This window comes from Giraffa tippelskirchi, chromosome 13 (assembly GCF_054371585.1).
Source record: "Giraffa tippelskirchi isolate mGirTip1 chromosome 13, T2T-mGirTip1v1.2.pri, whole genome shotgun sequence".
Classification (NCBI taxonomy): Eukaryota; Metazoa; Chordata; class Mammalia; order Artiodactyla; family Giraffidae; genus Giraffa; species Giraffa tippelskirchi.
Genome location: NC_137287.1, coordinates 86,829,948 through 86,890,895, shown reverse-complemented (window position 1 = coordinate 86,890,895; position 60,948 = coordinate 86,829,948). Strand labels below are relative to the sequence as shown.

Here is a 60,948-nt window from a genome sequence, read left to right as displayed (position 1 = left end):
ACTGAAATGACTTAGCAATGCATGTGCATTTAGTTCTGTGCAATTTTTTCACACGTTTATTTCATGAGTCGTGACCACAGTCAGGACAGAGGACTTCACTATCATCATGGGCATCCCTTTTATAACTGCCCTCCCCACTTCTGCCCCACTCTCTCCTCTGGTTCTCCAGCTTTCTTGAGGTATAATCAACAAACCGCGTATTTTAAGTGCATGGCATGGTGATCTGCTATGAAGTGAAAGTGTTCATTCAGTTGTGTCCGACTCTGTGACCCCATGGACTGTAGCCCGCCAGGCTCCTCTGTCCATGGAATTCTCTGGGCAAAAATACTGAAGCAAGTAGCCATTCCCTTCTCTAGGGGATCTTCCCGACCCAAGGATGGAACGGAACCCTGGTCTCCTACATTGCAGGCAGATTATTAACTACAGTAACCTCAGTGTACATTAGATCCTCAGAACTGACTCATCTCACGACTGAAAGTTGATACCCTTTTGATGAACATCTCCCTGTTTCCCCCACTCTAACCACATGAATGTTACATCTTTTGTTATTGCTCCTCTGGTCCCCAAAGCACTGTTCCTTTTTTTTTTTTAACCTACTTTTTCTTATTCCCTCTGAGTAATTCATATTGTTTTATCTTCCAGAACACTGTATTTATTCTGTTCCTTCAGGTCTATTGAGTTCATCCACAAGGTTTTAATTCTCATTACTATATTTTTCACTTCTAAAATTTTCATTTGGTTTTTCTTTATGTCTTCTGTTTCTTTGCTAGAACACTCTGTTTCCTCATTGAAACTTTCTCCTTTTTCATTTATCCTGAGTACTTTGTAATGGCTTATTGAAATGTTTTCGTGATGGATACTCTAAAATCTTGGTCAGATCATTCTAATATCTCAGTTGTCTTGGTGTAGACATTAGTAGCTTGTCTTTTTAAATTCAGTTTGATGCCTTCCTTGTTTTGGGAATAATGAGTAATTTTTAATTGAAATCTAGACAATGGGGGTATTGTGTGTTCATTAAGCTTTAGATCCCTTTTCTCATAAAATTGCATAGTGTGGGAACTTCACTGAATGGAAGAGGAAAAAACACATAAGAACAACAGACAGGTGAAAAGCCACACCTGGAAAATTTGGAAAATATACTATGGTTAGCTTTTTCTGAGGGCTCCATCTTCTGTGATCACTTCCAGGGATGTCAGCATTTCAATCTCAGTTACACAGGGGGAAAAGGGTGAAAAAGCTAAACAAGCAGTATGTTGGATTGTTTGGACTGTGTCTTTATTTACTTTTGGGGAAAAAGACTGGGTTTAGAGATTTTTATTTCCTACTCTAGTATCGTGACTGATCAGACTAAGTGATGTCTAATAAAACAGCCACCTTCTTAGCCTTGAGATGTGGTTCGATCATCAACCCCAATGCAAGAACTCTGGAGCAACCACAGACACTGTTGTTAATATTCCTCGTGAAATGGGTAATCTGGATGATGAACAAACCTAAGAGATAAAGGGAAAGTTTTAGTAAAGTACCTGTTTCTGGGCTAGGTAAAGAGGTTTCTTTTAAACTGGCTTAAGCAGGAGATCATGAACTTCTTATTGCCAAATTCAGACTTAAATTGAAGAAAGCAGGGAAAAACCACTAGACCATTCAGGTGTGACCTAAATCAAATCCTTTACAATTATACAGTGGAAGTAACAAATAGGTTCAAGGGGTTGGATCTGATAGAGTGCCTGAAGAACTATGGATGGAGGTTCGTGACATTGTACAGGAGACAGGAAAGGCCATCCCCAAGAAAAAGAAATGGGAAAAGGAAAAAGGCTGTCTGAGGAGGCCTTACAAATAGCTGTGAAAAGAAGAGAAGCAAAAAGCAAAGGAGAAAAGGAAAGATATACCCATTTGAATGCAGAGTTCCAAAGAATAGCAAGGAGAGATAAAAAAGCCCTCCTCAATGATCAGTGCAAAGAATAGAGGAAAACAACAGAATGGGAGAGACTAGAGATCTTTTCAAGAAAATTAGAGATACCAAGGGAAAATTTCATACAAAGATGGGCACAATAAAGGACAGAAATTGTATGGACCTAACAGAAGCAGAAGATATTAAGAAGAGGTGGCAAGAATACACAGAAGAACTATCCAAAAAGGTCTTCACAACCCAGATAATCACGATGGTGTGATCACTCACCTATAGTCAGACATCCTGGAATGCAAAGTCAGGTGGGCCTTAGAAAGCATCACTACGAACAAAGCTAGTGGACGTGATGGGATTCCAGTTGAGCTGTTTCAAATCCTGAAAGATGATGCTGTGAAAGTGCTGCACTCAATATGCCAGCAAATTTGGAAGACTCAGCAGTGGCCACAGAACTGGAAAAGGTCAGTTTTCATTCTAATCCCAAAGAAAGGCAATGCCAAAGAATGCTCAAACTACCGCACAATTGCACCTCATCTCACATGCTGGCAAAGTAGTGTTCAAAATTCTCCAAGCCAGGCTTCAGCAGTACGTGAACTGTGAACTTCCAGATGTTCAAGCTGGTTTTAGAAAAGGCAGAGGAACCATAGATCAAATTGCCAACATCCATTAGATCATCAAAAAAGCAAGAGAGTTCCAGAAAAACATCTATTTCTGCTTTATTGACTATGCCAAAGCCTTTGGCTGTGTGGATCACAATAAACTGTGGAACATTCTAAAAGAGATGGGAATACCAGACCACCTGACCTGCCTCTTGAGAAATCTGTATGTAGGGCAGGAAGCAACAATCAGAACTGGACAGAAACAACAGACTGGTTCCAAATAGGAAAAGGAGTATGTCAAGGCTGTATATTGTCACCCTGCTTATTTAACTTATATGCAGAGTACATCATGAGAAATGCTGGGCTGGAGGAAGCACAAGCTGGGATCAAGATTGCCGAGAGAAATATCAATAACCTCAGATATGCAGATGTTACCACCCTATGGCAGAAAGAGAAGAAGAACTAAACAGCCTCTTGATGAAAGTGAAAGAGGAGAGTGAAAAAGTTGCCTTAAAACTCAACATTCAGAAAACTAAGATCATGGCATCTGGTCCCATCACTTCATGGCAAATAGATGGGGAAACAGTGGAAACAGTGACAGACTTTATTTTGGGGGGCTCCAAAGTCACAGCAGATGGTGACTGCAGCCATGACATTAGAAGATGCTTACTCCTTGGAAGGAAAGTTATAACCAACCTAGACAGCAAATTAAAAAGCAGAGACATTACTTTGCCAGCAAAGATCCGTCTAATCAAAGCTATGGTTTTTCCAGTAGTCATGTATGGATGTGAGAGTTGGACTATAAAGAAAGCTGAGTACCAAAGAATTGATGCTTTTGAACTGTGGTGTTGGAGAAGACTCTTGAGAGTCCCTTGGACTGCAAGGAGACCCAACCAGTCCATCCTAAAGGAAATCAGTCCTGAATATTCATTGGACAGAATGATGCTGAAGCTGAAACTCTAATACTTTGGCCACCTGATGCAAAGAACTGACATTTGAAAAGACCCTGATGCTGGGAAAGATACAAGGCGGGAGAAGAAGGGGCCGACAGAGTATGAGATGTTTGGATGGCATCACTGACTCAATGGACTTGAGTTTGATTAAACCCCGGGAGTTGGTGATGGACAGGGAGGCCTGACGTGCTGCAGTCCATGGGACTGCAAAGAGTCAGACATGACTGAGCAAATGAGTTGAACTGAACTGAACTAAGGGAATTGATGTAATTTTCCTTTTGGACAAGTAAAAGCCCAACCAGTTTTATAACCACTATGTGCAATTGCATTGCAGTGTAATCAACACATTGTAGAGAATAAATATGCTTACATGCACTTGGGCACCTGCACAAAAATAAGCCAATATATTACATTTTTGTAGGTTTGTTATTCTACAGCATAAGGAGATAAACAGTTTGTGTCGATATTATAAGCTCCTGAGAGGACAGAAATGAGTTCTTCCACTTTTAAAATCGTGCCATTCTGGCTTAATACCTGAAGTTAACAAATATTTCAAGGTGATGGTGAGGAAGGTGACAAGAATAGTACTGTTGTTCAGTTTCTTCCGAGCACTAAGAAATAATTTACCTATGACTTCACTGGGTGAAAAAATTATATATTAGATCTAGAAATGGATAGGGTGATTATAATATAAGCCACTTCAACAAGGGTTTCCATTTTGGCAAAGAAAGTGAACTCTCTTTGTATATATAAAGTCATCATTTTTGAGATAGGTGGTGCTAAATCACTGGATAATTCTTATTGATTGAAATGACTGGTATTAATTGCTAAAATTACTGCCTGCTTCTTCACTGTCTGTTACTCTACCCTATTATTTTATTATTCATTCAACCAATATTCAGTAATTACTCAGGGAGAGAATAGTTTCTTAAAATTTCTTCCCTAAGAATCTACTGTTCTATAATAAGCAGAAAGTACACAAAATAGATTAGCAAACCATGTGCTATGTTAACGAGGGAGATGTGCCAAGAGAGAGAAAGAGCAGGACCCAGAGGGGGGAAGTGTTGTGCTGGGCTGGGCTGCCTTTTTAGATGAAATGACAGAGAAGATGTCCCGGAGGTGCCATCTGAGTTAAGACTGACATTGTAAACCCATGGCTGATTCTTGTCAATGTATGGCAAAAACTATTACAATATTGTAAAGTAATTAGCCCCCAAGTAAAATAAATAAATTTATAAAAAAAAAAAAAAAAAAAAAAAAAAGACTGACATTGGTGAGAGAGGGAACACCTGGGTATCTGGAGGAAGAGCATTCTGGGTAGAGAGAACAGCTCAGGTAGAGGCCCTGAGATGGGCCTGACACGTAGGGCAGCACGGAGGCCACTGGGCTGCACTGAGTCAGAGGGGCTGGGCAGCAGGACTGACGTGAAGGCAGAGATGTGGCGGGGTGGGGGAGGGGGGTGGTCCTGCTGCTTCTGTGAGGGGGGTGGTCCTGCTGCTTCTGTAGGCACTGTGAGAACTTTGGCCTTTGCTCCAAGTGAGAAGGCAGGCCACCAGCTGCCGAGAAGAGAGGTTCCTGATCAGATCTTTTTTTTTCCTAGAAAATAATAGTATCTTTATTTTATTCAATTTAATTTTTATATTCTATTGGAGTGTAGTTGATTAACAATGCTGTGTTAGTTTCAGGTGTACAGCAAAGTGATTCAGATATATATATATATATATTCTCCCGGGGAGGAAGAAACTGATGACGCAGGCAGAGAGCAGGATATAGCCAGGTTTTAGGCCAAGGAGTAAGACAAAGAAGAGTGAGGAGACCTGAAAGTACGTGCAAAGGATGTCAACGTGTTGATCGATTCTGGAATTCAGGCAGAATACAGACTGAGGGGCGTGGAGCAACAAGGGTATGAGGGCTTGAAGGAAAGAGAGGTTTTCCATCCATTTCCCTAAAAGAAGAGGCAACAGAGGACTCTGCCCTTTGTGGACTAGAATAAATGGAATTCCCTCCTTACCCTGCTCCCACAGCATCTACGGTGGAACCAGCTACTTACTTGCCATGGTCAAAATAGCATATGTTTCTATTTAGGCCATCCAGACACTCCACATCCTCCGGGGTCAACTGGAATTCAAAAACCTATCAAAATATGAGACAACCAATTCAATTTCCCAGAGGTAAGTACTGCCACCCCTACATGCCCCCTGCATGCAGATACGGACACACACATTTATGTAGGAACTTGTGTAGTTTTCATGAACCTGGGGTTCATTCCCAGCGAAAGTCACAGAAATTTGTCCATTCAGAGAGTTGAGGTTGGTGGTTCAGGTCAACTTTGGAGCCTTTGGGTGACCGTGGTGATAGCCAAGAAATCTTAGAGATTTCTGAGCCCAGATCTCATCTTGACAAACTCCTTCAATTTTTTCAGCTGAAGAAATCAAGAGATGATTTATTCAGGGCCATACTGTGGAGTGAAAACTAGGTTTGAGACTTAAAATTGAAGCATGTAAATTATCATAGGTGAAACGAATCGCTTGTCGAGGTTCGATGCATGATACAGGGCGCTTGGGGCTGGTGCACTGGGATGACCCAGAGAGATGGGATGGGGAGGGAGGTGGGAGGGAGGTTCTGGAAGGGGAAAACATGTACACCCATGTTGGATTCATGTCAATGTATGACAAAACCAATACAATATTGTAAAGTTAAAAAATAGATAAATAAACTAATTTAAAATCTAAAAAATTAGTAAATAAACTTGACTCAAACCCTCTATAGACTGTTCTTTCCAAACACTATGCCTCCTGCCTTGTAGGTTTGGAGGACAGGAGAGTTAAATACAGCACATATACCCATAGAGAACATAGGGAGATAAACTTTACCCAAATACACATTGGGAACCTCCCAAACAACCCATCCCAGGGGACAGACAATGTGCCTCTGTCAGCCTCTTGCTGCCCACAATCCTACAGGTACCTGGAAGTTCTCTTTGATCCTCTTCTCACTGAAGCTCTTGGCCAGAGCCACCACACCCCGCTGCAGCTGGTAGCACAGGGATACCTGGGCTGGAGTTCGCCGGTGCTTTTCAGCAATGGCATTGAGTCCTGGATCCTGCAGGAGAACCAGATTTTCCTTTTTCACCCTGGGAAGGAGACAGAGATGCTGTGTTTCTGAGGTTGCACATCCGTTCTACCTGGGTTAGTTTAATCAGGCTAGGGGTGGTTAATCCGCTGGAATCTTCCTCATGACATTCTGGCTGTGTCAACAGCTCTCTTGCCTCTTTTGGTAAAGTCAAAGAAGAAAGACAAAAGAAAGTGAGGTGAGAAGGAAAAATCCATTTTTTTTTTCATCTTTTAAACATTTTTGAGAAATTTAGCAAAATATGGAATAAGTCAAGAAGGCAAAATTGTTGTTCCAAGTAATATCCAATGGCCACCATTGTAACAAATAGTCAAGACTTTTATAAGAATTTGCTATTTCAAAAGATATATTTGACTAACTGTATCTGTTTTGTACTCCAGTGCTAAAAGGTACACATCAATATTCCTCTTCAAGAGATTAAGAAATTAAAACTGATAGAAATTGTTATTTGTCTCTCATCGCTCAACTGCTAAGTGTCAGAATCATGACTTGGAAACCTTGTCAGTCTTTAAAGCCAAAACTTTTGAATTGGATGAACATTTTAATTAGTAATAATAATTTGTGCTTCCCAGGTGGCATTAGTGGTAAAGAATCCACCTGCCAATGCAGGAGACATAAGAGATGCAGGTTCGATCCCTGGGTCAGCAAGATCCCCTGGAGGAGGAAATAGCAACCCACTCCAGTATTTTTGCCTGGAGAATCCCACGGACAGATGAGCCTGTTGGGCTATAGTCCATAGAGTCACAAAGAATCGGACATGACTGAAGTGACTTAGCGCTCATGCAATAATTACTTTTTATTCAATAATATTTTATTGAGTCCTCACAATGTAGGCTAGGTAAAGGGTTTGCAAAGATGGATCATTCCTGCTAACTATCCTTAATTTCCCCCAGACAGTTGAGAGATGGCTCCAGAAGACACAGCATCTAGGATCAGAATACCTTTATAGAGATCATTACCATTTCTTCCTTAAGTCAGACCCCAAGGGAGCATAGGCAACCAGCAGAATGTCCTTGGACTTGCAGAACTCCAGCAGTTTGCTCTGGTTGAGGTAAGGGTGACATTCTACCTGCAAATTGCCAAGCAGAAGTACTAGAGTGTGGGGTCAGCAGGATCACCATCCCCAAATGTACAAGGAACACACAGAGCTATATTCATGGTGTTGGAATTATTTAGAAATACCAGCAACAAGGCCCAGCACATGACCGTCATCCACAGCTGTGACCATGGTGCACAAGACCCAACAGTTTTCCTGCCTAAAAATGCCTTGTGCTTTATCTGTTCATCTGTCATTCCCTCCCCAAGAAGGAATCCTTAGCAGCCAATTTTCTTTCCTTTCTCAAATTGGTGATCTCCAAAGTGGAAGTAAATCTCCCAAAGGACAAAAAATAAACATTTTTAGATCTTCTGTTTTTATTTTTATCTACAAGGAAGAAAACACTAAGCCTTACTAATATCTAATATATGGATTGCCTTTAGATGTGAGATGTCTAAAAGGAGATGAGATCGTGTAGAAACGTAGGCCCTCTGCCAGGAAAAAGTGCTGCCAGTTATTAATATTTTTACACTCATGATTTCCTTCCCTATTCTCCAAGATAAGGAAGTGTATGTGTTGCTCATTAATGTGAGTTTATCTTAACAAACAAACTTCTAAATTTTTTTAACTTTTAATTTTTTATGGGAGTAAAAGCTACATTACATACTTTTACCATTTTACCCATTTTTAAGTATACAGTTCAAAGGCATTAAGTACATTCATATCATTTGGGAGTGATTTCATACCACGTACCCACTACTATATTTGAAATGGATGACCAACAAGGAATTACTCTGTGGCACAGGGAACTCTGTTCAACATTATGTAACAACTTAATTGGAAAAAACATCAGCAAGGACTGATGCTGAAGCTGAAGCTCCAATACATTGGCCACCTGATGCGAAGAACTGACTCACTGGAAAAGACCTTGATGCTGGGAAAGATTGAGAGCAGGAGGAAAAGGGGGTGAGAGAGGATGAGATTGTTGGATGGAATCACGGACTCAATGAGCATGAGTTTGAGGAAACTCCAGGAGATAGCGAAGGACAAGGAAGTCAGGTGTGCTGCAGTCCATGGGGTCACAAAGAGTCAGACATGACTGAGCCACTGAACAACAACAACAATTGGTAAAAGAATCTGAAAAGGACTAGATACATGTATATGTGTAACTGAATCACTTGGCTGTACACTTGAAACAAACACAGCATTATTCATTGACTGTTCTCCAAGATAAAATAAAAACTTCGAAAAAGAATCTCAGTGGTTATCTCATGACAAAGAACTGAAAAGAGCTGTTAAAAGATGAATTACCCATTCTCTCTGATGCATGAGTGTTCCAATATTTCTGACCTTTTATGAGAAAGGTCAATCATTTACTAGCTCTGAATTTCTAGGGCCAACTACCATAACACCTAGTAGATTATACTTCAACCTGACTCCTGGATGTTTCTTGTAAAATGACATGGGAACAAAAACAAATAAGAGAAATAAAAATAAATGGGTGCAATCTTTAGCAATATCTTCAGTTACTTAAAATACATTCTGTTCTCTTGGAGCAGCTGATGTCCCAAGGTCAGTGGAAAAGAGGGAAGTGCCATTTTGGTGACTTTGTTGAAATGAGGGAAGAGTAAGCTGGTGAGGAGGGAGAGGAGATTGGGGGCAGATTGATGAGGGGACTACCTGGTTGCAGACAGGCTTGTACTTGAGCCCTGGCTTGTTCAGGATCTTCTCCAGCTGCTTGCGGTTAAAGTTGGACACCCCGATGGACTTCGTCAGCCCTGCGTCCTTACACTTCTCCAGGGCCTGGGGTGGGAGGGGTGGTGAGGGGTAACTAGCTAGAGAAGCATACTAAATGGTAGCATGAGTGGCGCTGAGTGAGGGAGAATACAAGACGCAGATTGCAATAAATAAGACAGGAGTTGCCCAATAGGAGGAGGATGAGAAACAGGAGAATGAGAACTATGTTTAAAAATAGTTTTTTAATTGGCTAAGAAGATAGAAAAAGAAAAGGATGAAAGCAGCCCAGGCAGGGTTAAGAGAACCAGTATGATCTCTAGCTGACCACCTAGAAAAATCTGGTAAAACACTAGCAGAACAAGTGCTAGGAGAAAGGAGCTTGAGCCAGGCATAGCCTGGGAAACAGGAAGCTGCCATGCTCGCCTCCCAGACCACTGGCTTTCTATTTTCTCTTTGACCTCCTTTCCTATGATTGACATCAAACTCATTGGGCTTCAGTTCCACCTGTTCCTTGATGTTTTTGAACATGGTGAGCTTTCTCCTGGGCTTCCCAGGTGGCGTTAGTAGTAAAGTAGTAAACCTGCCAATGCAAGACATGCAAGAGAACTGGGTTCGATCCCTGGGTTAGGAAGATCCCCTGGAGGAGGGCACGGCAACCCACTCCAGTATTCTTGCCTGGAGAATCCCATGGACAGAGGAGCCTGGCGGGCTACAGTCCATAGGGTCGCAGAGTCGGATATGACTGAAGCGACTTAGCACGCACACACAGACTTTCTCCTACCTTAAAATCTTTGCCTTGATTTTCTTTATGTCTACATCAGTCTTCCTCCAGATGCTCGCTTAATAAATCTCATCTCCTGAAAGTCTTTGGTCAAATGCCACCTTCTCAAAAAGGACTACAATGTCCCTTCTGTTTTTCTTTTTCTAAACAAATTATTCAATTTATTTATTTGGCTGTGGCATTTCTTAGTTGTAGCATGTGGGATCTTTGACAATGGCATGCGAACTCTTGGCTTCCCTGGTGGCTCAGATCGTAAAGAATATGCCTGCAATGCAGAAGACCCAGGTTCGATTCCTGGGCCAGGAAGATTCCCCTGGAGAGGGGAATGACAACCTACTCTAGTATTCTTGAGTCTTCCCTAGTGGCTAAGATGGTAATGAATCTGCCTGAAATGTGGGAGACCCGGGTTCGATCCCTGGGTTGGATAAATCCCATGGAGAAGGGAATGGCTATCTATTCCAGTGTTCTTGCCTGGAGAATTCCATGGACAGAGGAGCCTGGAGGGCTATAGCCCATGGAGTTGCAAAGAGTCAGACATGACTGAGAAACCAATACTTTCTGTGAACTCTTAATTGTAGCATGCAGGATCTTGTTCCCTGACCAGATTGAACCTAGGCCCCCTGCATTGGGAGCACTGTCCCATGTCCATTCTGTTTTTAATTGCCTATTTGTGCCCCCAAACTACCCTGGCATTCTCGTTTCCCTGAATCAGCTTCACTTTCCTATATTACTGCATCCCTCCCTGCCCAGTAGAACCTACGACACTATAGGACCAGAGATCTTAGTTTTGTTCACAGGTATAGCCTGAGTACATGGAAGTACCCAAGGCTAAGTACATCACAGGCACCCAGTAACTACTTATTGAATCTATACAGATGGAATGTGAAACTGAGGTACAGGGACATTCAGGGCCTTGTCCACATCTACACAAGAGGCAGAATTGGACCCCGTCCACCTCTCTCCAGTTCCTTGTGAGTCCTCTCTCCCTCAGCGTGCAGAGACATGGCCTCTTTGGAGCTACACTCACCTCCCACGTGGTACAGAGACCCACTGTGTCAAAAGCGATGTTTCCATGGGTGTCCTCTGGGATTGGGTCCTCCCCAGGCTGGAACACAGGAAAGAAGAGAAGGTTATATCAGGCTGTGTCTGGCTTCAGCCAAGCTGTTTGGAGTCTTTAGACCTTGAAACTAATAAAACAATCTAGCCTTGTTCTTGAAAGGAAGAGGGAAATATAGTACATTGGAAAAGTACACTTCTAGAAATGTTTTTAACCCCTGAAGGTTTAATAAATATTGCTTGTGTAAAGACAACTTGAGATACCCAAGACCCCATCATAGTGAGAGCCCAGAGAGGTGCGATGGCCAGATGGGCTCCTTGGTCCTGATCCTTGTGGGATAAGACTGTTCCGCCCTGCTCTCCACCTGGAGGTGATCATGTGAGAACGGGACTTATCAGATCTCAGGGCTGAGTCTCATCCTCATTACACGTTCTGTGCCTTCCCTGGTTTCCACATCAGGATGTTCCCCAGACACCAGTGGGCACGAGGTCAAAATTCAAGAGCACAGGGCCTAGAAAATTTAGACATTTGTCCACAAGATCGAGGCAAAGACATTGAAACCAGTAAACCCATCTAATACTTTGGGCACCAGATGCGAAAAGCCGACTCATTGGAAAAGACCCTGATGCTAGGAAAGATTGAGGGCAAGAGGAGAAGGGGACAACGGAGGATGAGATGGTTGGATGACATCACTGACTCAGTGGACATGAGGTTGAGCAAACTCCGCGAGACAGTGAAGGACAGGGAAGCCTGGTGTGCTGCAGTCCATGGGGTTGCAAAGAGTCAGACACAATTCAGCAACTGAACAACTAACCCTTCAGTCTGGAACTGGAATAATGAGCTGGAATGGGGATAGGTGCAGAAAAAAGAAAAAACAAAGAGAATGTCAAAGTATCATGTATGATTCGTCCCACTTTCACCAACTGTGTCCTCTTTTTATTTCACTCCTAATGACATTAATAACCAAAGTAAAATAACTCTCACTAACCTTCAGAGCTATTGGGGAATGAATAAGATAAAGATCCACGTAGCTCAGTTGAAGTTTTCTCAGCGAGCTTTCCAGGCAGGTTTGGACCAATTCTGGATGGAAAAAAGTGTTCCACAGCTACAGTGGTGGAAAAAGAAGTGGCGTGGGATCATTTAAGAGTATTCAGGAAAGATGAATATAATGGTGAATAAACAGCAACAACCAGAAACCCACTTGTGGTTGTTGAGAAGTGATAAGTCATCCTGTGAAGCTTGGGATTCTTTATCATCATAGTTTATTTTCACAATGAAGTAAGACACCAGCATAGAAAGTTAAAATATGGTCTTACACAGGTGTTCTCAAAACTGGAAACATAAAGAATTACTTGGTTTGTCTGTGCAAATTATAGCCCTGAGTTCTCTCTCAAACATCATAAAATCATAATGTCTGGAGACTGGAATAGGAAATTGCATTTTTTTTTAATTTTTAAAAAAGTTCATTTATTCTTGAGATAATTGACATATAGCACTGTATGCTTGGGGTTTCCCTGGTGGCTCAGAGAGTAAAGCATTTGCCTGCAATGCGGGAGACTGGGGATCAATCCCTGTGTCAGGAAGATCCCCTGGAGAAGGAAATGGTAATCCACTCCGGTACTCTTGCCTGGAAAATCCCATGGATGAAAAAGTCTGTACAGTCCATGGGGTCACAAAGAGTCGGACACGACTGAGCAACTTCACTTTCACTTTCACTGTATGCTTAAGGTATACAGTGTAATAATATGGCAGAAACCAACACAATGTTGTAAAGCACACAAGGTCTTTATCTGTGGCAAGCGAACTCTTAGTTGTGGCATGTGGGATCTAGTTCCCCCACCAGGGATCAAACCCAGAACCCCCTGCATTGAGAGTGCAGAGTCTTAGCAACTGGACCACCAGGGGAGTCCAAGGAAACTGCATTTTAAACAAGGACATCAAGTGATTGTGATCTCTGCTGTATTTAATGGTTAGATTTGCCAAAGAAAGTTAGGTCTCTTAGGAATTTTGGGGTAGAGGGTGTTTTAGTCACTTCATTTTAAGTGTAATAATCTAAGGGAAATCTATCAAAATTACTAAGGATAAAGAAACAAAAGGATCCCGTGAAAAGAGGATGGAAGATGAGAGTTAAGAGGGTTAGTGATGTAGGGATACCTCTGGAGCTGGAAGGAATGAATATCCATTCATAGACCAGGATGGGTTCACTACCACAAACACTGTCTCCCTCCTCTTGGGCTGCATTACCTCCAATTCTAATGCTTTTTTTCTAGCAGTCAGTTCAAGGAACATGATGGGAAAAATTCCTCTCAGGCCCCCTTTCCAAACTGATTCAAATATTAAGTTCTTCTGTTTGTTTTAGATATGGCATCAGTGGATATAAATTATATGAGTAAAAATGGTTGAGAGTTTTAAAAAATACATTAGAAATGCTTTTATAAACATGAATGTTACCCTCATATGAGTTCCATGGTATTATTTTTCCTACCTTATAGGAAAGAGAAACAAATGTCTATTGACAATGCTATATAGGTTGAAATATAAATACTAAGGTTTAAAGAGATCCAAAGACTTTTTTTTTGGTTAAGAAATTTCACAAAGTCAAATATATGGGATATTAAAAAGCTAAAATTTGATTGTAGTTTCCATAACACTACCTTTTCTGATAAATTGCTCTCTCTCACACCACAGCTAAGAAAGATGAAGTCATTACATCAAAATGTAAGTATAACAGAGTTGGAAAAGATAAATCCACTTTGAGTTTTAAACCTTATGACAATAATAACAGCTAGTATTATGAGCATTTAAGATGCATTAAATATTTTTAAAGCTTTACATATATTTTTGAAGTATTAATAATGCTCAAAAAATCCTGTAAGGTAAATATTATTTTATTCATTTTATAGCTTGGGAAACTAAGGGACAGAAGTTAAGTAGTTTGTCCAAGGTAAGTAAGTGATAGAACTTGGATTCAAATACAGGAAATCTGACCACAGAACTCACATTGCTATCCACCTGTTCTAAACCAGCCTTCTCATAGTTCAAGGACTGAGAGTGAACAGGAATTAAACCAGTGAGAAGAGCAATTTGCCAATAAATGATTCCTCAAAGAGTAAGCTTCCCACAGATACACATGTAGCTGCACACAGCACCTTTGTAGTGTAGAATAAATCACCCCTCTTCACGGTACCATCTGCAAGCTTCATCTGGGTGGCCCTCCCAATTTCTTCTTCATTTTGGTAAATACATGCTGAGTCAGTATGGCGGTTTGGTTCAATTCAGTTCAGTCGCTCAGTTGTGTCCGACTCTTTGCGACCCCATGAATTGCAAAACGCCAGGCCTCTCTGTCCATCACCAACTCCCGGAGTCTACCCAAACCCATGTCCATCGAGTCGGTGATGCCATCCAACCATTTCATCCTCTGTCATCCCCTTCTCCTCCTGCCCCCAATCCTACCCAGCATTAGGGTCTTTTCCAATGAGTCAACTCTTCGCATGAGGTGGCCAAAGTATTGGAGTTTCAGCTTCAACATCAGTCCTTCCAATGAACACCCAGGATTGATCTCTTTTAGGATGGATTGATTGGATCTCCTTGCAGTCCAAGGGACTCTCAAGAGTCTTCTCCAACACCACAGTTTAAAAGTATCAATTCTGCTGCGCTCAGCTTTCTTCACCGTCCAACTCTCACATCCATACATGACCACTGGAAAAACCATAGCCTTGACTAGACGGACTTTTGTTGGCAAAGTAATGTCTCTGCTTTTAAATATGCTATCTAGGTTGGCCATAACCTTCCTTCCAAGGAGTAAGCGTCTTTTAATTTCATGGCTGCAATCACCATCAGCAGTGATTTTGGAGCCCAAAAAAATAAAGTCTGACACTGTTTCCACTGTTTCCCCATCTGTTTCCCATGAAGTGATGGGACCAGATGCCATGATCTTAATTTTCTGAACATTGAGCTTTAAGCCAACTTTTTCACTCTCCTCTTTCACTTTCATCAAGAGGCTCAATATGGCGGTAGCCAACATCAATTGCTGTCATGACAGCTTTTTCTACCTCACTCTTAACAACCTAGAAAAGCATAACAAGATAAAGATCTGCTTAAATCAGGAACAGAGGACCAATTCCACAAACAGAACTGTTCAATAGAAGCCATCACTCTAAGAGTTAAGAGCTAGTCTGGTGACAAAGCATAATGTTGACTTTTATTTCATGGTAAATATTTAACAACTGAGTCTGAAGAAGAGGAGTCCTGATTTATAGCATTAGCCAATTTCTGTGGTGGAAATACTCCCACCATGGCTCATTTCTTGCAACCGATGTTGGGAAAGATACTTATGATAGAAACTTTGAGTTCATGAACTGGTCCCAGCACATCATATCATTAACCCTCTATTTCTGGACTTCCACTATCTACAAGACAAGTAGATTTACATAATATATAGAGTTACCTTTCTAAATTAATTCACTTTGTAAGAGATCATTAAACTACTTTCAACCCAGATATCCAGTGCAAAAAATTATCAGTGCAACGAGGACATAACTTTAGATGGAATAAATTCGTGATTTACCTAAGTAAACTTGGAGAAACACTTCAAACGACATTTGAGGAAGAACTAAAAATGTAAAAAAAAAACAAAAACAAAAAACCACTTTTTTTCACTTAATAATTTCTTATTATTAATTTCTTTTTTGGCTACTAAGTTCATCATCTTTAGCTAACATTTCCTCCTTCAAAACTGTTATTCTTCTTAGCTGTCTACTGGTTTGCTGGTTCACCAGGCAGGGCTTCTGAAATTATCTATAATTTTCACCTCTCCATTACCCCTGTTACTTCACTCAGTAGTAAAATGTCTCTTAGGTGTATGTATGTATACACACACACACACACACACACATATATATATATATTTAATTTGCAACTCCTGATGAGTTAACCAGTCCCATGGAGATGAACTGACTGTTCACAGATGAAAAAGCCAAGTCAAAATAAAGCAATAGTCCCTGCCAGTGTTCTTGCATCAGACTTCAACATCATACAACACACAGCTCTCCTGCTGGGGCACCAAGTGTGAAGTTCAGTCTTCCAAACAGGGAGAGAATTTCCAAGTGCCGCATGCTTCTTCCCACAGCTTAGTATTCATAGCCTGACCTCTAAGGGACTATCTCCACCTCAGACCACAAAAATTCCCTCTGAGATGAAAGATGAATCTCTTTCTCCAGGTCCTTTTATCCCCAAGTTTTCTCTGGATGCTCTATGATTGGGGGTACATGGGAGGGGACAACCTGGATGTTAGACATTTCAGAGAAACTGCATCACAAACAAATTTGCATCAAGGTCTCTGATACATGGTAAATGGGCTTCCCTCGTAGTAGTTCAGTCCATAAAGAATCCACCTGCAATGTAAGAGACCTGGGTTCAATTCCTGGATTGGAAAGATCCCCTGAAGAAGGAAATGGCAACCCACTCCAGTATTCCTGCCTGGGAAACCCATGGACAGAGGAGCCTGGCAGGTTACAAGTCCATGGGTTTGTAAGAGTCGGACACAACTAAGTGACTAAACCACCAATCACGACAGCTGGATTTCATTGATTCTGAAAGTGTTAGGCACTCAGTTGTATCTGACTCTTACAACTTCATGAACTATAGCTTGCCAGCCTCCTTTGTCCATGGAATTCTCTAGTCAAGAATACTGGAGTGGGTTGTCATTTCCTTCTCCAGGGGATCTTCCCCATGCTGGGATCGAACCGGTGTCTCCTGCATTGCAGGCATACTCTTTATTGTGTGAGACACCAGGGAAGCCATTGATTCTAATCTGCTGTGAAATGGCTACAACTGGACAACAGATGAGACTAAAGGAAAAAGGTGGACCCACCCCTGGAAATTCGAAAAGAACTGACTTAATGCACAAAATAACCTACCCAGGAGAGAAGCAAAATATAAATTAAGAAAGGGTGGTCCGTCTGGATTTCCCAGATTCACACAGTCACTGGTTCTGATCAGGACCCGAGTCTGCTATTCCTCCATCTCTAACACCATTCTGATTACCTGAGGAGCAGAGGTGCCCAGTCCCAACAAAGGCATGAAGCATCCATCATTCATCTTTAAAGAAAAAAGTTTCATTTGGTTCATCCTCTCTCACTTTTCTGGCTAGACAAACTGTAATTTTCCTCTTTATTAAGAGAAATCTGCAAAGGGAAGAAAATAGTACAATTTTTTTTTTTAACACAGAAGTAGGATTGCATCCCATCCTAAAGGAAATCAATCCTGAATATTCATTGGAAGGACTCATGCTGAAGCTAGAGCTGAAACCACCTGATGCGAAGAACATACTCACTGGAAAAGACCCTGAGGCTGGAAAAGACTGAGGGTAAGAGGAGAAGGGATGACTGAGGATGAGATGGTTGGATCTCAATGGATATGAGTTTGAGCAAACTCCAGGAGATAGCGAAGGACAGGGAATCCTGGCATGCTGCAGTCCATGGAATTGCAAAGAGTTGGACACAACTTAGCAACTGAACAACAAGGATTGCTGAATATGGTAGATCTACATTCAATTTTTTGAAGAGCAATCATACTATTTTTCATAGTAGCTGCATTATTTGCATTCCTATTAACAGTGTACAAGGCTTCTGATTTCTCCACATTCTCTCCAACACTTATTGTGTCTATCAGTTTTTTAAAATAATAGCCATTCTGACAAGTATGACAGTATCTTATAGTTTTGATTTGGATTTTCCTGATGACTCGTGATGCTGACCATGTTTTTATACCTATTGGCCATTTGTTTGTTTTCTTTGGATAAATGGCTTCATCAGAAATGTAATTTTGATTAGCCAGGTAGAAATTGTCTGGTCAGCACCACTGAGATCAGCCCGCTCCATTTCCTGCAGGAATAGAAACAATTTGCATGCTAAAACCCTTGTTGGCTGATCTTTGAAAGTATTGTTTTACTTTAAGATCTGGTAAGGTAGCAATAAAGTTAATTTTTGAAAAACCACTAATTTTTGTGTTGCAAAATACTAATGTCATCTCATTAAAAATAGATAATACAAGGAAGTTAGTTCAAACTTGACTAAAGTAAAAAGGTCTTGGAGGATGCAAATATATCCACAAACACAAGAGATTCTAGCAAAAAAAGAAGTTTACTGGAATATACTAGAGACTTTTGTCATTGATCAGATAGGAGATAAATACTTCATATATATACAGTTGACCCTCCAACAATGCAGGGTTTAGGGATGCCAACCCAAGCACAGTTGAAAATCCACATTTAACTTTAAAGTCTCCTCTTCAGTTCTGCCTGTGTAGCTCCAACCAACCTGGGTTTACCAGTGTGGTACATATTTACTGTAAAAAAAAAAAAAAAAAAGAAGCCACTTGGCCCCACATGTTTCAAACCTGTGTTGTTCAAGTTCAGTTCAGTTCAGTCGCTCAGTCACGTCCGACTCTTTGTGAACCCATGGACTACAGCACGCCAGGCTCCCCTGGGCATCACCAACTCCTGGAGTTTACTCAAACTCATGTCCATTGAGTCAGTGATGCCATCCAAACATCTCAGCCTCTGTTGTCCCCTTCTTCTCCTGCCTTCAATCTTTCCCAGCATCAGGGTCTTTTCAAATGAGTCAGCTGTTCGGATCAGGTGGCCAAAGTATTGGAGTTTCAGCTTCAGCATAATTCCTTCCAGTGAATATTCAGGTCTGATTTCCTTTAGGATGGACTGGTTGGAACTCCTTGCAGTCCAAGGGACTCTCAAGAGTCTTCTCCAACACCACAGTTCAAAAGCATCAATTCTTCAGTGCTCAGCTTTCTTCACCGTCCAACTCTCACATCCATACATGACTACTGGAAAAACCATAGCTTTGACTAGACAGATCTTTGTTGGCAAAGTAATGTCTCTGCTTTTTAATATGCTGTCTAGGTTGGTCGTAACTTTTCTTCCAAGGAGCAAGTGTCTTTTAATTTCATGGCTACAGTCACCATCTGCTGTGACTTTGGAGCCCCCCAAAATAAAGTCTGTCACTGTTTCCACTGTTTCCCCATCTATTTGCCATGAAGTGATGGGACCAGATGCCATGATCTTAGTTTTCTGAATGTTGAGTTTTAAGCCAACTTTTTCACTTTCCTCTTTCACTTTCATCAAGAGGCTCTTTAGTTCTTCTTCTCTTTCTGCCATAAGGGTGGTATCATCTGCATATCTGAGATTGTTGATATGTCCCCCAGAAATCTTCATTCCAGCATGTGCTTCATCCATCTCAGCATTTCTCATGATGTACTCTGCATATAAGTTAAATAAGCAGGGTGACAATATACAGTCTTGACATACTCCTTTCTCAATTTGGGACCAGTCTGTTGTTCCATGTCCAGTTATAACTTTGCTTCCTGACCTGCCTACAGATTTCTCAGGAGGCAGGTCAGGTGGTCTGGTATTCCCATCTCTTTCAGAATTTTCCACAGTTTATTGTGATCCACACAGTCAAAGGCTTTGGCATAGTCAATAAAGCAGAAGTAGATGTTTTTCTGGAACTCTCTTGCTTTTTCAATGATGCAATGGATGTTGACAATTTGATCTCTGGTTCCTCTGCCTTTTCTAAAACCAGCTTGAACATCTGGAATTTCATGGTTCACGTACTGCTGAAGCCTGGCCTGGAGAATTTTAAGCATTACTTTACCAGCATGTGAGATGAGTGCAATTGTACGGTAGTGTGAACATTCTTTGCCATTGCCTTTCCAAACAGCAAAATTTGAGTTTTCCAAATTTGCTGGCATATTGAGTGCAGCACTTTCACAGCATCATCTTTTAGCATTTGAAATAGTCAACTGGAATTCCATCACCTCCACTAGCTTTGTTCATAGTGATGCTTCCTAAGGCCCACTTGACTATGCATTCCAGGATGTCTGGCTCTAGGTGAGTGATCACACCATCGTGGTTACCTGGGTCATGAAGATCTTTTTTGTATACTTCTTTTGTGTATTCTTGCTACCTCTTCTTAATATCTTCTGCTTCTGTTAGGTCCATACCATTTCTGTCCTTTATTGTTGCCATCTTTGCATGAAATGTTCCCTTGGTATCTCTAATTTTCTTGAAGAGATATCTAGTCTTTCCCATTCTATTATTTTCCTCTATTTCTTTGCATTGATCACTGAGGAAGGTTTTCTTATCTCTCCTTGCTATTCTTTGCTAGCATGTGAGATGAGTGCAATTGTGCAGCATTCTTTGGCATTGCCCTTCTTTGGGATTAGAATGAAAACTGGCCTTTTCCAGTCCTGTGGCCACTGCTGAGTTTTCCAAATTTGTTGGCATATTGAGTGCAGCGCTTTCACAGCATCATCTTTTAGCATTTGAAATAGCTCAACTGGAATTCCATCACCTCAACTAGCTTTGTTTGTAGTGATGCTTCCTAAGGCCCACTTGACTTTGCATTCCAGGATGTCTGGCTCTAGGTGAGTAATCACACCATCGTGATTATCTGCGTCATGAAGATATTTTTTTGTATAGTTCTTCTGTGTATTCTTGCCACCTCTTCTTAACGTCTCCTGCTTCTGTTAGGTCTATACCATTTCTGTCCTTTATCGAGCTCATCTTTGCATGAAATGTTCCCTTGTATCTCTAATTTTCTTGAAGAGATCACTAGGTCACCTGAAACTAACACATTTTAAATCAGCTATACCCCAGTCCCATGAATAGACATGCCTTGTGAGCTAGACTTTGTGGGGTCAAAAAGAGTCAGACATGACTGAGCGACTGAAGAGAAGATACCCCAATAAAAATTTTTTTAAAAGACTGAAAGTTATGCACACTGTAGTCCACAGGTGAATTATTGGAGATAGTTTCACACTGAGAAAGGGAGAATCCATGACTTGAGAGAATTACTTTCTCCATGTAAAGATTTTGGTATTTACCTCTAAGTGGATATTTAGGATATATTCAAACTTAAACATGAAAAAGTTTGGTAAGGTAGAACCAAATCTTTTACCTTTGGGGGAAGTAAAAGCTAAGACAGTTACCCAGTGGGCCCTGGGAAGCATTTATGTGCCCAGTTGCCCTTGACTTTTGTGTGCAAAACTTACATGTCGGTGCAGATTGGCTGTACACTCTTTTTAAGACTCTCTTCTAAGTACAATTAAAGTCATACAGCAAACTATATATTACAATCAAAGAGGAAATAGTCAAGCACAGTTTTAAATATTAGAGAGAGTAAATAAAAACATCTATGGTGTTGCACATGGCAAGCACCAGCCCTTCTCAGACTGTGAGAACCACCATGAACCTGTCTTTCAGGAACAGGTCTGAGTCTGATCTGGAAAAGGAAAATTTACCCAGACACTATATTCCATTAGAGGGTACTGACTATTCTAATATGGATACAATCAGGCTATCATTTGCAGAGTTAAAACTATGGATACTGGGCTTCCCTAGTGGCTCAGTGGTAAAGAATCTGCCTGCCAATACAGGAGACATGAATTCAATCCCTGATCTGGGAAGATTCCACATGCCGTGGAGCAACAAAGCCTGAGGACCACAACTCCTGAGCCTGTGCTTTAGTGCCCGGGAGCCACAACTACTAAAGACCGTGTGTCCTAAAGCCCATGCTCTGCAGCAAGAGAAGTCACTACAATGAGAAGTCCAGGCACCACAACTAGAGAGTAGCCCCACTTGATGCAACTAGAGAAAGCCCTAGCAGCAACGAAGACACAGCACAGACAAAACTTTAAAAAAAAAAAGAAAGAAAGAAAACCTACAGATATCATGCTATGAATAAAGCAAATAAACAATAGGAAAATGTTATTTCACTGGTTAACTTTTCACCCCTGACTGCTAAGGGGAGCAAGTCCTCTGAAAATCCTTCACACATTGTTTTTTCTCTCTTTCCTCTGCATTTTCAACAATGTGCTGTGTGTGCTAGGTGGAGGTATAGGGCTACTAGATTCACCAAGACTCTGGGAAAATAAATGGGAGAATCAGTGACTCGACCCACATTATATTTGCAAAAAGATTTTCTCCAAAACACATTTTGAAAACATTTTCAAAAGTCAATGACAGATAAAGAATTTTAAAGGCAGCCAGGGAACAATGGATGACACCTTCCAAGGAACCTCCATTAGACTATCAGCAGATTTCTCAACAGAAAATTAACAGGTGTGGAGGAGGGGAGAAGGATGGAAGTATCATTTTCAAGATACTGAAAGATAAAAGCTGTCAGCCAAGAATACCCTAATCCAGCAAAATTATTCAGATATAAAGGCAAAAAATAGGGATTTTTCTCAAACAAACAAAAGTTGAGGAAGTTCATCAAGTTTCATTAACTTTTACTGCATGACATAAAATGTCAAAAGGACCTCTTCTACTAGAAAAAAAAGGCAAAACTTTGAGTAGATAATGGCAGACATAATCAGAAAGTTGAATATTTATATCAGAATAGGCTTTTGAAAAAAACACTTTATTATAGAGACTTCCCTGGGAGTCCACTGGTTAAAACTCCAATGTAGGAGGTGTGGGTTTGATCCCTGGTCCGGAAACTAAGGTCTCACATGCTGCCATGGTGTGCAGCCAAATAAATAAATAAATAAATAAATAAATAAAAACACTTTATTATAGCATAAATGTTAAAAGCAGAAGTATTAGATTTCCTCATTTGCATCCATTATTTTTAATTTGAGAAACAACCCTGTGACTGCTTGTCACAGGGTTTGATGGTAACTCTTGCCGTTCCAGATCTTAGGTTAAGGTTCAGGATTAAAATTATCTGAATGTCAGGTTTCCTAACATGAATTCCAAGCAGACCGATATCGCTATGACCTTATAGTATTTTGCTGGGAGAATTTTAGCTAAATTTCTGAAAGAATCCCATGGTTTTTCAAATCCATAGTGTTTGGCACTGCAATTTCCATGGGTCCTTGTTGGCAAAGACTATTTTTGGTGACTTTGATTCCAAAGAATAAAATATAGAAAGTATTATCGAACTAGGAATTTTGCCCCAGTTGACTGAGTTCTACAACTACAAGGCTCTTCTTTCAGTCTGCCTTGGACATGGGTGACATTCAGAGGCTGTACCATCTTAGATTTTATCTCTGAATCTTGCTATAGTGCAGTGAATATCTGTTCTTTATATTTGTGGTACTATAGATCAGCATGGATTAAAATAGTTACTTTGCTGTGTGAGTTATGAAAGAATCTGGCATCTCCAAATGCTGTGCAGGCAGAAAATGACTAGATGAGGAAAGTGAAAGTTGCTCAATCATGTCCAACTCTTTGTGATCCCGTGGATTGTGTAGTCCATGGAATTCTCCAGGCCAGAATTCTAGAGTGGGTAGCTTTTCCTTTTGAGAGAGTCCTTTCCTAGGCAGGTTGATAAGAAGTCTAGGGGTCCTCAAGGACAGAGGGGTCTGGAATTCTCAAGGAGGAAGAAAGGACAAACTTTTTCTTTTCTCTCTACATTCCTTAGGATTATATAACAATAATGTATACCACCTGAGGACAGTCTCTGGATTCTAATTCTGTTATCTTAAAATATGGGAGTAGGTCTGTCTTTACAAGGATTATATAACAATAATGTATCCTGCCTGAGGAAGTCTCTGGATTAAACTCTCTGGTTCTAATTCTGTCATCTTAAAATGTAAATTATGGGAGTAGGTCTGTCTTTACAAGGATTATAACAATAATGTATCCTGCCTGAAGGACAGTCTCTGGATTAAACCTTCTGGCTAATCCTGTTATCTTAGAGTATATAACTCCACTGCTAACACTAGCAAGGAGGTACTCTTTCTGCCCCCTTCTGATGCCTATGTCAGAAGCTTTCTCTGTCTCCTTTATACTTTAATAAAACTTTATTACACAAAAGCTCTGAGCGATCAGGCCTCGTCTCTGGCCCCGGATTGAATTCTTCCCCTCCGGAGGCCAAGAATCCCAGTGTCTTTTCATGATTCAGCAAAAAACCTTTCACTTTCACCAGGGGATCTTCCCAAGCCAGGGGTCAAACCCAGGTATCCCACACTGCAGGCGGATTCTTTACCAGTTGAGCCACGAGTGAAGCCCAAGAATACTGGAGTGGGTAGCTTATCCCTTCTCTTCTAGATGAGGAGAACTGCCACAAATTTGTAGAGGTAGGCAAGTCAGTTCACAGACATGGAAGGTCTTTTGAAGTCAAATTCCACTCTCCTTAGGCGGGAAATACCCCTTTGAAAACTAGTTTATCCAAAACTATTCCACACAGTGTCATGTAGATCACCTGGAAGTCTGCTAATCTGCTTTGCTAATGTTATAGCCACGCGTTTTGGGAAACAAACTCACTCAGAAGGACAATGCAGGTAGTGGAGTGCCGTTTATTACACCAGCGGGCTCAAGGCATAGTCTTCTCTTAGCCAAGGGCCCCAACCAGCATTTGTGAAAATCTTTTATACCCCATGTGTACGTGTCTGAACTCACCACCCCAAATTCCTTGAGACTTACATAAACAAAGGAAGGGTAAATACAATCACAATAATCTCATCATTTATGTGTTATGTGTTTAAACAGTTAAACAATTGGCCAATAATCAATAAGCCCGAGGTTATACTCCGATAGGTACAGAAAAATTTATGGCCTGTCCAGAGACAGGGGTGATTAGTGTATGTTTTCTCTTAGGCAATGAGTAACCTGGATATGATCTTCAAGGTTCCCCTGTTGGGCGGGGGTCTTATCCTTCTATTGTCGTTTCCATAGGCACTAAGCACAGAGTTTAGAGCCCATTAGAGAGGTGGCCAAGCATGATCAGCACAAACAGGCCTAAGATGGAGTCCAGGTCCTATGAATTCCTTCTTCACTAAGACATAGGTGATGACCACAAAATAACCTATTTGCCATTCTAGCTCACCTCCATAGACCTGAAAACTATTAGAAACACTGACAATTTGAGTGTCAAATTCTTTAACAGTGGTGTCATGAGACAATCACAAAATCTGACTCTTAGCAGACCCTCACAAAAGTTCTTTATAAAGTTAAAAGAATTAAACTGTTCGAGGGTTCAGCAGAGTAGTGTAGCAGAGGTGTGCTGGCCCCATAACGCAGAAGTTGATGGATCAAAACCACCCTCTGCTATCTGTTTAGGGCTTTCCTGGTGGCTCAGACAGTAAAAAATCTGTCTGCAATGCAGGAGACCTGGGTTTGATCCCCGGGTCAGAAGATTCCCTGGAGAAGGGAATGGCAACCCACTCCAGTATTCTTACCTGGAGAATCCCATGGACAGAGGCTTACAGTCCATGGGGTGGCAAAGAGTCGGACCCCTGAGCAACTAACACTTTCACTTTGAAACTGTTCGAAGGAATAAAAATTGGACCATACATTGTTTATCTTAACACTAGACTATTTTTGGAGTAGTTGTTGAATTGGCAGAGAAATCCCTCCTCTCCTGCCCCACCCCCTGCCACACTTTGCCCTGTTATTAGCATTTTGCGTTGCTGTGCAACATTTGTTAAAACTGATGAGCTAAGATTGATACTTTACTATTAAGCAAGGGTTATAGACTGCAAAACAATTCAAACTTTTAGTTGTACAGCAGCTGTATGCATACTGAAAAATGCATATTTACATAAGAATCCACCATTACTGTATACATAATATAGAATAGTTTCACCACCCTGAACATTCTGTGTGCTCCAGTATCCATCTTTCCCTTTCTTTCCTCTTCTAAATGCCTGGCAACACTGATCTTTTTACTGTCTTTATATTTTGCTTTTTTCAGAATGTCATACAGTTGGAATCATATATAATAATAGTATGTAGCTTTTTAAGGTTGCTTTTTTCACATAGCAATATAAATTTAATTTTCCTCCATGGCTTTTCATATCCTGATAGTTTACTTCTTCTTATCACTGAATAAGATTCAGTAGAATCTTAGATGGATAAAATTATGTCTCTGCATCCAACGAATCTCTATATTTATAACTTGGGTGGCTCAGTGGTAAAGAATTCACCTGCCAAGCAGGAGACTCAGGTTCAGTCCCTGGGTCAGGAAGATTCCCTAAAGAAGTGGCAATCCACCCAGTATTCTTGCCTGGGAAATCCTGTGAACAGAGGAGCCTGGCGGGATACAGTCGCAAAGAGTTGGACACAGCTTAGTGACTAAACAGCAATTATTAAAATTAGCATAACCATTCATGTGCAAGATTTTGTGTGGACATAAGTTTTCAGCTTATTTGTGTAAACATCCAAAAGCACTGTCACTGGATCTCTTAGTAAGAGTATGTTTAGTTTTGTAAGAAACCCCAAACTATTGACCAAAAAGAACAGTACCATTTTGCATTCCCAGGACTCATGAAGGAGAGATTCTATTGCAGCATTCCATGTTGTCACTGCTTTAAGTCTAGCCATTCATTTAATAGGCATGTAGGAGAACCTAATAGGTTTTTTTTCTTTTTTTTTTAGTTTGCAAGTCCAAATGACAAATGACACTGAATACTTTTCATATGCATATTTTGCCAGCTGAATATCTTTTTTGGTAAAGTGTCCATGAACATTTCTTTCTGTACTTCCAGAGGATAAAAGTGAGAACCAAAAATTAAGGACCAGTCCCTGGTCATACAACTGCACACTCTAAAGTCACAACGGACAGAAAACTTTCTGGCTTCCAGTATAGAGACTTGTCCACTAGGCCCTCTTAAGTCCAAGCACTAAAGTTATATTTCCATTAAAATACAGTAACAAGGACAAACCTTGCCCTGTAAGATTGCAACTTATTCCTACAAATGATAATATATTTTCTACTCAAGATATGTTTCCAAGCAGTAACAACAGTATGAGGCAAAACCTAGGTGCAGTATTTCTCATCCAGCACTCAGCAGTGAAGGAAAGTTACATGGCTCAAAATAGCCTGGAGTTAAAACTCCCCTCCAGGTCCTCCCCACTATTCTATGCAAAATGAAGAACTCTCTCACCCAAAGGAAAAAAAAAAAATGGACATTAAGGTTGATCATGCCCAGCTCCCAGCCAGTCCAGCCTCTGGCTGATCTCCAGAATTCCTTGCCCCAGCCATTTAAGAGATAACTACTCCGAACAACCTTGGAGAGGAACAGGCCCCCTTAAGACAGTAGCTTTCCACATATATGCCTATATATACTTACTCTTTTCTTGGGCTAGTGCAGCAGCTCACTAATCTGACAGCTGCCCCTTCTTGCCTCATTAAAGGTGATCTGTTCCTGTAAAGCGCCGGTCTTGTTCTTTTTCTTAACCTCATCTTCTCTAACTCCCTTACCCTACATTTTTTGGTGCTGAAACCCAGGAGGTTGAGGTTCCTTATTCTCCATGGCCAGCTCTTTGGAGCGTGGAAGCCTGCCGAGCTCACTTTCCAGCCCGGACTTTCAAGACCTCCTTGAGAGGATGTCCTGTGCCTTCATGAGTGGTGCAAGTCCTGTGTAAGGGCTTTATTGGTTTTCCACTTAACCGGAGGAATATTGGTCTCTCTCTCTCCCCGCCTCTTTTCTCTACACTTTCTTTTCCACGAGACCAACCAACTCCAGGACAGAGGCCTTTTGCCATTCGACCTCCCTCCAACCACCTTGAATTCACGCCTGACCCAGTAGCCCAGGTAAGCTCAACAGTACTCTAGGGCGCCATAGACTATCGTTCTTTCCGGGTTCCCAGAGAAACCTCTGGCCAAAAAGCCCTCAGAGGAGGTACGTGGGGGACGACTCTCTCTCCTTCAGAGTCTCTCTCTCTTTGCCTGGTCAAACGATTAGGTGATAACCTTTTCTCTCAACCGGATAGTCACTAGCCATTTGCTATGGGGTCAAGCCAATCCGTCCCACGGGACTCTCCCTTGGCCTGCATAAAACAAAACCTCAAACCTCTACTCTTGAGCGATCTCAAGGTTCATAAACTCGAGTCACTTTGCACTCAAATTTGGCCTCAATACAAACTGGATAACCAAAACCACTGGCCTGAGTTCAGGACTTTCTATTTCAATATTTTATCAGATCTCACAAACTTCCTCAAACGGAATGGCAAATGGTAGGAGGTCCCCTATATTCAAGCCTTCTGGGACTTTAGAAGCCGTCCTTCTCTCTGCAAAGACTGTTCTACCTATCAAATCCTCCTCTGTTCTCTCTCCCCCTCCATTACAAAAGAATACTATTCTAAAGTCCCTAAACCCCCAGCTCCCAATTTTGACCTGGAAGATGAGCCTCCTCCCTACCGCCCCAGAGAGAAAGCTTCCAAAGAGACCCCATCCTCTAGCCCATCCTCCTCCAAAACAGGAAGCGATGACTCCGAAACCTCAAAAGAGATTTCCACTCCCCCTTCATCAGCCAGGACCCGAAACAACCACATGTTTCCTCTCAGAGAGGTAGCGGGACCAGAGGGCCCTACACAGGTTCATGTGCCTTTCTCAATTTCTGATATGAGCCAAATTGAAGAAAAATTGGGATCCTTTTCAGAAAATCCTACTAGATACAAAAAAGAATACCTCCGCCTTACACAAGCATATCATTTAACCTGGAACGATCTTGATTACATCCTAAATGCCACTTTAACCCCTGATGAAAAGGAACGGATATGGCAGGCAGCCTGGACTCATGCTGATCAGCTCCACAACCAAGATAGGAATAATCCAGTGGCTGATGACGCAGTCCCTTTAACTGAGCCACGGTGGACATATCAAGCAGGTGATGCCGGCATCTGGTACCTGCATCATATGATCACCTGTTTACTAGAAGGAATGCAAAAAAGCTCTCACATTCATGTTAACTACGATAAGATTAGGGAAGTGACTCAAGAAAAAGATGAAAATCCTGTCCTTTTTCTTTCACGGCTTACTCAGGCAGTCCCAAAATACACTAATCTAGATATTTCCACCCCTGCCAGACTTCTGTACCTACATGTCCAGTTCATAAGCCAGTCAGCCCCTGATATTTGCCGAAAACTACACCAGTTAGAAAAGGGCTCTGAAACCCCTCGGCGAGATCTCCTAGAAATAGCCTTTAAAGTTTTCAACAATAGGGAGGAAGAAGTGAAAAAAGGAAAAGAAAAGGAAAGAAAGGCCAAATATGCTTTATTCGCTGCAACTATCCAGGAAAAAAACTCAACCCCTTTGGCCCATCAACCTCAGCCCACCCATATGGGACCTAACCCTCCAGGCCCCTACTTTAGATGTAACCAAACGAGACACTGGGCTAAGTCCTGCCCAAACCCCCGGCCACCCACCAAACCCTGCCCCACCTGCAAACAATGGGACCACTGGAAAATGGATGGTCCTCAGACACTACCCACCATATCTTGGGGTCTACCCCAGGCCCAACAATGATGGGCTGGGGACCAGACTCAGGGGGACCCTGGCACCCCAGACCATGGTTCCTCCGATGAGGTAAGAGACGATCCAATGATGGAGCCCAAGCTCCAGACCCCAAGTTTGCCCCATACAGATGGACTCGGAGATTCGGGTAATTGGCACAATGGCTGGACACAAAGTTTCATTCCTAATAGACATTGGAGAGGCCTTTTCACTTTTAACCTCCTTTAAAGGTCCTCTTCAACCTTCAGAAGTGGCCATCGAAGGGGTTTCAGGCATCCCTTTTTATCCCAAAATAACCCCTCCTCTCCTTTGTTCCTTTGACAAAACAACACTAACACGTTCTTTTAGAGTAGTTCCTCAATGCCTAATGGCGTTGATGGGACGTGATCTTCTGGCTAAGCTACAAACTTCTATAAACCTCCCATTCTTAGATTCCATATCAATTCTTTGCATCCAAATGGCACCCGAAACCCTGGCCAGCTCTCACTCCCAAAACCTGCCCCTCGACCCTCCCCTGATAGATCCTCAGATCTGGGACATGGAAGCCCCGTTGGTAGCCTGACACCATTCTCCCATACAGGTCTTTCTTAAAAATCCCTCTCAGGTAATTACCCAAACTCATTATACCCTGACCAGAGAATCTCGACCAAGACTTAAACCAATAATCTCCCAACTGCTCAAATCTGGCCTTTTGCAGCCTATCTGTTCTCCTCATAATACTCCTATACTCGCAGTCAAAAAGAGACCTACTCCTAGCATCTAGTTTAAGATCTTCGCAAGATTAGAGGGCATAATACCCATATACCCCGTGGTCACTAATCCCTACACCCTTCTCTCACATATTCCCTCGACACACTCTGTTTCACAGTATTAGACCTCAAAGATGCTTTCTTTACTATACCTCTACACCACTCCTCAGAGCCCCTATTTGCCTTCACCTGGACGACCGTTTTACCACAAGGGTTTAGAGATAGCCCTCATTTTTTCTGTCAAGCCCTTCAAAGGGACCTACAAACTGTAGGCCTAGGCTCTACTACCTTACTTCAATATGTAGACGATTTATTGTTATGTAGTTCCTCTCACCATAACTGCTTAGTCCACACTGCAAAGGTATTAAATGCCCTAGGCAACTGGGGCTCAGAGTCTCACTCTCCAGAGCACAAATTGCTTTCACCACTGTCAATTACATGAGATTACTTCTCACTCCCACATCCAAAATAATCCCAGCTCAGAGACTTTGAGCCTTGACACAGAGCCCCAGGCCCCAAACCAAGAGAGAACTTCTTTCTGTATTAGATCTATTAAACTTCTTCCAAATATGGGTCCCAAATTTTGCCCTCCATGCAAAACCTCTCTATTAAACTACTCCAGAAAACTTAGATGAACCCTGTTGGCCCCCACCTCTCTCCACACCCCAATACAGACTCTTATCAAACATTTACTACAGGCCCCTTCTCTTTACTTACCTGATTATACCAAGCTTTTTTTCCTTTTTGTACATTCTCAACAAGGACATGCCTTAGGGATTTTGTGCCAAAAAAGGGGAGACATATAGGGCCCTCTAGCTTACTTATCTAAACAACTCAATCTCATCACGCTCAGATGGCCACCTTGTCTTCAGGCCTTAGCTGCAACCACTGTCTTAATACCTGAATCCCAAAAACTAACCTGAAATGCTCCTCTAAATGTATACTCTCCTCGTTCCTTCAAACATTTACTCTCTCATCAGGCTTTCCTTTCTCTGCCCCCTGCTTGACTACAGATCCTCCACGCACACCTCCTCGACCCATTCCTTTCTTTCATGCCTTGTAAACCTCTTAATCCTACTAGCTTACTCCCTACACCAGATCCAGAAGCAGAACACCTATCTCATGACTGTACTCAGACATTAGATATGACACTTAATCCCTTTGAACATATAACTGATCAGCCCTTTACTGATCCCAAAGTCCCATCCTGCTTCATAGATGACAGTGCCCAGAAAGAAGCCCCATTTGGGGCTGGATACACTATAGTCCAGGGACAGCCCGACAAAGTTAACCCTCCTCACCTCATCAAGTCAGCCACACTCCCAGCTCACACATCCTCACAACAGGCTGAACTGATAGCTCTTACACAAGCTTTGACTCTAGCCAAAGACCAAAAGATAAACATTTACACTGACTCCAATATGTCTATAACATATTACATTCTAACATTATATCTGGAGGGAGAGGGGATTCCTGACTCAGAAGCACACACCTATTCTCAATGCTTCCTTTTTTTCTGATCTCCTCCATGTGGCTCAGCTCCCAAAGCAAGCTACTGTAATACATTGCTGGGGACATCAGCGACATGACCCTATCTCCTTTTATGACAATATAGCAGATCACGACACAAAGGAGCAGGCCACCTCTGTTAGTCCTGTCTTTACTATAGCCCAAATAGATGAGCCTAACATCCGCACATTACTTTCATATTTACATACCCTTTTCCACCCCTCTACAAAAGTACTTAAGACTTTCCTTCAGAACTTTTTTGAGTTAACTAAGGATGATGTGACTTATTTAAATAATCTGACCCAAACTTGTACCATTTGTCAGCGGACAAATCCTAGTTTTAACATTCACCCCCCTCCTTTCCTCACCCATCAAATTCGCAGACATCTTCCTGCATAAGACTGGCAGGTAGATTTCACCCACATGCCACCTGTAAAAAGGGTTAAATTTCTCCTAGTCTTCATATATACATTTTCTGGATGAATTGAAGCTTTCCCATCTACTAACAAACGAGCCCCTACTATGGCTCAGCTTATTCTTACTGAAATCCTCCCAAGGTTTGGAATGCCTTCCTCCCTCCAGTCTGACAACAGGCGTGAGTTCACACCTCAAATCACCCAAAATATCGCACGAGCCCTTCAAGTTCCTTGGAGGGTTCACATTCCTTATCATCCCTGGTCTTCCGGTAAGGTTGAGAGAGCCAACCGAGTTCTAAAAAAAACTCTGACCATATTAACGATCAATCTTCATCAAGACTGGACTAAACTCCTCCCTTAAGCCCTCTTAAAGGTCCGGGCCTTACCAAAAATCCCCTTAAATATCAGTCCATTTGAGGCCATGTATGGGAGGCCCATAATACCTTTGGGTCTTCCCCACTCCCAGGACAGTCCCAAACTGCCTTCCCATCTTCCTTTTCCTTTACTTGCCCAGATACTAGATGCCCTGTGGCAACATATGGATAACTTACTCCCTCAACCACACCCCAGTCTTTCATACCCATCCCTTCAAATAGGGGATAAATTCTATATGACAGTTCAGTCCTACTCAGCTCTAACCCCAAAATGGCAAGGACCCTACACAGTAATTCTGCTGACCCTTACCACTACAAAATTAAAAGAAATCACCCCTTGGGTACACATTACTCGGTTAAAAAAGATTGTGCAGCCCAATGATGAAAATGCCTGCCAGACTAATACTTACCAAGTCTCTCACACAGGCCCTACAACTCTAAAGTTCTCACGGCTTCCACCAGCCCCAACTGGCAATGGATAAGCCTGTCAGTTTCACGTCTTCAATTATTCCTGGAACAACTTCTGGCAGATATCTGGGTCTCGAGTCCTCAAGGATCCAGGCTCAAACACTCAAAGATTACATCTCCACCCTGTGGCTACAGGAAACATTTATAACTTCTATAACTTTTACCCCTTCGAAACACAATTCTTTTGCATAGTAATCTATCTTATACTCACTTCCCCAAATGTTGTTTAACATCTTCTTCTTATCCTCCCTTCTTCCTCTGATCCATGAACTCCTTCAAAATCCTAACTTCAACTATCTATTCCAGACCCTTAATTTAACCCATACCCTTCTCAATGCTTCTAACCCACAATTGGCTAAAGACTGCTGGATATGTCTATCTGTAACTCCTCTGGGAGATTCAACCCTCCCCACATCCATCCTCGACTGGACCACAGGTAACAAGTCTCTACAACACTCATACCGTGGGGAGCCTTTATTTGTCTCATATTTTAAATATCTTCACACTAGTGACCAAATCCGAAATTCAGACATACTCTTAAAATCTTTACTCACCGAACTTTCCTCCTTCAACGAAAAATATCCAATAGGAGGTCCTATTGCCCAGAGAGTAACACTGTTACAACCAGCTCCTTTTTGCATATCCAGAAATTCCCAAAACAGTTCATATGACCAATCCATGGACACAATCCCTAACTCCGTGTGCAACCATACCTCCACCTTACTCTTTGCCACTAGAAAGGTTATATATAATGTTTCTGGTCTTACAGGACACTCTTTAACCTTTACAGTGTGGTTTCCCTCAACATATTCCTCCACCTCTCCCACTGTTGGGGCCACCTTAGCGGAGTCTGTGAGCGTCCTTGAACGAACGATCAACCCCCCCCCTCCGCCCCCGACTCCTCTTCGCCACCGACTTCAGCTGTGGTATTACGACACCTGGCCTATTTTCCTTCTATGGGAAGTCTAGATACCTCTGTCTACCTACTAATTGGACCGGGACCTGCATCCTGGGATACTCCAGTCCAAACATTTTGGTAGCCCCCAATGATCAACCCTTGCCTATTCCTTTCATCCACAAGCGAATAAAACTAGTCATTCATTTCATTCCCCTCTTCGTAGGGCTAGGAATAACAGTTGGAATTGGAAAAGGAACCGCAGGCTTAACCACCTCCATCCAAACTATCAGACACTATCTAAAGACCTATCAGACAGCCTCCAGGAAATAGCTCAAGGCCTAATAACTATCCAAAATCAACTTGATTCCTTGGCGTCCGTAGTTTTACAAAATTGAAGACGATTAGATCTATTCACTACAGAGAAGGGAGGTCTGTGCCTTTTTCTAGACTAATCCTGCTGTTTCTATGCCAACCAGTCTGGTATTGCCCAAGGAGCTACAAAAAACCTTACCGATCGAGCCTCACGAATCCGCCAGAGATTAAACAACTCCTGGCAGTCATGGTTAACAGATTGGAACTGGATGCCTTGGGTTTTACCCATTCTCGGGCCATTCATTTTTATCATCCTCCTACTCACTTTTGAGCCTTGTTTAATCTTTTCCAGGGATTCCTCCAAGACCGACTCCAAGCCATTTCCTGAGACCAAGTCAAGACTGTTCTTTTGCTTGAGACCCTGACGGCTAGAATATAAAATCAACCCTACAGGCCTTAGACTTCCTTCCTTCCAGACCACAAACCCCTGACCCTCATTTATCAGCAGGAAGAAGCCCTGAACTTTACGACACCCACCTCCCTTTCTCTTTTTATATATATTCCTTAGGGTCTGGAATGAAGGAAAGTTACATGGCTCAAAATAGCCTGGAGTTAAAACTCCCCTCCAGGTCCTCCCCACTATTCTATGCAAAATGAAGAACTCTCTCACCCAAAGGGAAAAAAATGGACATTAAGGTTGATTATGCCCAGCTCCCAGCCAGTCCAGCCTCTGGCTGATCTCCAGAATTCCTTGCCCCAGCCATTTAAGAGATAACTACTCCGAACAACCTTGGAGAAGAACAGGCCCCCTTAAGACAGTAGCTTTCCACATATATGCCTATATATACTTACTCTTTTCTTGGGCTAGTGCAGCAGCTCACTAATCTGACAGCTGCCCCTTCTTGCCTCATTAAAGGTGATCTGTTCCTGTAAAGCGCCGGTCTTGTTCTTTTTCTTAACTTCATCTTCTCTAACTCCCTTACCCTACAAGCAGATACCCTATAGGTGCACAGCAATTCTCTCCTATCACTTTCCCATCACCTCATCATCAGGACCTTTTAGCTCAACTATTTCTCTGAGTCATGTCTTCTTGGAAGGAGGAAATATTTCTTGAATTGATGAAATATTCAGGGAAACCAATCCCATTCCAATCAACCTCAAAACAAAGAGGCTGACAGTCAGTGCTCCAGACAGCTGAGTTGTACCTCTTCTGCCAAGCTAGGGAAGAGATGGAAACTGGAGAGGGTCCCAGAGTAATCTGTAGGTGACTGCATGATATCAGACCATGATCCATTGTGAAGGCTGAAGGCTTTCTCCCTTGTCACGAGGAATGTTTCCAGACTGATTAGAAAAACCGAAGGAGCCCCCCAGAGTCATCAAAACTCAATGATTTGACAACCCATGTCGGTTTCCATTCACAGTCTGTCTATTCTCTTTCGAATCCTCAACCCCAAACCACTTATTGTTAACTTCTTCAGTGCACAGATGCCAAATTTCATACAAGAAGGAAGTGATGGTCATTAAGTTCCAGACACTGGCATTTGTGTCCATTACCTGTTGCTCCACTGACTACACAGGCTGCCTTCTGGGTCATCAATAACAGGAAGGTAACACCCCAACTGCAATGACCGACTGTTAGGAAACAAGCTGTAGGAGAAGCTATGTTAAGGCAGTGCCCACCGAGTCAGAACAGTATTGAAGCCAGGTAGCATGTACTTCTACCAAAGTAAATTATTAGATTCTTGCAAAATTTTAACTCATGTTTAATGAGTAGATATTAAATTCTAGATACATTTACATTACTTCAAATTATTACAAGACAATGTCCAGCAATTATTAACCATATGTCAGACTAGAAACCTCAACATACCAATCACTTTCTTATTTTTCCAATGATGAAGCCCCTTCTTGACCAAACATCATTTGAAACAGTTAGTTATCTCACACTACACTACACACACACACACACACACAACTTTTATTTAGTTAAATTTTTATTTTATAATGGAGTATAGCCAATTAACAATGTGATAATTTCAGGTGAACAGTGAAGGAACTTAGCCATAAATACACATGTGTCCATTCTCCTGCAAACTTCCCTCCCATCCAGACTGCCACATAACATTGAGAAGAGTTGCCTGTGTTATACAGGAGGATCTTGTTTGTTATCCTTTTAAAATACAGCAGAGTGTACGTGTCAATCCCAAACTCCCTGACTATCCCTCCCCCCTCTCACCCACCACACTTTCCACCTGGTAATCATAAGATAGTTCTCTGTGAATCTGTTTCATTTCTGTTTTTATAACAATTTAAAAGAATGATTAATGAACATTTTTTGAAATGTTAACCCTTAATAAGAAAGTAAAACTTCAAATTGGAACAAAATTTGTTTTTTTTACCTTTTTCTCCATGAGAAAAAAATCTCCTTTCTTCTTCATTGCTTTATAACAAGAACATTCAGTCCTGACAAGAATGCAATCCTGAAAAAGGTGACAACAACAAAAAAAGACACTCTGGCAAGGAGCTTAGTGGGGGTTAATTATTAACAGTTTTTGCAGTGTGCAAACAGACCGTGGCAGGGGGGCGTTATATCTTTCACCCAGTATAAAACTTTTAAAGAACTATCACAATGTAACTCCCCCAAACGATAAATACTTTATTTAATTTATTATCTTTCTCAACATTATCCATAAAAGAAAAACCTGTAAAGAAAAAGTTAAATTATAATAAATTTGGGAGGAGTTAGGGAAATTATGACACAATGAGTGATACAGTGGAATTTTCTGAAGCCAATTAAAATTTAACATGTACAGCGATGTCAGCAAAATGGTGAGCTGAAAAGTGCTGAATATTCCCATGGAAAAGAAACAAAAACTAAGTGAAAAATCTCTTAGGAACTTTGGGAAAGAATCAAGCAAAGATCTTCAGAAACAAAGTGAACATGTAATTAAGAGAAATCCAGAAAAGAGTAAAAGGATATTTTCTTGCATGTTTCTTTAAAAAAAAATTTTAGTTCTTTTAATTGGAAGATAATTGCTTTACAATGTTGTATGAATCAGTTGTAAGTATACATATATCCCTTCCCTCTTGAGCTTTCCTCCCACACCCTTATCCCACCCTCTAGGTCATCACAGAGCACTGAGCTGAGCTCCCTGTGCTGTACAGCAGCTTCCCACTGGCTATTTTACATGTGGTATTGTGTATATGTCAATGCTACTCTCAATTCATCCTGCCATCTCCTTCCCCCATGGTGTCCACAAGTGCATTCTCTATGTCTGCGTCTCTATTCTATGATTTCCTTGTGTTTCTATTCACACTCATCTCTCCCCTGACTTGTACAGTGGAGTCTTGATCTGTAAAGGGTGACAGTTCAGCTCTCTGCTGCCTCCCTCAAACCAGAGTGATCGCAGAAATCCTTATGTGCAATGTTCCAACCTATGTAAGGACTGCCTGAAGACTGGTGTCTGTTCCACTTAACTCTGAGCTTAAGGTGAAGAGCATCTGGAATGACTATTACAACTATAGAATTCTGCCTTTAGAATTTTCTATTTTTAACTTCTGCCATTTTAATCATGATGTGTCTTAGTGTGGGCCTCTTTGGTTTCATCTTGCTTGGGACCCTCTGTTCTTCCTGCACCTGGATATCTTTTACTGTTCTCAGGTTTGGAGATCTTTCTACCATAATTTCATCAAATATGTTTGCTGCATCTGTCTTTTTGTCTCTTTCTAAGACCTCTATAATGCAAATGCTAGTGCACTTGATGTTATCCTAGAGATCCCATAAGTTATTCTCATGAAAAATTTTTTATTCTTTATTGCTGTTCTTATTGAGTGATTTCCACTATTTCTGTCTTCCAGGTTGCTAATGCATTCTCTTGTATCACCTAACCTGTTGCTGATTCCTCCTGTTGTATATTCCATCTGTTACTATGTTCTTCAGCTCTGATCAAATCTTTTTGATATTTTCTAGTTCTTCGAAGTTCTCATTGTATTCCTCTATTACACACATTCAGTGGGTACCTTTATTACTATTGTTTTGCGTTTTATTCAGGTAAAATATTTATCTCTCTTTCAATAGGTTCCTTTTTTTTTTTTTTTATAATGAGGTTTTATCTTGGTCTTTCACTTGGGATGTGTGTGTTTTTCTTTTAATCTATTTGGTCTTTTCTGTTGTCTCTATGAGGTTAAGCAGTTACCTAGTCCAGAGTCTGGGCTCCCTTTGTAGCTCAGTCGGTAAAGAATCTGCCTGCAGTGCAGGAGACCTGGGTTTGATCCCTGGGTTGGGAAGATTCCATGGAAAAGGAAATGGCAACCCACTCCAGTATCCTTGCTTGGAAAATCTCATGGACAGAGGAGCCTGGTGGACTGCAGTCCATGGGGTCGCAACGAGTTGGGCACGACTGAGCAACTAACACTTACTTACTTAGTCCAAAGTCTAAAGGGGTGTCCCTTGTGTGGGACAGCCCACACAAGGTGTCTCTGTGTGGCCTGTCAGTGACCAGTGACTTTGGTGAGTGAGCAGGATTGGAGGCCATGTCTCCCCAAGGTGAGCTGGCAGCTGTTATTTCCATGGGAGATAGAACTGGAATCAGGACGAGACAGGGGTGAGCTGAGGCTTCTTCTGGGCTCAATGGCGATTGGTGACCCAATGGGGACAGGACTGGGGCTGGAGGCACACTTCTGAGTTGGCCCCACTTTCCCCAGTGCCTGCGATGGCTGATGGCTATCTGCCCCTCAGTAGGCATCAGTGCCAAGCAAGAGTGGCTGGAGGAGGAGCCTGTGCAGGGGGGATGGCCTGGACTGAGGTGGTCCTACAGGCTGGTCGGAGCATCAGGCAGTGCCAGTCAGCTGTCCCATGGACTTGAGAGCAGTCACGTGTGTACACGCTCTTGCAAAGTGGAGTCTTGGCTCCTTGCGCCCTCTGGTAAAGTCCCACAGGTCTCAAATGAGTCGAGGGGGCTAGTTTTCCCAGGGCCAGTCCTCAGACCTGGGGTGCCTAACATGGGTCGTATACCCCTTGATCTTTAAGGACAATCTCTGAGCCTGTTGGTACTTCTCTTTTGTGTCACCTGCTAGGGATGTGGGTCCTGACTAGATTTCTTCTCCTACCTGCCAGCTAGACTCTGTGAGGTTCTTTCTTGATGGCCTTGGGTGTAGAAGAGCAACTACTCTTCTGCTACTCTTCAAGTTTTTTTCAGCAAGAGTTACTCTATATATAGTGGTATTTTTTTCTTTTTTTGTCACTCAGCTCAGCTTGGGGAATCTAGTTACCCAACCAGGGATCTAACCTATGCCCCTGCAGTGGAAACATGGATTCTTAACAACTGGACCACCAGGGAGTCTCCAACTCTGCCTTTTAATCCCCTCCCAAGTATCCTCGCTTTGAAGTCTTTATTATTTCACATACACAAAAAGCAAGAAGGCTTAAACCAGAGACACAGCTTTTAATTAGCTCCACCAATCATAACAATTCTCTTCACACCCCGAGAATCAGTAAATTCTGATACAACCATGATGGATCGCTCACAATCAGTATTCTTCGGAAAATGGATAGTCAGGGTGATCAGCAAGGCTGAAACAGAAGGAGGGATGTTAATTTATTACTTTTATATCACACGGCCAAGGAGAGTGCTTCTCTGTGGATATAGCCAGGATGGCCTAAAAATCTCAGTCTACAACCACATCCCACCTTCTACCCCAGGCACCCAGTCCACACGTGAACAGTGCCTGTGTGTCTGATTCCCACAGTCACAAGAAATATAAACATTACAGTGATATTTACCTTGATTGGAATTACAGTTTATAAGAAGGTCTAAGAACTACAGCTAAACATTAAGGTCATTTCAGCTCCAGGTGGAACATTTGGTCCTGGGTGGTGATGATGATGATCTTAGGAAAAATTGTGCAGATCTTTTTAACACATCCATTCAACAAGTAAGTACTGAGCACCCCCCAAAATAGAGGGCATTCCATTAAGAAACTTCTGATCTCTTGAGATGTCATGGACGCATAAGTAACAATACTGATAAAGTGAGATGACTATTCTCTTAATTTACAACGGATTAAAACAGTAGTTAATTAATAATTAGTATTACTGCTGCTTTTTTTCCCCTATGTTTTTACTTTTTTTCCTAAATTCATTCCTTTCAATTTATTTCATTAAAGAGTACATTCTGAGCAATTCCATATGCTAAGAGTTATGCTGTTGACCTAAACCCACGAACATGAGAAAGTCCAGACACGGACAGCCTGATGAAGGAGAACAGAGAAGTAAAGTGAAAATTTTTGAGTACAGAAAAGTAAATTTCCATCTTTTTGTTTTCATTTTTAATATCCTTTTTCAGAATCATAATATAGCTTTACAAACAGAAGAAAAAGTTTTGACATCTTTCATTTAAAACTAAATCTTCCTTTTACTAATAATTTGTATTTCCTTTTCTCTAAACTCTCTTCTAATATCTCTCTGTTTGATTAGCCTTTTCTCTTCAATCCTGACATCCTCTGGCAGTAATTAGGCAGCTGGAATTTCACGTTAGTGATTAAGTCAAAGTCAGGGAGTTAGGGGTTGCCTAGGGGATGATCCCTGATGAACAAAGGCCACACTGGAGTGAGTCTTGACTCAAGAAACCAGAGAGACCCAGACGATCTCACCTGGGTGTGTTCTGCTAAGAACATGGCCATCACTCACTGGAGGGTCAGTTAAGCTCATGATTTCCTTGTAATTCAGTTTTGTGAGATTATAAGGATGAGGACATGGGATTTGCAATAGGGGAAAAAGGCCAATGAAGAGATCTATTTGAAAGAAATGGATGGTGTCTTGGTAAAGAAATGCCCATTAGGGAGAAAATTCACCAGACACTTAGGGAAGGGGGTGGAAGCCAGGTCATGTGACCTCTCAGTACTGATGCATTTTGCCTTTCTTGAGACTTTCCTCCATAAAAAATGTCAACAATATATTTTACAATTGTGTTAGGATAAACACAAATGTAGTCCAAGCTGGATTCATTATTACATAGTCATTATTAATTATTTCCTCCCAATTTCATAAAAAGTTTAAAGATAAAATATGTTCACAGGTCCCTAAAAGAATAGTGGGCTACAGGCACTGTCCCCTCTGTGTCTACTGGGTTCCTGGGCCCTGAGAGGAGGTACATCAGGCACAGGGATTAGGGGCACAAAGTAGTGAATTCACCACCGTGTCAAATCTGGGGATTTTACTTATGGGCTGTCCTGGGCCTCAGTCACATTTCTGTTGGTCAGAGATGGAGCCCTGGAAGAAACCTTTGGTCTGAGGTCTGCAGGAAGCCCCAGGTTTACAGCCACTCTGGAAACCAAGACTGTCTTCTGAGAATTAAGCTTTTTAAAAGCTTAGTTCCCCTGCTGACCTGCCTGCTACAGAAAACAGTGTATGTGTGAAATATACACAAGTCACTTACAAGACTAAATCATAATATCGTACGTTACTATTGAGGCCATCAATTGCTTTCATGTCTTCCGGAGTCAATTCAAAGTCGAGAACCTGGAATAAAGGAAGAATCACATTGACCTCTCCCCTAAGGAGCTGGCCTCCTCCTGGGGACTGGAGGACTTTCCAGCTGGATGGATACAAGAAGAGGGGATAGGGAAGCTGTGTCTGTCTTCAGCTTCCAGGTGAACAACTTGGGACCCTCTGCAGAGTTCTCACTTGTCCTTTCTACACCCTCTACTTTCCTGCTCCAGTTCTCAGACAGACACACACACACAGGTAGCAAGGCATCAATCCCCTACCTTTCTACGTGAATTTCTTTTGACAGAAGACAAGCAAACAAAAATCAACTTTTTTGCAAACAAAGGGACTATTGGACAACCTGGACAAAATATGTGCACTTGACTGAATACTAGACTGTTTTTTTCCTTATCAACATCCCCTAAAATATGACACAGCATAGAGCTTAAGCAAGTATGGAAAAAAGGATCCTTCTGTGAAAACCTTATCAAGAATCTGATAACAAACTTATTCATTACCTATGAATAAATCTAAAACATTGATTATATACATATCTCTGTGAAAAAGTTATTAAATGCATTTAAAATATTAAAGAATACTTAAATAATTAGGAATGCATATCATAGTCACAAAATCAAAATGTCAATTTTGTATAGAAATCAGTTTTCTTGAAAGTGAGAAAAGCAATGTGAACCAAAGTCTTAAACAGTTATTCTTTTATGGAAGTTGGTAGATTGATACTAAATTTTATTTAAAAGAACAGCTAGTCAAGAGCAGTGAAGACATACTTAAAGAAAAAAAAATAATGCTATTTAAAACAAGATTATTTTCCACTATAATAGAGTAGTACAGAGAAGTAAATAGTTAAATAGAACAGAGAGAGGCCAGAAATGTACTTATGGACATTTGATACATGACAGAGTTGACAGTGAAAATCTGTGGGAAAATACTGACACATAGATTTCTGTTTAATTATATGTATATATCTTTTCATGTCATATTCAAAAATCAGTTTAAGTGTATTACAGATCGAGATTTGAGTGGAAACAAAAAAACAGTTTATCAGGCAACATTTCCCTTCCCCTTGACTTAGTTTGGCCTGTAACTTCCACTGAACCGTTATAATTCCCAGAAGTGGCGAGTCAGATCTGAGCCCAGACAGGAAGAGGATTTTTCCCCACTCACTGACCGGGGTTAATAGCGCTGTGATGAGATAAAGACCAAGTAGGCTGACAACAGTCTAGCCAAATATATATGAAAAAATATACAGCAAAGTGTGCAGTCTCCTCTGACAATAGCCTCATCCACCTGCTAAAGCAGAACTGCCGAGCTGCTCTGCACTGAACTACAAATGCCCAAAAGAGCTCAGCCAAGAAGACAACAGCTTAGCTAAGTGCAGGTTGATTGTGAAACCACAGAATCAAGAGGCGCATAAACGATCTCTGCCTTAAACCCCTAAATGGGGGAGATTTCCTGTACAGCTATGGCTAATGATATAATATAAAAATAAAAAGACATACAATTGAATAAAAATGTACAAAGTCATGAATAGGAACTTCACAAAGGCAGAAACTGAAATGCATGAAAATGAAAATACATTAATATTCAGAGAAATGTTAAATAAAACCATGATGAACTGGTTCAAGATGACTGCTCTCACTCGCATGTCCCCAGATTCATATGTTGTTAACCTCACCCCCACTGTGATGGTGCTAGAAATGGAGCTTTTGAGGGGTGATTAGATCATGATAGTGGAGCCTTTATGAATGAGATTTGAACAGCATCATATTCATAAAAGAGACTTGAGAGAGCTCTGTTGCCCTCTCCACCTTGTTAAGATACAAGGAGAAGCCTGTGACCTGGAGGAGAGCCCTCACCTGATCACCCGGGCACCCTGACTCCAGTCTTGCAGTCCTCTAGAACTGTGAGGAATAAATTTCAATTTTTTTTTCTAAGCCACTCAATCTGTGGTATTTTGTTAGAGCAGCCTAAACACTTTAAGAAAATCACCTAATGCAATTTTGTCAGTTGAAAACAAAGAAAATAAGATGTCATTTATACAAGGTGACAGAATAAGTTGCAGACCTAATGCTGGATCTAAAATATCTATTTGCTGTCCAACCTTAACCCTCTCCAGCCATGTCACCTCTCCTGTTGCCACATCAGGAGGAGAAAACCACTGGGAATACACACAAGGAATTCATGCACAGGAAAGAACAGGTAACTCATTTTGACTCAAAAATAGTCTGAGAGCTGGACAAAAATGACCCTTGTGAAGGATATTCCTTAGGAGCCCTCTGCTCACAGCCCCACTCATCACCTGCATGTTCTCTTTGATCCGCTTCCTGTTGTAACTCTTGGCCAGAACCACAACCCCACGTTGCATCTGGTAGCGAAGGGCAACCAGAGCTGGGGTTTGGTTGTGCTTTTTGGCAATGGTACAAAGTATGGGGTCCTCCAAAAGAATAGGGTAGTTTGGGTTCACCCTGAAAGGAAATAAAGAAATCCTGAGGAGCTGAGAGTGAGTGTTCAGTTTCTAAGAGACTTCTCAAACAGACCAAGTAGATCCACTCTAGACCAGTGCTTCTCAAAATGTGGCCCAGGGACCGGAAGCATCCGTTTCACCTGGAGTCTTGTTAGAAATACAAATCCCATGGCTTAACTGCACACAAACTGAATCAGAAACTCGACTCTGTCACCTCCCAATCTGTGTTCAAAGCTCTCCTGGTCACCTGGGTGTATGCTGAGTTGAGATAAATGCTTCCACAGCTGTGGTTTTGCTCTTGTACATCTCAGGGGTTGTTTTTCCTCTCCAATCATAGTTCCAAAGTAAGTACAAGAGCATAAAAGGAGAAGGAAAAGACTGGGATATTTTTTAGTTTAACTTTCTCAGTATTGATAAAAATTGAGTAATCTCATAGTAACTATTTTTTTCATCACTATTTACAGTGTGCAGTACTTGTACAGATGTTTACAAAAATGGTTCAAATTGTAATTTTTTTCAATCATCATTGACCTGGGAGGTTTATTATCCTGACTTTAGACATAAGGGAAGCTCAGAAAGTCTTTCACTAGCAATGTGTTCATTAGTTAATAAGTAAGTAAATCATGACTTAAGCTTATGTCTTAGATCTCAACTGGGAGATTATATATAGATTTTAATGCAGTCACTTGTTATTGATTAATCTACAACAAGACACACATAATGTAAAAAATAATTGACTGGGTGATGAGAAGACAAAAGAGAAGGCTCTTCCACTTTCCCTCTCTACCCTCTGCCAATTGAGAGAACTGAGTACAACATAACAAAACATATTCCATGAAAAATTGAATTTTAGGTAAACTCTCTGTTGTCTTCATTAGCGTTCATTACCAATTTTTGAATCGTTGGGATCCCAGAGCACCATAGGCAACAAGAACAATATCATGTGACTTGCAGAACTCCAACAGTTTGTTCTGATTGAGATAAGGGTGACATTCCACCTGTAGAATGACAACATAGAAGAGTGTCAGGTTATATAGGAAGGTGATATCAATATGACAGAGAAAGACAAAAAGTTTAAAACATCTAAAGAAAAAATAAACTATGGAACACTAAATTGGAACTGAAAATATCAACATCAAGTAATTTTTTTAAGAAATACATATTGTATCTCTATTCCTGAAAACAGAAAAAGTAATAACAATCCTGAGAACAAGCAACTCTAGGGACCAGAACTCAGTTACTAAATATGCAATCAGGGGATATACCTAACTCCAGATCTGGGACAAGAAAACAACTGTTTGAGTCTTGGACATCAAATCTTGTGAAAAGCAAGAATTTGCTCCAAGATACATGAATAAATGTCTGCAGGACAAAAGAACCAGGTTGATGGGTTCCCACTGGTGACATCTGAGTAGATTTTAACACCAAAGGGAATCATGAGTGAGAGCAAATGTAGCATACAGAGTCAACAAAAATCCCTGAGGGAGGGAGAAAGAGCAAAAACATTTTCCTCTACAGATGATTATTATGAAAAATTCTTTCTCAGAAACTGACAATTAAAGGGAAGAAGGAAGTTTTTGTCTTGTCTTATAGGAATAGGTGTATTTTATCCTGACTTAATGAGGGAATTTTATTTTTGTAGTAAAATATCAGGTAAGAAGATTAAAAAGTGCTTACATTGAAAATATTGAAAACTGTCCCAATGAAATAATTAATTCAGGTGAACATCATTGATGGATTCTCAACCATTATATGAAAATTTGGGGAAAATTGAAATTCCTCTGATGATAATTATTATCCAGTAGATGACTAGGTAATTTCAACATGGGAAATACACATTTCCAAATTAAAAATCTAGCTACCAGTAGCTTTACTAGGAGAACAAAAATACCATCATCACAGTGGGACAGCTGATCATCATGTGCTTCCTACTGGGTGCCATGTGAGGGGCACAACATGCAAAGGACATATTCCCAAAATGTATAAATTTATGAGCATGAGTAAGGGTTTCAGATCTATCTGTTAATTTACAGGAATTGAGAAACAAATTAAATAACAATACAAGGTGATAGTCTGATAAATCTATTATATTTTTCAAAAAAAACTGTTTGGATATCATGGTTAAAAAATATAATTGAGTGACCATGACAGGTTAAAAGAGCTTGAGATACATGACTCAAAGTGACATGTGAGCCACAATGAGATCAGTTCAACCTAATATTACACATATAAATATATATATATGTATATATATATGTGTATGTATGTATGTATATATACATACACACACACATACATATCTGCCAATGTGGCAAAATGTGAAACATTTTGCATACAAGAGGGAAAATATGGGTGTCCTTGATCGTACCCTTAAATTTTTATATCTGAAAATTTTCACAATGAAAACTTGGAGGCAAAATTAATGCTAAAATCACAATAGTTTTGAAGCATTTTTAATTTAGAATATTGATTATACATATATGCTGTGCTGTGCTTAGTTGTTCAGTCATGTCCAGCTCCTTGTGACCTCATGGACTATAACTTGCAAGAATCCTCTGTCCATGGGGATTCTCCAGACAAGAATACTGGAGTGGATTGCCATGCCCTCCTCCAGAAGATCTTCCCAAGCCAGGGATCAAACCCAGGTCTCCTGCATTGCAGGCAGATTCTTTACCATCTGAGCCACCAGGGAAGCCCAAGAATACTGGAGTGGGTAGCCTATCCCTTCTCCAGGGAATCTTTCCTACCCAGGAATCAAACCAGTGTCTCCTGCTTTGCAGGTGGATTCTTTACCAGCTGAGCTACTAGGGAAACCTAGTAACCCATATACATATATATATATATATATATATATATATATATATATATATATATATATATATATATAGGAGATATATATATATTTCCTGAATTTCACAAGCTACATTTTCTGTAGAAGACTCTTACTTCTTGACTTCAGGTTGTACCTTATAGACATTGTTGTTATTGTTTAATCATTAAGTCGTGTTTGATTCTTTTGTGGCCCCATGGACTTCACAGGCAAGAATACTGGAGTAGGTTGCCATTTCCTTCTCCAGGTCATCTTATGAACCCAGGGGTTGAACCAGAGTCTCCTGCATTGGCAGGCAGATTCTTTACACTGAACCACCAGGGGAGCTTGTGGACATTACGTTATGTGAAATACAACAGTTGCAGAAAGACATGTTAATACCTAAATTGGTCAAACTCACAGAATTAAAGAGTAATGTAATGGTCACCAGGGTGGTGGGGGGGAGTAGGGAGAAATCAGTATTTCCTATTCATAGGTACAAAGTCTCAATTATACAAGTTGAATAAATTCTAGAGACTTACTGTACAGCATTGTCCTTATGCTTCAAATTATTGTATTATACAATACAATGAACTTAAAGTACATCGTATTATACAGTGTTATATACTTAAAATGTTTTTAAATGAATCATATTAACTTTTTTCACAGCAATAAAGTAAAAATATAACAAAAATATAAGAGTACAGAATCAAACAAAGAAAAATGTATTTAAACAGTTAATTTTATGGTAGACATCAATGGGAGAAAAAGATCAAGACTGAGTAAATCAAAGGGTGTGTTCTAATTCCTGACTATTTCATCTACTGTTAGTATCACTGTAAGATGCTGATTTCACTCTATAACCTGAACGATTTTCATAACCTCCAGTAAATTTTTCTGTACTATGCTTCCTGTTGAAGACCCATAAGCATGGAGACACCAAGACTAAGGATTTGGGTATCCAAACCCCACACAAACTCTTAACACTTGTCTCAGCTGATATATCTCTATTTACTTCCTAGTCCATGTTTTAATGGTCTTTCTTCCGGTACACAGTTCCCTCTGAGGCAGTTTTACCATCTGATTTCTGGAGATCCTTTCAGCTCAGGGAAACACCTCCTTCCTCTAAGTTCTGGGGGACTAGTCCAACCCCCTTCACCTCCATTACCTTCCCTCAGTCCTCACCACAATTTAGCAGGAAGTCATCCCCAGATTTTCCACCCAGAATTTATCAGACAGAGATACCTTTTTGGGTTCTATTCACACCATCCAGACAGAGGCTCTGCTCTTTAGAATCCTCTGTCCACAAGGGTCGGATGAACAGGAGGGGAGGACAGACAGACATCAGGCTGCAGTCCAAGAAGGAAGTTCTGAAGAGCAGAAGGGAGAGGAGCCTCACCTGGTTGCAGACAGGCTTGTACTTGAGCCCCGGCTTGTTCAGGATCTTCTCCAGCTGCTTGTGGTTGAAGTTGGACACCCCAATGGACTTGGCCAGCCCTGCATCCTTACACATCTCCAGGGCCTGGGGAGGGAGGGGTGGTGAGCAGTCATTTGAAATGAGTAATAGATCAAGAATAAATGCTGGTATTGTTTCCTTAATTTCTCTTTCTGTTTTCTCATTATTGGAGTATAGGAATGCAAGGGATTTCTGTGTGTTAATTTTATATCCTGCAACTTTACTATATTCATTGATTAGCTCTAGTAATTTTCTGGTAGAATCTTTAGAGTTTTCTATGTAGAGGATCACGTAATCTGCAAACAGTGAGAGTTTTACTTCTTCTTTTCCTATCTGTATTCCTTTTATTTCTTTTTCAGCTCTGATTGCTGTGGCCAAAACTTCCAAAACTATGTTGAATAGTAGTGGTGAAAGTGAGCATCCTTGTCTTGTTCCTGACTCTAGGGGAAATGCTTTCAATTTTTCCCCATTGAGGATAATGTTTGCTGTGGGTTTGTCACATATAGCTTTTATTATGTTGAGGTATGTTCCTTCTATTCCTGCTTTCTGGAGGGTTTTTATCATAAATGGATGTTGAATTTTGTCAAAGGCTTTTTCTGCATCTATTGAGATAACCATATGGTTTTTATCTTTCAATTTGTTAATGTGGTGTATTACATTGATTTGCGGATGTTAAAGAAACCTTGCATTCCTGGGATAAAGCCCACTTGGTCATGATGTATGATCTTTTTAATATGATGTTGGATTCTGTTTGCTAGAATTTTATTAAGGATTTTTGCATCTATGTTCAATACCATTCACCATTGCAACAAAAAGAATAAAATACTTAGGAATATATCTACCTAAAGAAACAAAAGACTTACATATAGAAAACTATAAAACACTGATGAAAGAAATCAAAGAGGACACAAACAGATGGAGAAATATATCGTGTTCATGGATTGGAAGAATTAATATAGTGAAAATGAGTATACTACCCAAAGCAATCTATAGATCCAATGCAATCCCTATCAAGCTACCAATGGTATTTTTCAGAGAACTAGAACAAATCATTTCACAATTTGTATGGAAATATAAAAAACCTCGAATAGCCAAAGCAATCATGAGAAAGAAGAATGGAACTGGAGGAATCAACCTGTCTGACTTCAGGCTCTACTACAAAGCCACAGTCATCAAGACAGTATGGTACTGGCACAAAGATAGAAATATAGATCAATGGAACAAAATAGAAAGCCCAGAGATAAACCCACGCACCTATGGACACCTTATCTTTGAGAAAGGAGGCAAGAATATACAATGGAGAAAAGACAATCTCTTTAACAAGTGGTGCTGGGAAAACTGGTCAACCACTTGTAAAAGAATGAAACTAGAACACTTCCTAACTCCATACACAAAAATAAACTCAAAATGGATTAAAGATCTAAACTTAAGACCAGAAACTATAAAACTCCTAGAGGAAAACATAGGCAAAACACTCTCCGACATAAATCACAGCAGGATCCTCCATGACCCACCTCCCAGAATATTGGAAATAAAAGCAAAAATAAACAAATGGGACTTAATTAAAATTAAAAGCTTTTGCACAACAAAGGAAACTATAAGCAAAGTGAAAAGACAGCCTTCAGAATGGGAGAAAATAATAGCAAACGAAGCAACAGACAAACAATTAATCTCAAAAATATACAAGCAACTCCTGCAGCTGAATTCCAGAAAAATAAACGACCCGATCAAAAAATGGGCCAAAGAACTAAACAGACATTTCTCCAAAGAAGACATACAGATGGCTAACAAACACATGAAAACATCACTCATTATTAGAGAAATGCAAATCAAAACCACAATGAGGTACCATTTCACACCAGTCAGAATGGCTGCTATCCAAAAGTCTACAAGCAATAAATGCTGGAGAGGGTGTGGAGAAAAGGGAACCCTCTTACACTGTTGCTGGGAATGCAAACTAGTACAGCCACTATGGAGAACAGTGTGGAGATTCCTTAAAAAACTGGGAATAGAACTGCCATACGACCCAGCAATCCCACTGCTGGGCATACACACCGAGGAAACCAGAATTGAAAGAGACGCGTGTACCCCAATGTTCATCGCAGCACTGTTTACAATAGCCAGGACATGGAAGCAACCTAGATGTCCATCAGCAGATGAATGGATAAGGAAGCTGTGGTACATATACACAATGGAATATTACTCAGCCATTAAAAAAAATACATTTGAATCGGTTCTACTGAGATGGATGAAACTGGAGCCCATTATACAGAGTGAAGTAAGCCAGAAAGAAAAACACCAATACAGTATACTAATGCATATATATATGGAATTTGAAAGATGGTAACGATAACCCTATATGCGAGACAGAATAAGAGACACAGATGCATAGAACAATCTTATGGACTCTGAGGGAGAAGGTGAGGGTGGGACGTTCTGGGAGAATAGCATTGAAACATGTATATTATCATATGTGAAACAGAACACCATTCCAGGTTCGATGCATGAGACAAATGCTCAGGGCCAGGGCAATGGGATGACCCAGAGGGATGGGATGGGGAGGGAGGTAGGTGGGAGGTCCAGGAGGGGGAACACATGTAAACCCATGGCTGATTCATGTCAATGTATGGCAAAAACTATTACAATATTGTAAAGTAATTAGCCCCCAACTAAAATAAATAAATTTATAAAAAAAAAAAAAAGAGAGACACAGATGCATAGAACAGTCTCAAGGACTCTGAGGGAGAAGGTGAGGGTGGGACTTTCTGGGACAATAGCATTGAAACATGTATATTATCATATGTGAAACAGAACACCATTCCATGTTCGATGCATGAGACAAATGCTCAGGGCTAGGGCAACGGGATGACCCAGAGGGATGTGATGGGGAGGGAGGTGGGAGGGGGGTTCAGAATGGGGAACACATGTTAACCCATGGCTGATTCATGTCAATGTATGGCAAAAACCACTACAATATTGTAAAGTAATTAGCCCCCAACTAAAATAAATAAATTTATTTAAAAAAAAAAAGAATAAATGCTGGAAAAAATCTGCAAAAAGTGTCTCATGTCAAGAATTGACACTGATTAAGAAAGAAAAAAGGAGAAGAAGGTCATGACACAAGAAGAATTAACCATCTCCTCCTTAGAAAACCCTGGAGAAGACATATCACATGGAAGGAAATAGATGCCTTCCCAGATTCTGTCCTTTTCTGTGAACATTTCAACAATGGTTTCCTCTGCACAACCCCAGCATCCCAGTCCTTAGATTCATGAACTGCTGAGTCTGGTGGTCCACAGCCCATTCTCACAGGTGGAAGAAATGAAGGAGGTTCCCCCTCTCCTGGCTCCTCCCCTGGTTTTCTCTTCCCTATACTCACCTCCCACGTGCGACAGAAATCCACAGAGTCATATATCATTTTTCCACTTTCATCTTTTGGAAAAAGTTCCTCTCCTGGCTGGAATAGAAGCAGTCATTTTAGAGATGTCACAAAATAATTTCTCCATTTAGTCAGCCTGCCAGGCACATCTAGGACCAGGACATTAACCTCCATAAGATGGGTTTACAACATTTCAGATCTCTTACACTTACCGTATGTTTTAACAAATAGAATTTTCCTGGGTCCTAAAGGGGACTCATTGTGACTTATGTAAAGAATGGCAATGTTACATGGCTTTATTTCCACAATAAAAATTGCAATCTTGACTTAGATGTGATAGAGTTTCTTTTCTCTCTGAGCATCTGATAGCCCTAGGGCAGACACATGAACCAACAAGACTCTCCTTAGGTTGATATGGGATATGAAAGATCCAGACATGTTCTCAAATGTTCATGACCATGAGCCTTGAACTAATCAAGGTTAATTTACCACTGATGGAAAATGTTGATATAAAAATAAAGCCAACCAAGAGTAATGGAAAGTTAAGTGGTAGTGGGAAAAAGGAGACACTTCTGAAGAGTACTGCAAATCCTTAAATCTTCCACAGCTGGGCCTTGCCATCTACATAAACCAATAAACTCTTCTGCATAGCATGGCTTGGCTTGAATTGATTCCTGCAACTTAAAATCAACCTAGAGCTCTGGGACAATCTAGAGGGGTAGGTTGGGGAGGGAGGTGGGAGGGGTGTTCAGGATGGAAGAGACACATGTATACCTATGGCCGATTCATGTTTATGTATGACAAAACCATCACAATATTGTAAAGAAATTATCCTCCAATTAAAATAAATAAATTATTAAAAAAAACACACAACAATTCTAAGTAATACAGTTCTTAATGGCTAAGTGCAGTCCACAGACCTCATCAAGAAGACAGGCAACAGTGTAGGCAAGGTCTCCTAAGTCCCAATAAAGTCTTAGCCTCACCTCGAGAGAGCACCATCAAATCTGCTCAACGTGAAAGAGTGAAAGATGAGATAAACTCATCTTGTTCAAGTGTAAGGCAGTGTCATGCTCACCATGGCTGCACCAAACTCTGTGTTCTTAAAATCCCTAAGGGACTCAAGAGTCATACTCAGTACTGTGTGCAGAACTCACCTATTTCTATTCCCTCAAGTTTTTGAGCAGAGAACATGAGATTGTTGAGCTTTATTCTCTGGGAGGAATGACAAAGAAATTAAAGATTAAAAAAAAAAAAAACTCAGTAAAAAGATAATCATAAGTGATTATTTGGGAATTCTACTCTAGTGAAGAGTATATCCTACTATGAAAAATCTGAAGTCAACCATCCATGCAGGTTGATAGGCATTCTGACACAAGAAATAAAATAGTTGTAATCATACAAATTGCCAACCTTCAGAGCCAGTGGAAAATGAATAATGTAGAGATCGACATAGTCCAGTTGAAGATTTTTCAGTGACTTTTCCAAGGCTGGTCGGACCAACTCTGGTCGAAGGGAGGTGGACCAAAGCTGCAGAGATTAAAGAAAGGAAGCTGCATGAAATTAACGTTGTAGGTAATGCTTTCATCTAAAAATCAGATATTTTTCCTGATTAGAAATGGATGATCACAGAGGAAAACCACCCTGTTTCTTTTTCAGTTCCATTTTTTATCTAACAACCCATGTAAACTTTGTTATTTGATTGAATTTATCATTAGTACATCATTCACAATGAAAGAAAAAGAGCCAAGAAATAAAAAGTATTATCAAATAACTAATATACCCATCATCTGAATTATGTTTGATAAAGTTTAAAAGCAGTTCACAAAGTCAATCTATTTCTATCACAGAATCAATCCTCTTAGGAGTAATTAGAATCTTTTTGTTTATGTAACTGTAGGAAGTGTTTTGAACATATTATTATGTGCAGAACATAATTCAAGACATTTGGTTAGATCTTATGTAATACAAAAACAGCGCCTCCCATTTCCACCTCTTAGATGGAAGTAAGAACTGAGATTTAGACTTTAAAGAAAATTTAGAAAGTTCCCTAGATGATAAGGAAATCTATAATCTAATTATTTCTGTCTGATTCATTAGCCCATACTAAATCACACTGCTCTGGTCTAGGCTCAGAAAAGTAAAGTGACTTTAATTTAAAATTAAAATTTGAACCAATGATGAGAAAGCCATCTCCACTCTCCCTTTCTTTTTGGATACCAGATTTAATACACAAATATGTATGAAAAAAGTTGTACCAATAAGCACTGTTCACCAAACAGCTATTGATCTGACAACATAGTTATCACCTGCACACAACGACTTGCACACATGTGCACACACAACACACACAGCACCTTTGAAGTGTAGAATATATCTTCTCTCTTCACAGTGCCATCTGCAATCTTGCTCCGAATGGCTTGTCCAACTTGCGCTTCATTTTGGTAGAAATGAGCACAGTCAATATGGCGGAACCCAACCTCTATAGCCAATCGGGTGACCTCCAGAGCTTCACTCTTAGGAACCTACATAAGCAACAAAGGTGGTAGTTGAATATTCACATGATTAAGAAGCTGCTGATGCACAAGCTTTGATTTTTCTCAAGAAAAATAAACAAACAAACAAAAGCTTTAATGTTTCTTTGCACCTTTGGTTAGTTCTGCATGTGTGGTGCTGAACCCATGATAGTTTATCTGAAATTTCCTGTAAAGTTACTAAATGAATATCCAGGAAGCCTTCAATCCCAGGTGATCAGTGGTTGATCAAAGGCATCAGAGGACCCCAAAGGCCACTTCCAGGTTCAGTGATGTGCTGGAGGAACTCATAAAAGTGAAAAAAGTGAAAGTGTTAGTTGTTCAGTTGTGTCCGACTCTTGTGACTTCATGGACTGTAGTCTGCTAGGCTCCTCTGTCCATGGAATTCTCTAGGCAAAGAAGATCCCCTTCTCCAGGGGATATTCCTGACACAGGGATCAAACCTGTGTTTCCTGAATTGCAAGCAATTCTTTACCATCTGAGCCATGGATATGATTTATACCATGATATAAATCATATCCATGGTGTAAATCATGATCATGATATGGTTTATATATATATATATATATATATATATATATATATCATGGTATAAACCATGGATATGATTTATATGTTTATTTTAAGCAAAGTCAACAGGGTAAAGGTTCATGATACAAAGCACCAAGAAACAAGGTGAAATCTTCTAAGAGTGCTTTATCTACCAATGTAGCCATGCAGAATACACAAAATAAAAACTATATCTATTCAAAGTGTACTAAGCAATTTTTTTAATCCCTATCCTAGTGTCTCAGATGGTAAAAAATCTGCCTGCAGTGCAGGAGATGTGGGTTCAATCTCTGGGTCAGGAACATCCCTTAGAGAAGAGAATGGCAACCCACTCCAGTATTCGTGTCTGGAAAATCCCATGGAGAGAGGAGCCTAGCAGGTTATAGTCCATGGGTTCACAAAGAGTTGGACACAACTGATGGATTCCCACTTTTGCTTTCTTTCCCTGTGTAATGAATATCACAACCAAGCTAGTTAACAGTTCCATCACCTCACATAGTTAACTTTTGCAGGTGTTTGTGACACCTTTAAGGTCTACTCTCCTGGCAAATCTCAAGAATACAACCCATTATTATTAACAGTAACCACCATGCTGTACATCAGGTCTCCAGACTTATTTATCTTACAACTGAAGGCCTTTACCATTTGACCAGCATATTTCCATTTTCCCCAACTTTATCCCCAGCTCCTGGTCACTGTGATTCTACTCTCTGCTTCTGTGAGTTCAACTATTTTTTTATAGATCCTACTCATAGAGAGATCATGCGGTGTTTGTTTTTTATGTCTGACTTATTTCACTTAGCTTAATGTTATCCAAATTCATCCATGTTGTTGCAAATGATGGATAATTTCTTTTATAAGTCTGAATAATACTTTGCTTCTTTTTACGTGACTTGTAATCTTTTCTTTTTCGAGGAGGCAGATGCTTGTCTAACTTCATCTGTTGGGTCTAATTCTAGTTTTCCTTAAATGCAGGGGCATTCGGGGATGTGCTGAGGAATGAATTAGTGAGCTTCAGTAATAGCTGAACCCTTCCCTCTCCTCACCCCAGTTTTCACTACTGGCCAAGAAGTCCTGTCTTCTGTCTTCAAAATTTCTCTGAATATTTCCTTCGGTTTCATACATAAAAGAAGTGATATTCAAAGTTTAAGAACCAGTCCCTTGTCATACAACTATTCAATACATACTCTAAAGACAAGATGGGTAGCAAATTTTCTGGATTCCAGTCTAGTAAATTATCCTCTTTGTCCCTCTTACACTCAAGCACTGAAGACAATAGTTAGATAAAAATATATTACAAAAGCCAAGAATTGAAACCTTTCCCTGTAAGACTATAACTTATCTCCTCAAATGACTGCACTTTCCATTAGAAGAAGTTTCCATGTAGAAACAGAAGTACAGGACAAAACACAGTTGTAGTGTTTTTTCCCTGTGACCTAGTAGGTATTCCACAGTAGGAAAGCAATTCTTTCCCATTAGTTTTCAGTCATCTCATCTTTAGGAACTTTTACCTCAAATACTTCTCTGGGTCATGACTTTTTGGAAGGAGGAAACAGTTCTGGAATTAATGAAATAAACAGAGAAACCCCACCATTACAATGCCCCTCAAAGCAAAGCAGCTGACAGTCAGTGATCTTGACAGCCGAGTCTCACCTCTTCTGCCAAGCTGGGAAAGAGACAGAAACTGGAGGGGAACCCAGAGTAATCTGCAGGGGAGCACAGCCTCAGACCCTGATGCAGAGTGGAGACTGGATGCTCTCTTCCCTTTCACAGGGCATGGGTTCTAGCCTGGTTAGCAGGACCACTTGATCCTCCCAGAGTCACACAGGAGCTCAGTGCTTGACAACCCAAGTCCTTTCCACTCATGTTACAACCACTACAATTTATGTCAGCCCACAACCACTCCTCTTACCTCCTCAGGTGCATAGGTTCCAAATCCCAGGATAGGAATGAAGTGACCATCATTAAGCTTCACCCTCTGGTATTTGGGATCCATTGCCTGTTACTCCTCTGAGGAAGCAGACTCTGACTTTTCTCTTCTGCCTTCAGAGGTTAGGAAGGTAATACCCCAGCTGCATTGTCCAATGTTAGCAGATACATTGTAGGAGGAGCATGATTAAACCAATACCCATGGAGTAAGAAATAAACAAAGGGTGTTAACTTGTTTGCTTTTTTATCAGAATAATATTCACATTATACAATGATATAAATCATTAATTTCTTGGAAAATTTTACTTTATTTTTTTAATAAGTAAATTTATAATTCTAGATCCACTTACATTATTGTAAATTATTTCATGGGATTTGCTGAATAATTATTGACCATATGTTAGACTAGAAACCACATGTACCAATTTTTTAAATTTCTAATTATGAAGCCCAACCTTGAGCAAACATCAATTGAAACTATTATCTATATTACAGTGGATACACACACATACTTAAACACACAATCACAGAATTCAAAGTAGTGACTAATAAGGATTTCTCAAAATGCTAACGCTTAATAAAGAATGAAAACATCAAATGAATATAAATTTGCCTTTTTACATATCCTACCAGCAAAATTATTTTGCTTATAAATGAGGGTGAAATCCTGAAAATGATGTGAAAATCAGACATTCTGGCAAAGGTCTTATTAGAGGTTAGTTATTAATGGTTTTTTTTTTAACTGTGTGCGATATGTTAACAGACTCTCTGTTCAAATCTTTTAGTTAGTTTTGTTGTTCAGTTGCTCAGTCATGTCTGACTCTCCAACCCCATGGACTGTAGCACGTCAGGCTTTCCGGTCCTTCACCATCTCCCAGAGCTTGCTCAAACTCATGTCTATTGAGTCAGTGATGCCATTCAACCATCTCTTCCTCTGTCATCCCCTTCTCCTGCTGCCTTCAATATTTCCCAGCATCAGGGTCTTTTCTAATGAGTCTGCCAGTTAGAGAACTTTTAAAATTGCCATGACGTAAATTATATTTTATATAATTTATTATCTTGCTCAACATTATCCATAAAAGGAAAACCTGTAAACAAGTTAAATTATAATATATCTGGAAGAATGAGGGAAATCATCAAGCATTGCTACAATGGAATGTTGTGAAGCTAATGAAAATTTAACACGGAAAGTAAAGTTAGCTAAAGAGTAAGCTATGAACTGCTGGATTTTCCCATGGAAGCATAAGGAAAATGAAAGAAACTAGCTATAAACTATCTACAAAACCTCATAGGAGCCCTGGGAAACAGTCAGAGGAACACCTAGAGTGACAAATGAACCAGCTTCCCAGGTGATGGAGTGGTAAAGAATCCTCCTGCAATGCAGGAGACACAGGTTCAGTCCCTGGGTCAGGAAGATATCCTGGAGAAGGAAATGAGAACCCATTCCAGTATTCTTGCCTGGTGAATTCCATGGACAGTGGAGCCTGGTGGGCTATAGTCCATAGGGTCTCAAAAGAGTCAGACACAACATAATGACTAAACAACAACAAATGAACACCCAATTGGAAAAATCCAGAACAGAATGGCAGGAAATTTCATCGTGTATTTACTCACCTGCACCCGCCTTCTGCTTGGGGCAATGCAGTCTTCTTCAGCTCCCAGTTGCCTCCCTCAAACCAGAATGATTACAGAAAACCTTATCTGCAATGTTCCAACCTACTTGGGGGCTGCCTGGAGACTGGTGTCTGTTTCACTCAATATTCTAAGCTTAAACTGAAGAGCAGCTGGAGTATCTCATTACAGCCGCAGGGGGACTATACATATGTGGGGCCAGGGACAAAGGATAAGGGTGGAGACATAGACTAGACCATGTAAAACCCTGAGTAGAACTGGAGTGTGGATCTGGGGGATAGTAGGGCATTTCGAAAATAATCATAAATTCAGGAGAATCAAAAACGTTCACATATGCCAGGCAAGATTATGACTCAGAAATGGACCAAGTTGTCCTCAGTTTTCCTTTGGGCTGATCCCAGGACTAGAAGTATGCCAAGCAAACTAGTGAAAGACGGGCAGGACATGAAACAAATCTACTAGCAGTGAGTGTTTGCCTGTTGTTTCAAGTACCCAACTATGAACACACACAGGAACACATACACACACACACACAGGAACACATACACACACACACGCAGGAACACACACACACATGACAGAAAGAGAGAAAGGAAGGAAGGAGAAAGAAAAAAGAAAAAGGAAACCATGGTCCAGGAAAGGAAGAAAATTAATTGGCACTGACTCTTCCTGAACAATCACAGGAGCCACACTTAGCACACAGTGAGTGTCACACACTGTCCTGGGGAGGAGCTCCAGGTGGGCAAGAGGACTCTGAGCTCTGCTCCCCCAGGAGCACATCAGGGTCACATCTCCTGAAAACACAGGACACCAGCAGGAAGCCTCATCCCCAGACTCTGGCTGTACAGAACTGTCCTTACGGAGCTGGGTGGAAAGGGAAGAGAAGCCGTCAGATCAGGACTGAGCCCCCGGGAGGGCACCAGACGAGGAGGGGAGACAGGGGCTCGGAGGTCCTCCCTGGAGAGACCCGTGCGCCCCACTCACTGGGCACCGCAGCCCTGGGACGACGCCAGGAGGTCGCGGCCCCACAGCTGCTGTGAACCCAGGGGGACCCGCAGGAGGTCCGGGATCCTGACTCCTCTCCTGAGACACACACCCGCTCCTGCTTCTGGAACAGGCTGAGGGGGCGGCAGGACGCTGCCCGGGACTCGGGCTGGTTTACTGGGCAGCCCGTGTGCCCCCATCCCACAGATGCCCCCTCAGTGCCTCTGGGTCCAGTTCACTCCGCCTGGGGCGAGGGCCGCCCATGCTGGGCAGAGTGGGCAGTGTCCATACAAGGACACACCTGCAAGACACAGATGGATAACTAGTTTCATTGAAAAAGTTAAACAAATTGAAAAGACAGAGGAATTTGTTTCAAATTAAAGAATAAGAAAATAACACCTGCAAAATCAGCTAATGAAACAGACGTATTGCTTCACAAAGTAATTTACCAGAATGCAAAGCGTCAGTAATAAGAATGCTAACTAAATTAGGGAAAAGAGTAGATGAACGCAGTGAGACTGTTAACAAGTAACTAAAAAATGTTTTTAAAAATAACCAGTCAGAATTGAATAATGCAATAACTCAGATTAAAAAAACACCCTGGAAGGAATTAATAGCAAACTAGATGATACATAAACATTCATTAGTGACCTGGAAGAGAGATTTATGTAAATCATGCATTAACATTAAAAACAGCAAAAAGGGAAACAAACTTTAAAAAAGAGAACGGTTTAAAAAGCCTCTCGGACAACATCAGGTGTACTAACATCCTCATGATAAGAGTCCTAGAAGAAAGAGAGAGCGAGAGAAAGGGGTAGAAAAGGCATTTGATGAAATTATGGCTGAAAATATCCTGAACCTGCAGAAGGGAAAAGCTATCCAGGTGCAAGATGCACAGGGAGCCCCAAATAAGATAAAACCAAAGAGGCCCACACCAAGACACATCAAAATTAAAAAAGCAGAAGTTAAAGATAAAGAGAGGATTCTAAAGGCGGCAAGGGAAAAATGATGAGTCATGTACAAGGAAAAAGACATCAGGCTGTCGGCTGATTATTCTGCAGAAATTAGGCACAACAGTATGGCATGATGTTTCTAAAGTGCTGAAAGGGAAAAACCTACAACCTAGGATACTAGGAAATAGATTCAATAATCTATAATAACCCTAAACAGAGTATAATCTATAAAATAATGAATCACTCAGTTGTACATCTGAAATAATATAATATTTTGTCAACTATATTTCAATGAAAAAGACAAGAATGTTTGCTTTCCTGATCATTTAAATCATACATACAAATTACAGAATTTAGGGGAAGAAAGGAGAGATTAGAGAATAAATATAACCTATAATTAGCCTGTTGACCTTGTGCTTAGCCACTCAGTCATGTCCAACTCTTTGTGATCCCATGGACAGTAGCCCGCCAGGCTCATCTGTTCTCGGGATTCTCCAGGCAAGAATACTGGAGTGGGTTGCCATACCTTCTCCAGGGTATCTTCCCAACCCAGGGATAAAACTTGGGT

At 40.8% G+C, this 60,948-nt stretch overlaps 2 protein-coding genes across 2 annotated transcripts; both read right to left on the bottom strand.

Moving 5' to 3' along the window:
• Positions 1 to 1,253: 1,253 nt before the first annotated feature.
• Positions 1,254 to 29,051, bottom strand: LOC145533531 (aldo-keto reductase family 1 member C3-like). Its single transcript, XM_081561095.1, has 11 exons — positions 27,294 to 29,051; positions 17,244 to 17,383; positions 15,204 to 15,265; positions 14,348 to 14,453; positions 12,187 to 12,303; positions 11,169 to 11,246; positions 9,304 to 9,426; positions 7,547 to 7,656; positions 6,423 to 6,588; positions 5,506 to 5,588; positions 1,254 to 1,490 (listed from the first exon to the last, which is right to left on the bottom strand). The coding sequence occupies exons 2-11, from the start codon at positions 17,325 to 17,327 to the stop codon at positions 1,448 to 1,450; spliced, it is 972 nt and encodes a 323-aa protein (XP_081417221.1). The 5' UTR covers positions 17,328 to 17,383; positions 27,294 to 29,051; the 3' UTR covers positions 1,254 to 1,447.
• A 10,662-nt stretch (positions 29,052 to 39,713) lies between these two features.
• Positions 39,714 to 56,878, bottom strand: LOC145531196 (aldo-keto reductase family 1 member C3-like). Its single transcript, XM_081552981.1, has 9 exons — positions 56,795 to 56,878; positions 54,157 to 54,324; positions 53,213 to 53,329; positions 51,800 to 51,877; positions 48,364 to 48,486; positions 45,044 to 45,153; positions 43,991 to 44,156; positions 41,621 to 41,703; positions 39,714 to 39,756 (listed from the first exon to the last, which is right to left on the bottom strand). The coding sequence occupies exons 1-9, from the start codon at positions 56,876 to 56,878 to the stop codon at positions 39,714 to 39,716; spliced, it is 972 nt and encodes a 323-aa protein (XP_081409107.1).
• Positions 56,879 to 60,948: the final 4,070 nt, after the last annotated feature.

Bases quoted from the DNA above. Each gene is read 5' to 3' on its own strand.
- LOC145533531 (XM_081561095.1), bottom strand. From the start codon at position 17,327: ATGAACCAAATGAAACTTTTTTCTTTAAAGATGAATGATGGATGCTTC. The intron at 6,589-7,546 runs GTAATGATCTCT...TCTCCTTCCCAG, and splicing joins TCTGACTTAAGGAAGAAATG to GGTGAAAAAGGAAAATCTGG. The intron at 1,491-5,505 runs GTAAGTAGCTGG...TTTATCTCTTAG, and splicing joins TGCTATTTTGACCATGGCAA to GTTTGTTCATCATCCAGATT.
- LOC145531196 (XM_081552981.1), bottom strand. From the start codon at position 56,878: ATGGATCCCAAATACCAGAGGGTGAAGCTTAATGATGGTCACTTCATT. The intron at 44,157-45,043 runs GTAATGAACGCT...ATTTCCTTTCAG, and splicing joins TCCCAACGATTCAAAAATTG to GGTGAACCCAAACTACCCTA. The intron at 41,704-43,990 runs GTGATGAGTGGG...CCTTTATTCCAG, and splicing joins GGATCAAAGAGAACATGCAG to GTTCTCGACTTTGAATTGAC.